We start from the raw sequence: 58579 nt of genomic DNA on the forward strand, positions 1-58579 counted from the left end.
AGAAGAGAAAACAAAGATCGCGCCCCCCCCCCCCCCCCCAATAATTGACAGGCGCTTCAGGAAATTTGGACATGCTAAACGCAGGCAATATCACATCCTTTCTACACAAATAAAACACGGGCTGGCCAAAGGCCACTTTAGTTGTCTTTCGCCCCCCTCCACAGGCCAGGCGCTGACTCCAACGCTCTCGGCCTGTCTCCACACAGGAAGGGACACTTTAGGACCAGCTTCCTGGTATTATGCCTTCTTAATAGACTCTAGGTGTTACAGGACTGGGCGCGGCCGCTAAAAATATTCTCCGACACTTGAAAGAGTCCTTTATTGTTCTCTGAATTTGTGAAGGATCGCTTTCCTTATTGTTCTATGGGTCTTTGGGGGGGGTTGCAGCGGAGACGCTCGCATTGTGGATAAATTTAGGCTAGGGACTATATTGGTTTGCTGGCTGAATGCCCCAGTGCTTTCACTAATCAGAACAGGAAGAGCATAGCTTCTGGATTGGTGGAGGAACATTGCAGGCAGCTTGCAAACACTTCTAACTAAAAAGATGAACAGCACCGTGTGTCTTTAACCTGTTCACGGCTATCAACCGAAACTATGAGACTACAAATATAGTATTCTGTCTGAAACTGGATAGATTTGCGGTATAACACCAATGGTAAAAATGTAAAAAGCTATCCTGGTGGTTTATAAACTAAAACACAATATGCATGCTATAGGGTTGCGGCCTTAAGTAAACATGCATGTTTGTTCTGTACTTTACAAAGGCTTTTTACAAGACCAGAGCCACAAAATAAGAGATATATGTTTAAAGTAACCCTTTGAGTAGCATAATAGTAATTTTGGATGGCCTATTCACTGTCACAGGTGCCTCGAATCATGTAGAGCTGTAACACGCAGACATCAACACCTCATAGTAGTGTTGAAAGCTCATTCACCTGCACCTGCCTCCCACACATTTCTACTGGTCCAACACCATGATGGTCAGCCTTACTGGCAAATAAGAGGATGAGCAAGATGGGCACGCTCTTTACACTACATTGAAGTGTATTTCCAATTTTGCAGCCAAATTGGGATAATACCTAATTAATATTTCTTACATGTTTCCATTTAAATAGCATAACACATTTAAAATTGCTGCTTATCTTTATTTACTTGCTGTTTTCTGAGAACTCCAAGATCGAAGTGCTCCCCATCTATGTAATGTTAAAGAGGGAGCTAGGAAGTCATGTTAAGTTACCATAATTAACCCTGTCTGTACTGTGCTGGCAGATTTATATTATATATTAGATTTCCATTACATATCATTTGTGCAGGACCGTCTGCCTGTTAAAGATTTCAAGGCATTGTATGTTAATTCACTTAAACAAAAAACTTTCCCTCTAGTCTGTCCCTTATCTTAACATTGCCATATATTCTAAGCAATAGAAGCTGCCTGTAGTGTCCTATGCATAATCCTGCTCCAAAGAAACAACAAAAAGGAAGAAATATATTATTTTAGGTATGTTGTTTGAATGTAAAACACATAACATATAGAATTTGACTGCAAAACTGAACTTTAGGTATGCATTATTTTGCATACTTTCATTGGTCTAACTTGTCACAGTGCAAGTATGCATATGCCATAGCTAATCAGCTGTTGGGGAACCTATAAAGCACTCTAGTGGTCAGAGCTAGTACAGTGCTGGTCACAATCTTTCAGGTCCTGTACTGTGTTGTGCTGAGTGGCTGCCATTTTGCTCTGAAAATACACTGGATTGCTTGCTCTGCACAGCAGCCATTCAGAGAATGAATACTCTGTTTATCAATGTTTACAAGGCGTTCTTTGGATATCCAACCAGAAAATGCCTTGTATTCATTGATAGAAATACTTTAAAAAAGATTAGCTAGAGCTGAAATCTTATCCTTGATAGTACTCAGGGCCTGTTTATCAATGTTTACAAGGCGTTCTTTGGATATCCAACCAGAAAATGCCTTGTATTCATTGATAGAAATACTTTAAAAAAGATTAGCTAGAGCTGAAATCTTATCCTTGATAGTACTCAGACCACACAGGACAAAAGTCATGATGATCACAGATTATCTCCTGGAATGGGAGTTCTGTGTCTTGCACCATGCAAAGTAAGCTTTCCAAGTGCGATGGCAGATCTTGCAAGAGGTGGATTTCCTTGCTTAAAGGATCATAGGGATAACAAACTCAGATAGACCCCATCCTCTAGGACCTGGGCTTCAACAGCCATACCTTTAAAGCCAGCCACTGTAAAGCAGGATGGATAACTGGTCCTTAGCACAAGATATCCAGATGGTCTGGAAGAGCCTACGGAAAGTCTGCCAGGAGTCTAATTAGGTCAGAGTACAACATCCACCTGGGCCAGTTTAGTGGGATTCTAGAATGCCCCCTATCTCAATCTTATTGAGCAAATAAGAGAGGGGATTTAGAGGAGGAAAAGCACATCAGGTTCAACTGATCCCACATAGTCACCAGAGCATACAATGCTATGACCAGAAGATGCTATGTCCAGGAGACACATTGCACAGTTTATTGCACAATTGCACAGTTTGTTGGTAAAATTGGAAGTCAGGGGGTCCACATCAGGTATTTCCCACCTGCGACAGATGTCCTGAAACACCTCTGGGTGAAGAGACCATTCTCGTGATTCGATGAATCTTTTTAGTTTTAAGGTCCAATAGCAGGAATGCTGCAAACCACCCCTTAACTATTAGTGGATCGAGAGCTTGGAAAGGACCGCTGGACTTGTGCCCTTGTGCTGATGAAGTGAGCTGTGACAAAAAGAACGCTCACAAAAAAAAAGAGAGGTTAGGTGACCTTCTGTGACCATGTCACTGTAGGTAGCAACAAGGAGGACTGACCTTGGAACCTTCACGAGGAGCTGGCAGTGCTTCTACTCAGGCCAAATGTGGGAGAGGCAGAGGAAAAGCGTGCACACACACACTGGAATGTGGTGCAGTTGACATATTTAAAAGTATCACAGTCATGTTGTGTCACAGCGCTGGACTCTGAGCTTCATCCCCAAAGGGGAAATCCCAAGAGACTAACCGCACACTCCCAGGCGCTTGCAACATTGTATATACTGTCACAGTGCCAGATCCACAGTGTCCTTGTGGCACAGAACTGTTGTAGTGCAAGTACTGCAAGTAATAGCCCTTAAAGAGATAAAGTCAGGAGTACACATGCGAGACTCCCTAAAAAAATGGTGGGCAGTGGTGGTCTTGACAGTGACCTGTGGTTAACAGTCACATTCCAGACAGTCTTCACCCCCCAGCGGGCATACACCAAATGAGTCTTCAATGACAGGCTTACCACAGCGCATGTATCATGACATGGACCTGTAAAGCACTCTGTGGCTAACACAGGTCACCAGGTGCCTTGAGAGTGCCACAAGCAGAGCCTAGTGCTCTAGGGTAACATTACAGGTGGACCACGCATCTTCCTTATGGTTCGGTCTCGGTACAACAATTCCAAGGATCAGTTGATCCGGAAAACTGCAAAGGGAGCTCTCTTGGCTCTACAATAAACAAAGTAACTTGATTGAGGAAAAAAAATGTCTTCATAAAAAGCAAAAATGATTGTTGATTTTCTCTGAAGAGAAAAGACGCCCATTCCCCTAGGACACCATCAAGAAAATTAAGCATGATGGAAGTAGGAGGGGCTATACTGGCTAACAGTTATTTTTTAGTTGCCAGTGTCCAATTCTCCTGTCTAACCTATACCCCTTACAATTCCATCTGTGTCCCTATTGAATGCTTATGAAAAGGCATGTGTCGTCAGACCACAACACGAATTAACAGCTGAGTGCATTTCTAGCAGATCAAGTATTTCTCTTGCAGAGTTTTCACAAAATAAAACATGGGGAAATATGCATGTTTTGCAGACATGTACTGCATTTTTTAAAAATATTGCAACTGACATACTGTGCATACTGTACACATTCCACTACTGTTTTATTGCACGATTTTGCTAAGTGGATTTTTGCTCCTTCAACAACCTTGCAAGAGTGCAATAAAATAAATGGTATAGTCACTTTATATCCAGTGTGGATCTTCTTCTGTACTATAATGAGCTACCTGCTATACTTTCTCATTTCTAGCCTTTTATTCATATATATATATATACAGACCAAGCGGTTTAAACTGATTCATAAATACACCTTAATTTTATACATACAGTAAATATAGATGGAATTAATTGCTATGTGTATATAGGAAGAAAGATAGAGGTATTTTAACCAGATGGTCTGGTCTGAAGATAGCAACCTTCTGTCCTAAACCACCCCCTATACCTTGTGCTGCACTCCTCATGTACTTGTCATACTGCAACTTTGTCTGGTTCTTGATAAACCGGATGGAATTCATTCAGTGGGTGTCCCTTTCAGCACCCTTCCGCCTGGCATCCTTCGATCAGAAATTATTTGGCCGAACATTGTTGGCGAATCAGCTGAAAAACATATAACATTGTATGCCAGCTTTAGTTTTATTAGTATTACAGAGTTTATGTTCAAGTGTGTTAAAAGAACAACTATAAAATCACATGGCTACATAAAGGAAATAACCCAAGCACTTTCTAACCTGATGTCACCTTCTTAAATATGATAAATAGTTTAATCATTCTGGAGAGGTCGGTAAAACAATATAGGTCAGAAAGGAGACAGAAAGGGAGCACATAGATAGGACACAGAGACGTGAGAATATCCGACTGAAGCAGGCTGTCATGTGAGACGCACAGAAAACTGTACAAATATAGTACGTTTTCATAGAGGATATCCTGCTACTATTGCTTTTCCTTGAGGAACAACTCAAACTTTTCTTCTGAATAAAGATATCATAGCGTCACTCCACCGCAATTTAGTCAAAATTCTTTATTTTGTAAGAACTGTTCTGAGTCCCTAAATGTAACTGTATCTGTCCTATCTTCCTAGTTTTCACTATAAACATACTTCACTAGTAGCACTATGGATATTATGATCTTTAGTTAGTTACAGCAGTTCCTGTAAGGTAAATACAACAAAAAGTGAATTATTTGGCTTCCTAGATATAAAAAAAAGAAAGAAATTATACATTTTAGAAATATGGAATTTATGATGGACAAAAAAATTAGTGGACAAAATTGATTTAGTGAGCAATCGAGTTTGACTTTGCTTAGTCTTTCATTGGAATGGAATTTTGTCAATCTTGAACAAATATCCGTGTGCATATTGGAAAAATGTTTGTAATTAAGTTCAGTTAAATTACCGACATCCCAAACTGGAAAAAACTAATTCCAGGGAGTTGCCCTTTCCCCCATCCCCCCATCCATGGTAAGGAGGGGGCGGGGGAGGAATGGTGTTGATGGGGGAGAGGGCACCTCCCTGAAATGATGGCAGATAATAGATGAGCTAATGCTTCCCCTGCTATCTGATGGGTGTTTTTTTGTATTCTGACAGCGGGCGACAAGGTAGGTTAACTTGTGCGGCAGGACAAGTCAATCTTCAGCAGCATTTCTCAACCTTTTCTCAGCCACAGCACCCTTTAAAAACATACAAAAACTGTGATTCCTTACAGCTCCTTGCTGCTCTACAGCCAGCATTAAGATTGACCCGGGGGGAGCAGTGACTTCACTCCCCCGGTCATATAACAGTGCTCAGACTAAGCGATTGGAGAGTTCAGGTCACATGTTTCTCTATACCTGGAAGTGCAAAATAGTAACAATGACTACGGAGGAGAAAGGAGCTACAAAGAAGTGCAGACAAGGTGATTATAAGGGGGTCGGGTCAGGGGTTTTAGAGACACTGTCACTGGTGACAGTGTCTCTTTGAAGTCTCCTTTAATCATTTTAATTTCCGTCCAGATGCATGTCAGATATTGTAACTACTTTGCACATACCAATTGTTGAGATAATCACAGTAAATTATTTTCCATTTTTACACGTTACATGAATTTTCTTTTTCTAAACTATATACAGGCAAATTATTGTGGCTTGACAACTATAAAATAAACATGTTCTACGTCTCTTTATATGTCTTATAAGACTTTTACTTCTGTATTTTCCCTTTTTATAAACGTATGCAATAGGAAGTGCTTCTAATAAGTAGATAGCTGTAAAATGCAGACACATGGAGCTTTTTAACCAGACAAAAAGAGAATAAGACATGAATCTGAAATACAGTCCGAGGTCTACTAGCAGACAGAAAATGATCAGACTAGTGGCATTTATGTGTCTTCAATTTCTGCTGCTAAAGTACTAATCTTTAATGGCCATGAAGGTCTTTTGTTGCCTTAAAGATTATATATAACCCTTAGAGTCTTTGGAGAGACAACAAACTGAGTTTCATACAGCTTTACAATGTCCTCTGGAAGGAGCATGGTTAATAGTGGTGTTGAAATATTAAGTTGCTGTTATTGATCTTATCAGATGGTTACCCTACTAGTGAGTGCCTGCTTGACCACAGATTAGCAGCTTCTAGTGCCTGACATCCTGGTGTCTGCTGTGCTTGGCCCCCCTCTCCAGTTCACTTTCTTCCATGCCTGAAGCATTGATCAGCTCATAAACAGAAGAGAAGGAGAGTAGGAGACAGAGGGACTGGCCCCTAACTGGAAGCTTTAGATATGAGGACTAGATGTCTGCCTTGTCCTGATTTTATCTCCTACACATATGGTTTTTCTGTCTTTCCAGCCTAATAAAATCCTAATACAAGAGGCTTTCCAGTGCAGGCTTAAAGTCCAATCCATATTTCAAAATACATATAGAAAATAGAATTATTAAAAAAAAAAACTCCTGGTATCTTAATCCAATAGAGACCAGTCATTTTATGTTCATGTTAATGTTGCTCAGTGCAGGATTTATTCAGTCTTGTAATTTTAGTCAACTGCACGTATCAGTTGTACAGAAGGTATCATCCTAATACAGCAGTAACAGTAAAACAAAAGTTACAGTTACAGATATTAATATTCTTTAAACCATATTATCCAGTGCAGTGCTCACTGTATTTAGATTGTTGAAGATATTTAAAAAATTGTATTTAAATTCAGTCAGTGGACACAGCCTATGCGCTGAATGTTTCTCGTTTTCATTTTGGAATTCATGATCTACAGGTTACATGTACTTCTCATTAAATTCCTATGGATCATGATCACATCGTTGTCTGTATCTGAACCTGTTAAAATATACAGTTCATGGTGGTGCGTGCCTGTGAGCGTGGAGATTACGCACAAAGATGCATGTGAAAATGTGCGCGTAATTACGTACATGCGTAATGGACCCGCTGCGTGAAAACATTAGCTTACACACGTGCATATGTCAGTGGCGTCAGATGGCCTATAGGAATCAGTGTGAGCGCTGAGCTAGTTGCTGACTGGTCTTTAGCTTTCCCATATTTCTTTGCTATCTGTTCCCTGGGATCCCCTTTCCACTGAACGACCCTGGCTGACAACTTTGATTCTGCTTTTGGACTTCCGATTTCTTACTTCACCTGAGCTCCAGATTTACCCGTGTATGACTCCGGACCCGACAGAGGGTGCCGCCCTAGGCAAACGCCCAGTTTGCCTCGCGGTAAATACGCCCCTACGTGTATGACTCCAGCCTGTGCCCCTGATCCCCTTCTGACCACTGATTCAGCACCTCACCCGTGTATCTGATCTTTCTGCTTACCAGCTCAACTCCACTCTGACCCTGCAACGTGTGGTATCTCAAGTTCCCGCAACATCAGTTCCTTTGCATTACCCTAGTCAACGCAAACAAACCACAGACTCCTCTCACCTATTACTCCAGGGGAGTCAGACTGGTGGTGCAAGAGTAGCCCCCTATTCAGCTCGGTCTCCAATCAGGTACATGATATCAGGTATATTGTGTTGTTGTGGTGGGTTTTACTACTAGTGGCCCAGGCAAGCCTTGCCTATATTTTCACAGGTTCAGATACAGACAACGATGTGATCATCATCCATAGGAATTTAATGAGAAGTACATGTAACCTGTAGATCATGAATTCCACAATGAAAATGAGAAACATTCAGCACATAGGCTGTGTCGACTGACTGACATACCTGACGGATACCACCATGCACTGCATATGGATGACGCACTCCTTACCAGACTCCCCTTTGTTTAGAAAATGGGTGCTAAAGTGACCGCAGATGGTGCTATGTAAACCATACAAGAAAGCAGGATTATCACCAGCACACCTTAATTGCGTGTCCAAATACTTGAGGCTGATGAAGGGGACCCTGTGTGGCCCCGAAACATGGTGCTGCATATATGACCATATGTGTCAATAAATGAGACGTATTTGGCAATAAAGGTGTGCTGGTGACGTTCCTGCTTTCCCGGATACCACCATGTGCACAACTCCTGGCTACAGCATGTTTGCCCATAATCCTGAGGCTCTTAAGCTGGCCATATACTGTTATATTTTGCAGGCTGAACTAAAAAATATAATGGATTCCTCCATCCACGCTAAAGAGTGTGGATGGACGAATCTCCCACTGTGTCCTTTGTATTCTGACAGCGGCGGGTGTGTCGGTGTCAGAATGCTCAAACAGTGATGGCAACTGATTGGCTGCTGTCACTGTTCACCTGAAGATTTTCTTGATTGAAGGATGCCGACAGGGCCACCCACTGTGCGAGGTTCATCAAGTGTGATCCAGTACTTTTCATACCCCACTTGAAGGACCTGCCTGTAGAGAATATGAGTTGGTATGAGCAAGGCAAGGAGGCCCACATGCTCACATTGTATAGTGCACATCCTTGTATGCTTGCTGCTAAGGCTGATACGATTTAGGGAACGTGCCACTTTTTGTTTTTTTCATATAAGCACACACATTCATAGAGGGAGTTATAAAAAAAGACACATCCACAATAATGCCATGATGCATCTTGTCATAGATTAATAATCTTTAAAGGGAAACTATAATGGTTTAGGGTCAGTTTTAATTTACTTCTTTTTTTTTTTTTACTTTATGGGGTTTTAAAATACTTTTTTTTAACTATATGTATTTTACAAACAATACATGCAAATAATTCCCAGGGCACTGTGAGTCAGCAGCACAGCAGTAGCAGCATGCCTTGAAGGGCTGCTTTGTTTGACTGAAACTCGCTGCTGTGAGTCATTCTGCTCTGTGTTGATTTCAGCTTAAGCTACGTAGCTCTGTAAACAATAGACTTTTATCAAGAGGTTATAAAGAGAGAGAATTCCACCAGCTTGATAAAAATGCAAAATACTTATACTTGTAGCGCTCACCCCCAAAGGAGCCGCTGGTTGCCCGGTTCATCTCTAGTCAGTCTAGGGTATGTTCTTCAGCTGCCTACCCAATAGCACTAACCGCCCTTCTTCTGGTGCCCACGAACTGATGTCCACTCCAGTAATAAAATGCAAAGTAACGGTTTATTGAGCATCTTCACTGGGGGGAAGGGTATAGGGGTTCTAAGCTTCCAGAGTAACCGACAAGAGCTCCAGATTCACCAGACCTGGTTGGCATATCAGAGTAGATCCACTGGGGAGGCAGCGGATGGTAACTGAAGCAGCAGGTAAACAGGATGTATACAGATCCTCAAGCAGGAAAGACACTGACCATACGCCTGAAGTCCTCTTAGTTCCAGGGTACTTCAAGAGCCAGCATTGGTCCGGTTCTCTTCATCAAACAGCAAGACAGGTCTCCTCCATGTTGGAGGCCTCAGGGAAACCTTTCCCTCACACCAGCCCATGCCCACCCCCAGGCCTCAGGCCTAGCCTGGGGGGCGGGCTGAACAGCACCCAGCCCTATTCCATGGCTGGTCCCGGCTTGTCGGAGCACATGGCAAATCCCTCCAGTATATGTACCCTATCCCAGCATGCACCACTGGCTGAGAGAAACCCAGTGATTGGCTGCTGTACTGTACATACATTACAGTGCCTCTCATTGGCTGTCCTACAATATGAAAGAGTCCCACTCCGCCCAGGGGGGTACAGGCAATGCCAGACACCTGGAATTAACCAGATAACTGCCACAATAAATCCAGACTACAGCACTGGCAATCACTAAATGTCTAGTATCCACATCACAGAAGATGATGGGGGCTACATACTCAATATAATTTATAATATATGTAAAAAGAAAAGGAAAAAAAAATAAAAATGTTTAGTCCTGACCATAAAAAATAAATAAATAAAATATTTACAAAGCCTTAGATAAGAATAGGCGAATATGCCCAGATTCAGTGCAGCAGGTTCTTCAAATCCTGTTTGAAAATTGCATAACCTGAATTTAGCAGCAAATACTACTGTATATGGGGCAAATTCTGATATTAAACTCTGGCCATTTTCAAGGCTAATTAGCAAGCTATTGTCAAATAAAGGGTATAGGTGGCTGGAGACTGTCATAGGGGACATTTGACAAAGAAAAAAGTTATTTAAAAAAATATACAGTGGGGAGAAGGTCCTTTTAATACATGCTCGGAAGAAGCCTTTAAGCTATATGTGTTGTTATGGAACAGTATGGTTTTGATGGACAGCACCAAGGACACCGTGTTATGGCTTCACATATTTTGAATGTGTAATTGATTTTAGTTTACATTTTACTTGTCTTAAATTAACCCAAATCTAATTGATTTCAACTTGAGTGTATTTTCTGAGAGACAATATCCACAAATATTGTTCAGTGGCTGGACAGTATGTAAGTAGCTTGATTAGACCACAGTAAAAGAGGGAGAGACGAGGCAGGTTTTATATTACAATAAACAGAGTAGAATATCTAAGAGACAATAGCCACAAATATTGTTCAGTGGCTGGACAGTATGTAAGCAGTTTCATTAGGCTGCACTATAAGAGGGAAAACAAGGCAGGTTTTATCTCTTTATCTTGATATAAACATTATGGTTTATTATTTGAGTGACAGTAGCAACTGGAGTGATGGGCACAACAACTAGAACCAGAACGCGATGATCTTCCAAAGAAATTCAAACTTTAGTCCACTTGCATCTATACAAAGAACAACCGCTGATACATTTCTACCTTACTTCACCTTAGTCATAGCTGGTTGTGATCTAACACCAGCCCTACTAAAATAGCACACCACACAGGGTGGGGAGAAACACTTAGGAACACCTGTATCTAATATGCAGTCCATGTGATCACATTAAAAGCAAAACAGAAGAAAGGAGAATTGCGGTGCAAGATTTATCCTGTAGCAACTATTAAGGGGGTTATTCACAAAGCTGCCAAAGGCTATTCAACATGGTCGTTATGGTTTTCTACTGACTCGTTATCCAATCGTTATGCTAACGTTTGAAACGTAATTTATTTTATATGAATGATATTTTAACAACTCAAAACGTCCCAAAGCGTAATTAATAACGTCTATGATCGTAAAATAACGCTTGAGAGATGCATTCTGGGAGCAGAGATGCATTCTGGGAGCAGTACAAGGCCTGGTACTGCATAACTACTGCATGACTTCTCTGTGTGCGTTTTTCTAAAGCCATGTGTATTTCCTCATACAGAGAATGAATCATGGCAGATGTTAAACGGAATTTAGCTATCACCTGGGTTTCAGAAAAGTCATCCAAAATAGTGCGAGAACGGAATACACGTTTATAAATCACAACAACATGCTGACGTGTTCTTCTTCGCCTCTGGATAGTTTTAAGTTCAAATAGAGCACACCCAAATGGTTCCATCTTGCCCCAAACTACCAAACACTTTCACTACAAAACTGAAGAACTGAATGTACCGCCAAAAGCTTCCTCTAACAAAGAAATACCGCCAGGGAAATGTCATAACGACACCCTGAGGGAGGTGCTTATGTAACGATTGTTTAACGATCGATATCTGGCCCAAAAATCTTTGTGCATTGCACTTCTGTACTTATTTAACGATTTGACTTGCTAAAACAACGATCGAAACGTTTAATAACGATCCACACCTTAAAATATCAGTTCCATGAAGTGAGACGTTATTTGATGATTTTTCAAAGCGTTAAATCGTTTGGTGAATTGAACAAGCTTCAATATCGTGCGAAATCGATAAAATAACGAGCGGAATCTGGAAAAAAAGCTTTGTGAATTGACCCCAATGTGGGGGTTCTTCCACTGGCATTTTAGCATAAAATACCCTATACTAGGGCTGCAGCTAACGATTATTTTCATAATCGATTAGTTAGCCGATTATTGCAAAGCGGCAAGCGGGAAATTTGAATTTTAGCCAACGAATCGACGATGGAAAACGTTGGCAACGTTTTCCATCGTCGATTTTAATCGACTTAATCGAATAATTGTTGCAGCTCTAGGCCTATTCCCAACAAACTGTGTGCAGAAAAGGACCCCAAGTCAGAGGCGTACTCCTGTGAACTCCGCCACTCCACATGCAACTCCCAGGCTTTAGGAGGGGTGAAACATCCCAGTTGAAGCCTGCTCCATTCCCTCCTCCTCATAACCAGCACCCCAACCCTCCTCCTTGTATTTTTCCTACAGCTTTTGCTGCCTCTGGCTCACAAGAATGGAGGCAGTAGGCAAAGAATCCTGCTGGCCTTGAGACAGCACCAAGTCCTTCTCTTCCTTCTGCTGTTGTGCCTATCAGGCCATGGAGTGTGCGCTACAGGAAAACACAACACGGATTCTATCACTAATCCCCACCTCATCGCAGCTCACCATTTTGTTGCCTCTTCAAAAGGTGACAAAAAATAGTGCAACATGGTCCAGTGGCACAGTTACAGTTGGGCAAAAAAGTATTTAGTCAGCCACCAATTGTGCAAGTTCTCCCACTTAAAAAGATGAGAGAGGCCTGTAATTGGCATCATAGGTAGACTTCAACTATAAGAGACAAAATGAGAAAACAAATCCAGAGAAATCACATTGGCTGATTTGGAACAAATTTATTTGCAAATTATGGTGGAAAATAAGTATTTGGTCACCTACAAACAAGCAAGAGTTCTGGCTCTCACAGACCTGTACCTTCTTCTTTAAGAGGCTCCTCTCTCCTGCACTCATTACCTGTATCAATGGCTCCTGTTTGAACTTGTTATCAGTATAAAAGACACCTGTCCACAACCTCAAACAGTCACACTCCAAACTCCACTATGGTGAAGACCAAAGAGCTGTCGAAGGACACCAGAAACAAAATTGTAGACCTGCCAATTACACCCCTCTCTCATCTTTTTAAGTGGGAGAACTTGCACATTTGGTGGCTGACTAAATACTTTTTTGCCCCACTGTACCTTACATCCCACATGCTGGTGAAGGGCAGAAATGGCCTTCTGGAAAAACTAATAGTGTCTGGGTACCTGCAACTGCAGTGAAGCACATGCCATGGAGGCTGATTCCACCAGCTAGGATGCGAGCAGCTGCAAAGCCTGCAGCTTTGCCAGGCTTGCATTAAGATGCTGGACATGGGGGCATTTTAAGAAATGTTTTCTTCCACCCCAGCAGCTGTGGAAGAGACACCTGCCTTGGAAAGAATGCTTTTGGAATTCTGTGGATGTTCATGCTTTTGCTTGACCCTCCTTAACGTGGCCCATGATCCTCTTCCCTGCTAGACGTGGCATATCCTAAGCCTTTGAAATTCCTTGTGAGACTTCCCTCCATGTCATAGGGGTGTTACAATTTAATCGCAGGCCGCATCAGCATTATGGTTGCCCTTAAAGGACCGTTCGTATCTGTAAGACTATGTAAATGTGTCTACTCGTTATCATATTAAATAATTGCCTCCGAATTCAATTATTATTGTTTTTTTTAATAACTTAAGCAATAGTAGTAATAACTTAAGCAATAACTAGCTCTAAAAGAAGAAGTCTAAGAAAAATAATGGCAACCAGATATTCAAGTGTACAACTATTGTACAATTTATTGAAAACGTAGTTTTGGTAACAGAAAGTTATTTTTTTAAATCATCAGACAAATATGACCAAGCACTGTTAATTACAATAATTCTGTTTAACTTTATTAGAGACTTCTCAGGCAGAACCATAAAGTTTCTTGTGGATGATACCAGCAATGTGTGACCCTCTATTTCAACTGGCATAAAATTGTATTCTCATATCAGCAGATGTCCAGGGCACCCTATACCCCGAGCCCCCCCCAGAAGTCAAGAGTCCTCTACCCTTCTTTACCTCACAGTGGACCCCCTTTACCTTTGTGCTGCTGCTGGGAAGAACCTGGGGGTTGAGCTGAGAAGCAAAAAAATGCAGGGTCTGGAGGAGGACCAGAGGAGGGTTTGAATCAGCTGCCAGAGCCTTCTGAATGCTGAGACCAGGGAAGGCGGAGACAAGGGGGTGCTGCGGCTGCACAGAGAGCTGCAGGATCTGTAGGAGAAGTTCAGTCCTCCTCTCTGCTGTCAACTGCTGAGACAAGGTTGGGGCGGAGACAAAGGGGTTCCACAACTGCAGGAGAGGTGCGAGTGCCACATAAAATGGCCTGGTGGGCCAGAATCAGCCCACAGGCCTTGTGTTTGACACATGTGCACTGGAGGCTGCAGCAAATCAGTAATTGTGTGATCAAATAATTGTGCCAATTTCTCATTGCTAATTTAAAAGCCTATGGTGGGGTTATCAGAAAAGGAGAACAGGAATCGGAGGACGAAGAGTGCCCATTAGCAGCAGTTACAGACAACTGGCTGCTCTGTATCTGGGAGGAGGAAGAAGAGGAATGGTTTTTCAGCCACTCAACTACCTTATATGCATGCTGTAGCTGTATGGCTACTCTGAGATAGAAAATGCAGACATGCCCTGCCTCTAGGTGTTACATCCCGACAAAAGGTTTTGCCTGCAGAACCTGCTCGCTCCCTACCACCTCCATGTGCAAAACCTTTGCCTGTAGCTTCAGGCTTGTCTAAATTTACTGACAGAAATGGCAATGAAGGGGATAAATATGTGGTGCTTTACTGCCCAAGTATGAGGTGACATGCTGCAAACAAAGGGCAGTCATGCCTGTATGCCCTAAAATGAAAAAAACTAAATAGGTTTTTTTTTTAATCTGGAATTCTCTGCAGAAGCAGCCTCAAAGAAACAAGTAGCCACACAGGAGCAGGACTGAGCAGGACAGGTAAAGCACAGGTGCAAAGAGTTCACGCTGGCTGATCGGAGCGGTTTCGGAACAGTTTAATTGTCACAGGTCAGCTAGAACTATGAGGTGAGTGAAAAGCACTCACCTCATAGTTTTCCTTTAAGACACATTGCTCAAACACCGAGCAACAAGTGCGCTGGTCATTTAATACAAAGGTTAAGAGCGGATTGGCAGAAAGCCGAGCACCTTGGGCAGGTCATGAAACATCATGTGACAGTTTTTTTCTAAAACAACATATACTTACGATTTTAGGACAGTGGTGGAGCGCCAAGGCACGGTTGCAGCTGCGATCATGGTGCCCGTGGTAGTTCTCCCACTGACTCCAAGCTGTAGAGGGACTGCAAATCTCAGCAATACATTATATAGCAATGCAGAATACCACCAGCTATTGAGGACTACAAATCTCAGCAATGCATTTTACAGCAATTCAGAATAATTCAGCAATTCAGAATAATACAATCAGCTATTGAGGACTACAAATCCCAGCAATACATTATACAGCAATGCAGAATAATAGTATATGAATTTTCTATATACTCTGTGCTGCCGCTCTGCTCTGGGGTGCCGGCCTTATATCTCAGGCAGATGGTCTCAGGAAAGTCTCAGTAAGGCTGTAGAGGGTCTCAGAAGGGGTCCAGATTGTCTTACTGTCAGGATCCAGAGCACCCCCAGGTGGCACTGGAGCCAGGTCCTGCAGTTCCTGTGCTCGCCTGCGGGTGTCTCCAGCAGCCAGGAGCTGTCAGGAACCTGCCAGGATCCAGAGCACCCCCAGGTGGCGCTGGAGCCAGGTCCTGCAGTTCCTGTGCTCGCCTGCAGGTGTCTCCAGCAGCCAGGAACTGTCAGGAACCAGACCACCACTGGGTGGTGCTGGTACCTGCAGCTCCAGTACTCACCTGCAGGTGTGCCCCAGCTGTGAGTGATAATGCCATCACCTGGTGCTTCCTGGGAGGATATATAGGCCCTCCCTGCAGTCAGGAAGCTGGCTCAGTATTGCGTCGCCTGCCCCTGACTGACTCCCGTGTCCTGTAACCCTGCTACCTGAACCCTGCTACCTGAACCCTGCTACCTGAACCCTGCAAACCCGTCACTGACCCGGCCTGTTACCTGACCACTCTTCTTGGATCCTGTTCCTGTACCACGCTGCCCTCCTGTTAACGACCCAGCTTGTTACCTGACCCCTCTTCCTGTATCCTGAACCCTGCTATCTATCTGCAGTCCCTAGCCTTTTTCCCGTTTTCTGTTGCCGCTGGCTGTAGGTGTGTTTGTTCCAACCATGTTTTTGTTACTTCACTGCTAACCTGTGGGGGTTGATGGGGTTTGTAGTTTTGTTTGCTGTGTAACAATTAAACCTTGTGCATAACCTCATCCAGTGTGGTCACACTAATTTGGTCTATCTGCGTGGGTACCTGCATGCGGTGTGGGGACACACGTGCGCGTTACCCTGACACTTATGAAGGCTGTGGAGGGTCTCAGGACAGGTTTCAGAGGATCTCAGGAGGGGTTGTGGAAGGTCTCAAGAGGGGAAAATGTGCAGGCCCGCGCTGTAAACAGTCGCCGCATGGTTCCCCAGAAGGCTGCCATGAGGTGCCCAGCAAGCGTGGGACCTTAAGGCAGCCTCTTCAATTTAAAAATGTAAACCATGCCTCCTAAAATGGGGCCCCCCCTAAGCCTTGGACCCTGGTGCAGTCGCACCAGAGGTAGGTCTGTCCCCGAGTGCTGCAATCTCTGTGAGAGGTAATAAACGCCTGTAAGTGTTAGCTTACACAATAACTAGCTTGGAAATGTATATAAAGCCCTGCTAAGGAGATTTCCCTTCACTTTTTGCCCTGGACACAAAACAGTCGATAATTTGAAATCTCTTTAAAGTGAATGGAACTCCCATCACAGAGAATTGTTACATGTATAGGTATCCCTGTTGGAGGATTTTCCCTTACCTGCTGTTTTGGTGAAAACTCTAAAATGTTTAGATGTGCCATCTCATTAAAGTTAACTTTCTGTCTCATTAAAGCAGTTCTCTGGGATAATAATATACCCAGAATTATTTCTCCCTTAGACGTCATATCAAAATAAAATACTGTATATGTTCTACTTGAAGAGACAGCAATAATTGTTTTGTATGGAAATTTCCATACTGTAAAGGCAAGGAGTAAAGGTGTCTTGTTGCTTCATATCTACTCATTTAGTAAACCATAAGTGTATAATATTAGCACACCTTCACAGCATGCTGATTTTAATTTAGCATATGGAAAGCCATCAGAGACAGAGAGGATTGACTTTTTGCTGTTTTCAAAGGTATAATAGTAATATATTTGCCAAGGCAAAGTGATGGATAAAGACAAACCTATATTAAAGAGATGTCCAACTCAAGAAAAATGTGTGTAATAATTAATATGTGTCACGATTATAAAAGGTGTAATTGTTACCTACTGTTCACCTCCCCAACCACTTGCGAATGCATGCTTCATCTTGTGATACTTACAGACTCATTCCTTGATCACATGTTGGGCATTATCTTCACTATTAATTAAAATAGCACCTCATCAAGTGGCCTCTGATGACATCCCACACAATACATCTAACCCCACGGTGCCCAACCTGGGTCCAGAGGGCTGTGTGTGGCCAATGGGTGCTTATTGTGTGTCCGTGAGGTCTCAATAGCCACAAGTCAGTGTTTTCCTGCCTAAATTCTTATATAAGGTCAGTGAAGAAAAAATATTCACTACACTGAATTATACCATTATAATGGTTTGGGTAGTTGTTTATTACACTCTGTATTCATTTCTTCTTGTCCTTTTGAGTATTTTTCTTTTTTTATAATTGACTTGCTGAACGGGATAGCAAATGTTAGTAATTTTTAAAGCAAAAATCCAGTCCGGCAAAAATGAATAGCTCAATAAAAGATACAATTAAAATAACAGCCTTTGAAGTAATACTAACCTTCAATCTGTCACAGTAATTATTTTCCGCCACTAGTTGTCCTTACACTTTCTGGTTGAATGATAGCCAGCATTAAATCACCCACATCCGCTGAGCCCAGACTGCCATGGACCCGTCCCCAGCCTGTGACTGGTCAGTGAAGGAGAAGCAGTGCAGTGATGAGCTCATCTTGCTGTTACTCTGCATTCTCCTCTAAAAGAAAAAAAGCTTCAAAAAACAAATGCAGCCACCACATCTAAGGACTGGTAAGCTGCAATTTATAAAAATTATATTTTGGGGTTGAGACACGCTTTACACTTTATTACAGGAAGATGCACTTTGTGACAGTATTTACCTCCTTTCAGGTATAGTCCTGCTTGAGGCATTCCTAGGTATTAATGGACAAAGAAAGGCTTATCAAAATAAAACAGTTTAAAGTACAGTTACTTTGTAAGTAACAGTCATTAATCAGATCCACTCAGTAATCATCTCATAACTGCTCTGAATGCAGAAAAATTAAATAAGATATGTTGCTGCGGGCTACTGCACTTTGCACTACCTTACTGGTCTAAATCAGTGGTCCTCAACCTGTGTAACCTCAGAACCCTCATTTGTCCTTGGTCATTAAGTCACACTGCACTGGAATGCACAGGGTTGCAATACCGCGTATTACCGTGTGGGTGATCAAACTGTGGGCGGGAGGTGCGTCTGGGGTGCCATTCAAATTAATGGCAACACAATGCACCTCCCACACCAGAATAAACGGTAGGTGCGATTGTGTGGTACAGCGCGTTAATCGCATGGGACTGTGTGATTAACACACTGTACTAGTGTGAACGTGCCCTCAAAAACACTGACAGACACACACAACCACAGACACACACAACCACAGACACAATTTCACACACTCACAGACATTCTAACATACACACTCCACTCCTTGGGCCCTGTGTGGGTTGCTGTGCTGTGACGGAGCATTGCTTGTATAGTTCCCTTGCGTGCCCCGTAGATGTGCCGGGAGACAGAATGTGACATTACTCCAGTCCAGGCACCTCTACAAGGCAGTAGAGGGAGCTGCAAGAAATGCACATAGGAATGGACCTCCCTTGCAGTCATACCCCAGCCCACCTCACCCAAGCTGATTCTCGGCATTGGGCAGCATAATTTGAATGGCTGCTCGGCACAAGAACTGACAGTGCTGCACTAGGGGAACTCTGGGCAAAACCTTTTTTTTCAAAGGTTAAACTACAGGTTAAAGTCTCTTATTTTTTTGGCCTATATCTACTGCTAGCAAGCAGTTAATATATGCCCCGTGATTAAAAAGAAAATAAAATATTTGGCAAATACCTAATTACTTACATGTTCCAGCGTTGCTTGCTCCTTGCTGAAGAACTCCCAGCTACCGAACACTGTGAACGAGAAGGTAAGGGGAGCGCATGTATAGTAGAGGGGAGAGAAAATTAAACTGAATGGACGCAGCCGGGAGTGCGCACGTCGGACAGACACAGTGGGATACGAGGAGTGGGACTGCCGGCAGTGAGTGGAACGAGATGATCGCAGCAAGAGGCTCTAGGGGGAAAACAATGTTGCCTTTAATGTCACTTTAAGTGCTCGTTTTCTTCTTTTTTCATTTTTCTGAAAGTTCGATGTTCCTGTTTAAAGTATTGAAGTTATTGTACTATGTACTGTTACTGCCAAGTTTAGAGTGTGGGAGAACCATTATGTATAATGTGAATGGCAGTGGTTTGAATACTAAATGGCTGTTAAGTGTGGAGGCAAGTAGACCTTTCCCAATTTCATAAATGACAAAATATATTATGTCACCCGTGTGTTCTGAAATTCTTGTTTCTGAATTGGGTTAGGTGATTAGAGCAAGGATGAACATGTTATTACCTTCTTTTTTGTTGAGTCAAGAGAGCCGTTTGTTGTTGAGTGAAGAGGTGCAATGTCGGTTGTTGGCAGAGTTTTCACTGGCATTACTTGCGTGTTACAAAATCATACAATAATTAAGCATGTTGTTTCACATGTAAAAGACCAGGTTATTATTTGCTTCAGTTTAGCTCGCTACAGGTCCTACCGTAGCTTTTAAAGTTCTGAATCCCTCTGCGATGGCACTTTTATTTTACCGAATCCTACCAGGAGTTGGCGGGATTAATTTTTAGGTATAAAAAAAATTAAACATGAGGCAGTTAATATTATTACTTAATGCACCCAAACACAGGTCTTGACAGGCAAGTGTTCAGCAACACAGAGCAATTTAAGGTCATGCGGAGAAAAGTGGAAACTTGGGAACAGGTGAACAGTTTAAAAAGGAGTGAGCTCAATGGCAGAAACTAGAAGACTCAAACAGCTTTGGCACAACCAGCAAACATACTTTTAGCAAAATAGCAGCATCAAGATTCTCCAAGTTAACAAGAGATTAACTGTAGCAACTAAAGTGGGTATTCTTACCAGCTGCAAGCTAGGCAATACAATAAATGCTATTCATTTTCTAAAAGGCGTGTTTATAAATCATACAGATCAAGTTATCCCTCCATATTAACCATAAATACAATGACTTCTGGTGTTCAATGGATTATTGACATGTATGAAACACACAGGAAATTATAATATATTTTCTAAAGTTATTATAACATTTAAATGAAAATATTTTGTGACTTTCACATTTTTACATACTTACCATTCCTATTTTTCATGAGGGCTTTTTAATACGACCCTATAGTAAAAGCCCTTTCGTGTATGTAGGCTGTATGATAACAGCAAGACAGGGGCAAAATATTTACTGTTCCCTTCCCATGGAAAAAACTTGTACCCAGATGCCAATGTGGCAGGCTGCTAGTGTTGGGGTGGAGAGTTTGTGATGTATTAAATTCGTTTTAAATAAGTAAGAAATCAAGTGCTTAATTTTGTGTAAAAACACAGATTCAACATCTGGCAAGTTTGTCACCCCAACAATAGGGATTAAACCTTCCGTCCGGCTGTTCACCACACAAACAGCAGGATTACAAATCTCAAACCATCTTCTAAAAAGTGGTAAGCCCTGAAATCGGTCCTGTGTCGAATATTGATGGATCATAGGTCCTACGTAAAGAAAGAAAAGTCCCTAAAAATGTTCTTCCTTATTTCAGAGGTCCAATCCCTTGAATTGCTCCACCAACACATGCAGGAGAATTCATCAATCTCTTCTCTTTGGGAAAGCAGATTTGCAATACCACCTAGCTCTGTCATATATAAAACATAAAAACTGATTTTTCAGAACCCTCCCTGCTTGCTTAGTCCGACACAAAAAATCATGCACATTCATCTGCAAAAAACAGAACTGTAATGGAACCATAGTTCCTAGCTCCTCAAAAAATGCTGCAGCCTTCCACAAATATTACATTAACCTATACAGCCTTATACTACCCTCAACCTCACCTCCAAGCCTACAAAGAAGCCACAACATTTTCTACCTTCTGGAAGGGAGCTAGTGAAGCCCTCTCGGCCCCATTCACCACCCTGGAACTACAACCCTACATCTCATCCATGACCCATACTCAACAGGTGGGCTTTGCCCTCTTTCGCAAAGCACACAGTGATTTCCCTTATGGCTTATGCCATAAAACATTATAATCAGTTATGCCTTTTATCTGCCGATGCTGAGAAGGTATTTGATTGCCTACTGTGGATTCTATATGCCACCCTTCAACAGATCAGCATCGTCCCCGTTTAAGAGAAGATCATGGCACTGTATCATAGTCCTTTGGTCGAATTCATGTCAATAGCATTTTAGCTATGAAGCACTTTACCAATGTGATCCAAATGAACCCTATTATGCAGGGTCCCCTGGTGGCGGAATAATTAATTCATTCATTTGGGTCCATTCACTTGTCTGTGGTGCGACATTAGTCTGCTGAAAATAATCAGGAGGCTTGGGTCTACCTCACTCAGAACTAAGGATGCACCGATACCGGTATTTTGGTACCGAGTACCGATAATTTTTTTCGGTACTCGCCGATACCAATTACCGAGTAACGGAAGTCCCATTCAGGAAGCCAGGTGGCGTGTAATGACTCGCCACCTGGCTTCCTGATTAGCCGGGCAGCGTGTAAAGTCTCGCTACCCGGTTTCCCGATTAACAAGGAAGTCTGTCCCCTCTTACCTTGGTATGTCCAGCCTGTCAGCCCCGGGATCTCTCCAGCCAAAACGCGGCCTCCCGGAGCCGTCTGGCTGGCCAATCAGGAAGCCGGGCGCCATGTAATGACGCAACGCCCTGCTTTCTAATTGGCCGGGAGGCCGGCTCCATGCTCCCTCATCATGAGATGATGAGGGAGCATGAAGCCAGCTTCCCGGCCAATCAGAATGCCAGGCGCTGCGTCATTACACGGCGCCCGGCTTCCCGATTGGCCAGCTTTTCAACCAATCAGGAAGAACGAGAGAGCATTGAGCCGCTTCCCGGCCAATCAGAAACCGGGCAGCGTGTAATGACGCGCTGCACGGCTTCCAGATACAGGAAGTATCGGGCTAAGCATTGGAATATTTGGGCGAGTACTCGCCCAAATACTCGGTATCGGCACCGATATCGATACTAGTATCGGTATCAGTGCATCCAGGGCCGGATTTACTCCCCCTGCCACCCCAAGGCCAGGTTCCACAATACGCCCCACTGTTTATTTATTTTTATCACTGTTTATTTTTTATTCAATTATTTCTCCATTTTTTTTATTTTTATTTATTAAATTTTGTATTCAAACTCGGTGGCCTTTTGCGAAATCCGAGCCTGGGTGCATCCCTACTTAGAACTATATTAAAATCTGCACTGTTGACTCATATCATCAACTGGATATTTCACAGCACAGACAAATTGTGTGTCAGACTTGAAGACTCTCTAAATCCTCTTCCCGTTCCCTTCATACCATTATTATTATTATTATTATTATTATACAAGAGTTATATAGCACCAACAGTTTGCACATATTACAAAATATGGGGAGACAATCCAGTTACAATACAATTCCATCCAAGAGGATTAGAAGGGCCCTGCTTGTGAGGGTTTACCATGGATTAAACTCCAGGATCGCCTTCTTCCCTCTATCCTTCATATCTGTATCCCCCTCTTCTTTGAAAATGGGTAATTTAAAAGGATCAGACTCTTTTTATGTGGGCCCCATGACCCCAATTCTGGGAAACTCTGCGATCTCCCCCAGGCCTGCATGTTTCCCCTTCATTTCTTGGTTAAATAGGGCCCCCTCAAAATGGCAATGCAGGACACCGGCTCACTACTTTCAATTGTAGGATTTTTCTAATCAACTCTGTGGACAGGGGCCTCTTTCCAGAGACCTCTCACCCTTTGAGACTTTATGCCTACAATCTGAAACCTCAAATCACCTTAGCTCCCAACTCTATGCTGCTCTGCCTGAGAAAAGAACCGGAACCCCCAATATTCTGAATATGACCTCCATAAAAAATATTTGCTCTCGCAGACAAGCTCAGCATAGAAAGGTCAATCCAAGAGAGGAATTTTAAAATCTTAACACTAGGGTTGCACAGATACCAAGTACAGTACTCGGTACAAGTACGAGTACATGTACCGATACTTTTGAGCTCACTACACTAGAGAAAAATTAAAAAATTAGGAGGCAGCTGTCATTTGTAAGGAGCACACGGAGCTCCCGGGATTTGTAAATCTCTGTTTTAATGTACGATTTTGTTTTTATAAATATAAATAAAGGGATGCACAGATACCAGTTTTGCTAGTACGAGTACTGGTACTTGACCTAGTACTTACAAGTACGAGTACTGATACATTTTTGTTTACTGTCATGTGACAGTTTTTCTAAAACAATACAGACTAATGATTTCAGGACAGTGGTGGAGCACCAGAGCCCGGTCCCAGCTGCAACCTCTGCAACCCTGGTAGTTCTCACGAAAATGCCAGGTATCTGCACTGGTACTCGAAAAGTATCTGTGCATCCCTACTTAACACAATAGTTTAGATGCCCCTCCACCATAAGGAAAATATTACCCTCTGCCTCTGACCGATGCTGATGCTGCGACACAGCAAGAGGGACTATATTATACATTTGGTGTCATGCCATCCAGTCTTGGCCTACTAGTTACAAGTATTTACTATCTATGAACAGTTGATAGGCCTTGAAGTCCTGATGAATCCAGAAACTGTGCTTCTCTCATTGTTCCACTTCCTCCTCTCAGCTGTTAAAGCTGTGATTTTGAGGCATAGGAGATCTTCCTCTCTCCTCCATCCAGGAATGAGTTTCTGAAATTACCCACCTTCAGCACATTGTAGAACTAACAGCCCTAGTACATGACAGATTCAAACTGTATATTTCCACTTGGAGCATCTGGATTGCTTTATTATAGGCTCTACTCACTTAGGAACTTGCTCTAAAAACATAAGTGTTGAAGGCCACAAAACTTATATATAGTCAAACAAAATGTTTCAGATTAGAGAACAATGCATAGACAATAATTTTTATGAATGATAAATAATTTATATGAATTAATTCAATTGATTTTCACTCTTAACTCTTTATGAGTGCAGATAAAGTAAATAGCATTCTCTTGTCTCTTTTGTCCATGAATTAAATCAAGATTCCACCAATCCCTCCCTCTAATGTCAGCTACTTGTAGCACCAGTTTTCACAACACCTCTGCTGTTAAAGATTTATTAGCTCCCTTCCCTGGCAGGCAAATTTTAGGTCAGGGAATTAATTTATGGTTTTGGCAAAATCCACTGTGTAACCCGCTTGGGCTCATCCATGAGGTTACAGGGGAAATTTGTGTTGTGTTTTATATGTGAGGGCACCAGCTCTTGGGGGGAGAGTATACTCAACAATGTATAAGGTATGCAAGTTCGTTATTTCATTGATATCTTGACTTTTGCCTTTATCACTCTTCCCTGATATCCCTCCCCCCACACACCATAAAGAAGAGAAGGAAGATAAATTCACAGCTCATAAAGATAAAAGAGGACAGCATGAAGTCCTTGGTTACAATGCCAGAATATTGTTTCTTTACACGCAAGTGTGCTTTAGCATCTGTCTATATGAAAGACACATAAGACTGGGCTGGACACTAAGAGGCAGTGACAACACTTAATCAGGCAATGACATACCTTCATTTATACAGAACATGGAAAAAAACAACAACATGACTGTTTGAAATTTCCCAGCAATTTCTTGCTGAGAAGTTCAAAGTTATTATTATATAAATATATATATATATATATTTACAGGATTTATATAGCGCCAACAGTTTGTGCAGCGCTTTACAATATAAGGAAGACATTACAATCACAATACAATTCAAGACAAGATGGTAAGGGCTTACATACCCCTGAGGGCTTACATTCTAAAAGGGAGGGGGAAGTGATACATGAGGAGGTAGCTGTGTGGGGATGAATTGTTTGCGAACGTGATGGTTGAGCGGTTAGATTGAGGTGGGATAGGCTTCCCTAAATTGGAACTACTAACTGGCTAATTTTTCAGTGACTTGTGGCTAAGTCGCTCAGCTATTGAATTTTAGCAGCGTTTCACAAGATCGCCAGCAACAAAACACTCTTCATTCACCTCTATGGGCTTAGCTACAAATCATTGAAGAAGAATCATCACTGCATTGGAGAAAAATACAATTAGAAAAAAATAAGTTAGGATTGGACTGAGCATATTTATTAAAGTGCATTGCTATCAAATCACAGGCAGATATCTGTTGGCCCTTTTGTTTCTGTCTAAATGGTACAAAATGTTGACTCCGTCTACTTGTAATCACAACAGGTGCTTATTCCCTTATTCTAAGCCGGAACAATAAACATGCTCTAATGAACATGTGTGTATGTAAATCACACATATCAATCCACGCTGCATTGCCCATATTCAGGGATATTTGTCTATTCTGATTAAGACAGCAGCTGTCTGATAAATATCTGAATTGTTTCATTATATTGTGCTTAACACTGAAAGTCAACTGCAAAAGTGATGTGAAGAAAACAAAGGCCATTACAATGTTTTCTCAAACCTAGAAAGACATCAGTACATTATAACAAGGAACAACAGCTGTCTTCGAGGTAGGGAAATTCCCTCGGAAGACTAAAAACATAAACCAAGCATGAAGAGCCTCCACTTTATTTTATATTACTAGACTGTGCAAGCACCTTCAGGCACTTTTTGTCCATCTGCTTGAAAATATGCTATATTTTATATGACTGTTATTTCAGTCATTTAGATGTGCAGGGAATTTTTTATCAAGTAAAATAATTTTCACCAAACCTGACAAGCACATTAAGGGGGGTGATAAAACTGTGCCTGAAAAAAACAGTCTACAACTGTTGCACTTGAACGTAGATATAGCATTTTTGAAGTAATGTCTTGCTGATGAAATTACCTGATAGAGCAGACATGTCAAAATGGCGTTTTATGGGCTGCACGTGACCCTCTGACTCATATTTTTGTGGTCCTTATTCTGTTTAAGAGTCCAATCTGAATGAGCCCCCCCCCCCAAAAAAAACTATCAGTTGATAGACTATACTTTTGTAATTCACTTTTGTAATTTACTTACTTAATTTTGCACCTGAATACCTCATACAATTTGTTATGGACCCATTCTATGGGATACAATATTGTAAGTTGTAGCTATTATAGTAATGTTAAAGATGAATTCCAGGCAAAATAAATGTTGTCTAAAGAGCCATCTGTATTCTCACTTGAATCTTGTTGTCCTTTGTATATTTCTTCCAGATCTGTGCTGTAATCCAGAGTGAAGCATTGCCTCTGTGCAGGAGTTTTCTGTAATAAAGACCAGTCACTGCTGCTCTCTCTACTTGTGCAGGGTGACTGGTCTTGTATCCGCCCCCTCCTGTAGTTTTATGCAGGCAGCTTGTAGTGGCAGGATCTGTGGAGTTGCATACCCAGCTCAAAGTTAAGCTGGGTATACACGGTTCTATTTTCTTTGTGCAACCTGCTGGCTGAACAAATAATGTATATGTATATATACATATTTATATGTACAAAGCAGTCAGTGAGTGGAGGCGTCCTTAACCCCTTCGTGACTGACGACGTACAGTGTACGTCGCCAGCATCGGGGAGCCAAACCCCCCATCTGCTAGAGGCAGCTCAGTTTTTCGCCTAGTGTAGAGAAGTAAGGACCTAAGCTCCCTGCTGGGAATTCTTTTTTCTTCTGTCTTCAAGACCTTCAATCAAAAGCTTAGCAGGGTGACAGGCTGGATAATATAGTATAGATCCTTGTAGTCCCTCCAGCTCAGATATTGTATGCATGCATGCAGATCCTTAGCTACATGTGGGTCCAGCTGCAACAGCCCTGGGTGGAATACTCACAGACCTGGATGTAAGGGCCGTCTGTGAGTATTCTACACGGGGGGGGGCATATATGACTGAGTGACTTGTTGCTCTATCACAGTGTCCCCCCAGGCAGACAGCACCCCTGCTGCGGTGGAGAAGTAAACTGTCATGGGGAAGGTACCCGCTCTGTCATCTGATATGGTGAATATTTAGATACCTCTCCTTCCCCTTCTCCTCCTTGGTGGCCTGTAGTTACCACTTGTCCATCTGTGCTGTGTGCCCAGTGGTGCAGGTGCAGTACACTTGATTGCTTGGTGGGTGTTTTCTGCAGTAGATGCACAGCAGATTCACCGCCATGATCGCTGTACACTTATTTCTGCCAGATCCTTGTATCATAGGGCCTTAATCCTGTTTGCCCCAGCTTTTGCATACTTCTGCATCCGTGGACCAATCTTTTGGGAGGGGTTATGTTTCCATATATAGCTCGCATTTCCTACCAGTGGTGGTTAATTGTTCCTATCCTGGGAAGTTGTTTAGTTTTTTCCCACCCCTCAATTGTTACTGCTTTAATACGTCCCATTGGTCAGAGATCAAGATCTCCGCTGTGTCCTTCAATGAACGGAGAAGAGAAAATAGGATTTTTTTTGTACTCACTGTAAAATCCTTTTCTCTGCATTCATTGAAGGGCACAGCACCTACTCCTCTGATTGTTGTGTCTGTGACCAGTTGTGTCTCTATGTACTGCTTTGTGACTAACTGAGCTGCATCTAGCAGATGGGGGGTTTGGCCAAAGCCAGGTCCCATCCCTAGGCTGTTTTTTGCCTACTGTCCTTCTGCTGAAGGTGGTGCCATAACCCATTGGTTAGAGATTTACAGAGATTGTGTTCTTCAATTAATGCAGAGAAAAGGATTTTATGGTGAGTACAAAAAAATCCTATTTTTATTGGGTTATCTAAGCTTGGTCCCAGACCACACCAAGATAACCTCGTTAATGCTAACAGCAACATACTGAAATACAGAAACCGTAATCAAATGTGGGTGCACAATGCTTGTAAACCACCTGTTATTAAGTAGGCAAGGTGGTAAGCATTTTAACCACTTCCAGCATGTTCAGGTAAATGTACGTCCTCCGCTGGAAGTGGTTATACCAAGAACACAGTTGCTGCTGCAGCCGTGTTCTTGGTAGTCTTGCGCATTGGAGTGAGAGCAATGACTCTAGGCCAATCAATCACTGTTAGCATTAACATGACGAGTCGTAAAAGCGTTTAAATCGTCGCCTATGGGAAATTTTGGTTATTGTAGTTTTTTTGCGGTTTCATGGACGCACGCAATTTTAAGGCTTGACATGTTTCATATCTATTTATCTGGCATGACCCAACTTTTATGTTTTACCAAAAAATTGGGCATTATATTCTGTTTTTGTGGACTAAATGTAATTTTATTGTATTTTATTCTAAAAATACTTGTTTGATAAACATATGCGCAAATACTGTGCAACATACAAGATTGCACCTAGAATCTTTTTATTCTACAGGGTCTCTGCTTTCAGAAAATATATCATTGTTTGGGGGTCTGAAGCTGTTTTCTAGCCAGAAATTCAGATTTGATCATGTGTGTGCAAATGTAAGAAATTCCTCAGGGCAGCAAGTGGTTAAATGTATATTTGCACTTGCTTACTAAAAAGGCCAAAACAGACAATATCATTGGGGTATTAGATTGTATTTTGACCACCACCCACTCCAAGGGTCCTTATGTCTGGGGAGTCATACACAGAGGGATTCATGTAAATAGTTCTGCACCCCTAGATGGAGCTGATGAGTATAGGAAATATACTCTTCAGCGCCACCTAGGGGCATTAGTGCCGTGCGAATGGCATCTGCAAGAATCCCTTAAATTTAAATGAGTTTAAAAAAAAAACCTGATGATTTGTATTGGTTACCTGAGTTGGTCTCAGACAATACCCAGGTAGCTCTTTACTGGAGTTGTCCAGCCTTGATAAGACAGGAAGTTTGGTGTATACTGTATGTTCCCTCTGAGTACAATAATATGAAACACATTGAGATCTGATCATTTCCTGAAATTTATATTGCTTCTAGTGGTAGAATGTACTACACATCAAATATTGCTGTTTGATTTTATAACAATGCACAGCATCTTCAACATATTTCTCAGGGAAATTAGGATTTAATATTTCTAATATTAACACTGTAAATGACAAACAGAACATGCAATAATGAAATAATGGTTAAGTAAACCTAGTTTTCCTAGTACACTATCAGGACTGCATGGTGGAAAGGCCCTTTATCCTCAGGGACTCACCCACACCCGCTCCCCAGGTGTTACAAAAACAGGACAATAAAACACTAAACACACACCTTCCCTCCCTGACCTGTGTCCCTTCGCACCTATCCGTCCCGGCACCAAAGTAATTGTCTGTTTAATGCCATAAAACTCTGAGTAAACTCTTACTTTTATGTGTTTATGTAGGCTGGGGTTATGGGATGTAGGTGGAATGAAACAGGGAAGAGAGAGCAGATAAGAGGATATGACCCCCCATTTTACAGCTAACTTATCTATTGCTCTCAACCCTGCTTGCAGCCAAAGTCATAAAGGAATCCCCCTCCCATATTTCCCTTATCAAGCGAGTAATTCACAGCAGTGTGGATAGAAGATAGGCTTCTACCAGGTTGTTGCAGTTTCCATAGAAAAATCAAGTGTAGATGACTGGGCGCCAGTGTGTCTGTCAGTTACTGTAGTGACAGGAGATGGCACCTTTGTCACAAGAAGGTGAGTGATACAATCACACGTTATCTCTCCTCACTTGGGATATCCATTAACTCGTGCAGCTTGTCGCTATATTCTTATGTATTTGTTTTAATGAACAACAAAGGACACCAGGTAATTTAATGTTATGCCCTGCCAACAAAAGACCAATATGTTATGAACTTATTCTCAAAGACATTCTATACCTGTAGGTTCAAATGCACTGGAGGATGACCTATGACACATTTCAGTAAGATAACAATAAGCATATTTTGCCATGGATCATGGCAATCGGCTGAAAATCCTAGCCAATCATGCTGGCTGTTCAAAATTTTATGAAATCAGAAATTAATTGATAAAACTACTACACTGAAATGTGACCAAACTAAATAGGGATCATTCAGCAGCTTGTGTATTCATTACGCAGTGAGAAGAGCAGTAAATGATCGTGTATGCCTTTAGCGCCAACTTTGTTGGCGATATACAGTATATCGGTATATCACATTACTGCTCCACACCGAGGGAGATCTGTAGATAAATCTAGATCTAGACATGTGCGATTTGTTTCCCGTCCGAATTTTGTTCAAAAGCAAAACTGAATTGGACATGTGACTTTTCTGGCCAATTAGATGTCTTTTTCGGTTTAACCTCCCTGGCGGTCTCAGTTTTTTTTTTCTATTTTGATTTCCTTTTTTTCTTTTCTATTTTTTACTTTTAAATGTCCCGCCGGTTCTGCCCCCCTGCTACGCGGGTGCTCGCAAGGGACGGAAGACGGATGCCGGCATTGGCCGGAGGACACAACGGGGCTCGTGGACAAGGTAAGCAACGCACAGTGTAATCCCGAGTGTGGCTCGGGGTTACCGCTTTTGGTACTGAAAATTAACCCCGAGTCACACTCGGGATTACCACCAGGAAGGTTAATGCATCCGAAGGGGTCTGAACACAAATTTTCATTACGGCAACATGGGAGCCGTCTGATTGGCCAGAAAATTCACATGCCGTAATTCGTGTTCAATATATACATATAATACTAAAGCTGAGGCTCCTAGACCCGAATAGCATTTGCGATCCGAATTTCCGAATGCAATTAGGGTCTGGGAGCCTCAGCTTTAGTAATATATGTATACGGCTCCCAGACCCGATTGGCATTCGGGAGCTCCTGAATGCAATTCTGAAATTCGGAACCCGAATGCCGTTCGGCTCTGGGAGCCATATACATATATTACTAAAGCTGAGGTTCCCACACCCGAATGCCATTCGGGTCTAGGAGATTCAGCTTTAGTATTAATATCTGTATATGGCTTTCTGTTTTACTCACAATGAATATTCGTAAACTCATCCGAAACTAATGAAATTCGGATTTCATCCGAATTCGAAACCCGAACCAAATTGAATTTAGGATCCGAATCCTGCATTCCGAAATAACAAAATATTTGAACTGAACACAATTTTTCAGCAGCTTACATGTCTATTTAGAACAGCCTAGTCAGCTCCATTGGGTACTTTCAATTTTAAAAAGAGATTTAGGATTTAAAATGAACATGTGCACTGAATTCTAGATTTTAAGTATATGCACCCCTGCAGTAGCTTTTACTTATCTGTATAGAGTGTACAGAAATAGCGAGTAGTTTGCGAGTAGTTTGTGAGCAGCATTCTGCTCGGTACCTCCAAGGTAGCAAACAGAATAGAAAAAAAAGTTAAATTAAAAAAAAGGTTGAAAAATTATTTATAAAAATTTAAAAAAATAGGAAAATTAAAAAATATATATTTTAAAGAAAATAAAAAAAAAGAAGAAAAAATAATAAAAAAAACCACAACCAGACTGCAAGTGCCGGACTCCAGCCGCATAATGAAGCATCTGTCAGATGTCGGCAAAATAAAAACAATTGGGCCAACTGTTTCCTATTGGCCGGCACCTGCCAGAGCAGGTCTAGCAGGTCTAGCAGGTCCCGGCCAATAAATAACAACTGGGCGGAGCCGGCTGTGATGTAATAGCCGGCTCCACCCGTTGTTATTGTTTAATGACAGATTAGCATCCCCAGGTCATTTGGGGACGGTTATCTGACATTACAACTGGGCAGAGCCAGCCATGAGTACATGGCTGGTTTCCCCCAGCTGTCATTTGGCTGGAGATCGGTCGTCTTTGGCCGCTTCGGCTGTGAATACGGCTCAGCTGAGTAGAAGCATATAGGTTCGGCTCGGCTGAGCCGCTTGGCTGCTGTACAGACTATTCACTATACCTTCGGTTCGACTTTTCTACGCTACCAAAAGTGAACAAAAAGTTTTGGGTATACATACACTTTAGGCAAGCTCCAATACTCACAGTCCAAAAATAAGTGATAGAAATCAGAAGCCATTTATAAACTTTCCAGAGCAAAAATTCTTGAAGAATAAAATTATATATCATGTCAGAATAAGCTGGGTATGTACAGTATTATCTAGAAATTTCAGAGTCTTTGCCTGCATTCACAGCGACAAAAAAGTTGTGCGTTTTAATGAGCAGATTGCACCACATTGATGTCAATGGACAAATTTGAAAAACACAGGTTTTTGAGTGTTTCCATTGAAGCCTATGGGGCAAAAAAGCGCAGAATCTGCCAAAAAGCAGCCCATGTACTTGCTACAAGCGACGGGTGTTTTGCTACAGGCGACATGACGCTCAGATGTATACATGACCATTGAAATAAATGGGGGCGTTTTTTGGGGCGTTTTTTGGAGCAGAAAGAGCGCTACAAAACGCTCAATGTGAATGAGGGTTTCATGCTTATGGTACATGGTACATGTAAAAAACAAAAACAAAGGGGAGTGTTTACAGGTAACTGATTTTACTGAGTTCCATAACTGTTTTCTCTCTGTAACAGCTAAGACTGTCTCTTTAAATATTTTTTGCTATATCATCTTCTTCATTTCAGTCAATAAGTGAACTTTCTCCTCTTTCTGTTTTAAAGAGGCTGTTTAATCTTGCTTTACTTCAACTTTGATTTACTACGCAGTGATTAAAAGTGGAGATGCCTTCAAGGAGAAACAAGCAAAGGTTTTCATAGCATTATATTTAACGCAATAATGTTGAAGATTTATTGGTATCCCTTTCACCTCTTCACTAGACTGCCAAAAATAGTTATTAAACGTAACAAGCTAGCCGCTAGATCATTTTAACATCAGAACAGGACTGGCAATGCCATTATCCTTCGCTTTATAGCATGTAAAAGTGAGATAATTAACAGCAAAACAACCGGATCCCAATAACGCACAGCGTACACGTATAGCAAGTGAGAAAGGGACACTATTGATAGCAGTAGACAACCAACTTTTTCTTAGAGAAGAGGCTCATACTTTAGCTGGTTAACAAGGACAGATATAAACTACGAGCAACTCTACTTTTGTTAGAAAATTGAAGCAATGTACAGTATACTGTATAATTGGTAAACAATGCATTCTGAGATGCTTTAAAAAATTTTTTTTTTAAAAGAGGAAAAAGAGTTTCTCCCTTTATGAACGGATTATACATATGACACCTGCATCCCTATATAAAACATATGCATGCACCCCAAAAAAAGGAAATGGGACTTCAAAAGTGCCTGAAGTGCTATTTGGCCCAACGCTATTACAAATGACCTTTCTATGATACATTGCAGACAGTTATGGTTCCTAAGGCATTCTTGTACCATGACAACCATGGAACTTTCTGCCCCTGCAGAAAGCTCTTAGAAATGTAATTTACTGCATATCTGATTGGCTACCTGCTTTTCCCAGCAGTTTTTCTAAATACAACACTGGGACTGATAATGCGACTGTAGCAGGCAGCCCCTGCCACTTAGCACACATAAAGGAGGGAGTAAATAGGATGCAAGTGTGAGTTTCCTTCACAATAATTTAATAGGTATGCAGATCAACCTACAGCAAAAGGTATACAGTACGTCTGACAACTAATTTGGCGAAAATTGATGCATGTATATAACTGGCATGGAGACAACTTTTTTTTCCTTAATAAGATAGAGTTTTGCTTTAAATAACAAGCAATGAGATTGTCAGGTGTCTCCTCAACAATGATTTAATACAGGAACATCTGCCTGTACTGTTGTCAATTGTCCTCCATTTTATGGTCCCAGTGGTACAGTCCTTAATTTTCAAAATTTCTCTGTTTGATTAGCACGTCTGCCATTTGAAGCACTCATTATCAGCTCTAGGATGATTATGAAAGACCTGCAAAATCAGAAGTGGGAATGCAACAAAGATGGGAGGTCATGCACACTAAAAAAAACCAATGGAAGTCATATGCAAATTATCAGGGCTGGCTGAAGATAATCATAGAAAGTTTTAGATTCGGAATTCTTAACACATCAAGCAGGGAGTTGTTTCAGCTCCCTGCTTGTAAGAAGCAAGTCCAGTCCTAACAGAGATGCTGCCTTAGAGGGAATTTGGGCGCTTTCCTCTAGACATATGCTTAGGATGGTAGTAGATTCCCTTCCTCAGTCTGAAAAATTGAGTCTGACTCCCAAAATGCATATGTTTCCTTCTTCACATTGGTCGGTAAGTAAGTCTATAATTCCTGCCTGTTAAAGGAAGAACAATGGAACAATGCCGTTACCATTTAGGGTCAGCATATTGCTGCTGATTGCATGCATCACCATACATCATTGTGATAGCTTGTCAACCCAATTCTACTTACCACAAATGTTTCATTTTTTCTTTTACATGTAAAATCCAGTAAAGCATACAGTAGTTGTCACATAGCATGCAGACATGTTAAAGCCTGTACTATTTCACTTTTATTAAACTTTTCTAAATAAGCTTCAATAATGTTGCAGAGATTATTTAAACAATATTCATATATTCAAACAATCGACATTCAACTGTCATACAATAAAAATATTTAATTTAAGACAAAATGTTTGTCTCCATTTTTATCAGGCGTGGAGGCACCACAAACCTTTGGGACAATTGCTTGGCTTGCAAAGGGCTGAGCCATAAACAGGGGCAGAGGTTGTAGGGAAGTGATATGAAGGAGAGAACCTCTCCGATCCAGCATATTGGGGCTCCGTTTTCTGAAGTGTCTAAAGGTGGCCATACACTGTGCAAATTTCGGAAGGTGGTTGAGGAACCGCCCAAAATATGCACAGTGGGTGACGCTGTCTGCACCCTTTCAGCCTGCATCCCTCGATCAGCTGATCAAAGGAGCCGGCCGGGAAATCTTGGTACAAATGGCAGCCGCTGTCAGAATATGAAACAAACAGCGGGGGTGGCTTGATCAACGTGCTTGTAGTGTTGTTGGAGGACTTTGCTCTATTTTTTCATTCAGCCCATGGGTTGAATGAAAAAAACAGAGCAGTGTATGACCAGCTTAAAAGAGACTAGTCTATAAATCAAATGTGAATGAAAATGTGTGAAAAGAAGGAGGGGAGGAGGCGTGGCCCATAATAAAAACTCCGATCCACTCCTCTGCTTTGTGGGCGGGGTTAAAATAGTCAGCCTGCTATTTATTTCAAATTGCAATAGCCAATAGCAGGCTGGCTATTGCAGCGGCCCACTGAGCAGAGGAGTGGGCCTGAGAGAGAACTTTCTCTCACCGCTTTGGGTTGGCGGGGGGGCTGTTTCTTGAGAGTTACTATTAACTCTAAAGCAACCAGAAAGAACAGTTTTCTGGCACATAAAAAAAAATGTGTATGTGGGGTTTTTTCGAGTGCAAAGGTGACAGATTCAAGAGATTACAACATAATTAGTGTAAAAAAATCTTTATTGTATAAAAAAGGTTAAAAACCATAAAACAAGATTAGTACATCCATGCTTTCTTCGTCATAATAAATAATTAGGTTGATACCTCCAAAAAGCTACTCCAAAGAGACATTAATTAAACATGATAAATAAATAAACCGTATAAGGTGGACTTTAAATCATTTGGCATAGAGCAGCCTCTTCTTAGCGATATAAAGGAGGAGTATTCAACGCATTTTGCGCTCCAAGTGCTTCCTCAGGAATTCTGATTATTGGAGGAAATCGACTCCAGACTCCAGAGAGTATCAGCAGAGGACCGGACCAGAACCACCAGGGTAATAAGAATAGGAGTGATAGCCATACTCAAGTCCTTTTGTGAAAAAATTCTCCCTGGGTCCAGCAACACTTAACATCAAGCTGTGACGCTGGATTAGCAAAAACATGTAGTCAATCCCAGGCCGTCGATGTCTACGAGGCTGCATTGCAGCCGCATGTTTCATTAATGTCTCTTTATAGTTTTTAACCTTTTTATACAATAAAGATTTTTGAAACTAATGTTGTAATCTCTTGGATCTGTCACCTGGCACCTGAAAAAACCCCACATACACAATTTTGTACATTATTGACTTACCAGCGGTGTGGCCAATCACTCAGGACTCGTTTACGAAACCTTTTTCTAGTTTTCTGGCACATAACCATCCCCATGGGTTCCAAATAACTTGGAGTTTACTGTACCAGCGAGTAAAGACTTAGAACACTGCTTCAGCATAGGTTATATTTGTTGGATATACAACAGCCTACGCTGATATACTGTATATTGATTGTGTTGCTGATGTAATATTGTCTTTTGAGCACTAGATGGTGCTGTGGTGCAAAGCTAGTCTGTATGCTATTTGTCTATGTGCGTACTTGTCTGTGATACAGAGGAAGTTATATATGTATATATGTTTTCTTCTATATGATTGATATGTTTCTCTTGTTTGATGCTGTCTTCCTATACACAGATGTAACGTTCTTCTAAGTAGGTAAAACTTAATTAAGCATTCTTCAAGATCTCAGTGCTCCATCTAAACACATAACCAAAAGGTTATGGGCCCAGGCACTGAACAGAATACTGCAAGTTAACAAGTGCTGCATCCAAGCTACTGACAAATGGCAAGTAGTTTAGATATGACGTTTGCAATTGCAAAGCTGAACTATAACAATTACCAGCTATGGAAGTTCAAGCTTGAAATGCTGCTAAGCAAAGACTTGCAGCAAGTACTGAGTACAGACAGGCCCAGTAATGGACCCGTGGAGGTATAGGACAAGAAGAACAAGCAATCAAAAGCAATTATAAGTCTGCTAGTGGAAGATGACCAGCTCATCCACATAAGAAAAGAAAATACAACTAAAGGTATGTGGAATGCATTACAGAAACTGCATGAGCGTTCGAACCTAAACAGTAAACTATAACCGCTATGCGAGCTATATAAGATGAGGCTAGAAAAAGGCCAGGAAATGTGTGAACATGTGAATGCCATGCTGGAAATTGTAGAACAACTACGTGAAATTGGAGAAGAAATTAAAGATAAGCATGTGGAGACATTACTGTTATGCAGCCTTCCAGACTCATTCAGTGCTGTTATTAATGCTCTAGAAACCAGACCTGAGCAGGAACTAACACTAGAATACACCAAAGCAAAATGAATCCATGAATATGACAAAAGGAAAGAAAATATTCACAATTAAGAAAAACCTTTCGAAAGCATGAAAGCGCAAAGCAAAACAAAGAAAGCAGAGCATGTTTTCACTGTAAAACGACTGTTCAACCTGGAAAGCTGAGAAGCAAAAGCGAGCGGCACCTACAAGAGAAAGAGCTAAGGCAGCTACAACGGCAACTGCAGGCACATCATGGAGCACTACCTTTAAAGTGAGTCAGAACAGTATACTACGCAGATTGTGTATTGACTCGGGTGCAACGAGTCACATGACTAGTGATGAGACCGTCTTTACAGAAAGTTTTCCTAGAAAACGGGAAAAGTATTACTGCAAAAGGTAACAGCCAAGGATTCTTGAACTGCATCACACTGTCAGGGGACAAGCAGAGTATCCTCGGGAAAAATGTACTGTATTTCCCAGACCTAAAAGGAAGCCTTCTATCAGTGAAAACCCTTACTAATAACGGCCTCAGAGGTGAGGAATGTACAATCCGAAACAATGAGCAAATCCTTGCAAAAGGAAAATTGGATGAACACCTGTACAGACTCATCACTGCAAACAAACAAGTCAAGAAAGCCACTCATAATCCACACAACAAATGTATCCATCTATGGCACAGGCAACTAGAGCACCAAAACCCAGAAGCCATAAAAGACATTATAAAAAGAGGCTTATCAGAAGATATAACCGTACTGCCCTGCCGAATGTTCATGACATGCAAATGCTGTATGTAAACAAAGGCCACACATACCCCAATTCCACAGGCAGCTCAAAGAAAGACCACCCAGGGAAATACATCAGTAAGGAAGTGGAATCATATCTAAAAAAAACAAGGTATGGTACACCAGACAACCACACCAAACACTCCTGAACAAAATGGTGTAGAGGAACGGAAAAATCACACTCTCATAGAAATGGCCAGATGCATGCTGTCAGACACCAACCTACCTAAGAAGTACCAGGGAGAAGCAGTCATGACAGGACAGACTACCTTAAAAAGTGCCCTATTTGAAATGTGACATGGATTGAAGCCTAGCCTAGGGCACATCAGAGTGTTTGGATGTAAAGCTTATGCCTATATTCCAAAGGAGAAGCGATCCAAGTTGGAAAACACAGCCATTGAAGATATTCTGGTGGGCTATAGTGAACAAAGTAAGGTATATGGAATCCTAAACCCAAAGACTGACAAAGTGACAGTAATCCTCAGTGTTTATTTAAATGAGAACCCATCACCAGAAACAATGATCCTGGGGAGTTGTGAAGTGAATTTGCCCAGTTGAACAAGAAATAAAACTATATACATATGTCTTCTGAAGATTTGACATAAACTCATACGGTAACACAGTAAACCAGCAAAGGCCGGCCGGGAAGTGGTTAAACCTCATCTGCCATATATTTGCCCACTCCCCTATTTTATCCAAGTCCTCTTGTCCTCCTGTAATGTTATACTGTCTAAGTCTGTTTCTATTACCCTCCCGATTTTGGTATCATCAGCAAACACTGAAACATTGCTATTCACACCCTCCCTGATGTCGTTAATAAACAGTGTGAACAGCATGGGACCCAGCACAGAACCTTGAGGCACACCACTCATGACACTAGCCCAGTTTGAAAAGCTGGCATTTATTGATACTCTCTGGACACGTTCCTGTAGCCAGTTCTCTATCCATGTACACACCATTTCATCTATGACCATTGATCTCAGCTTGTGTTGTAAGCGTTTGTGTGGTCTTTGAGAAATCCAGATATACTACATCCACCGGTCTCCCTCCATCCAGATCTCTACTTACCCCCTCGTAAATAGTTAGCAAGTTAGTCTGGCAGGAGCGGTCTTTCCTGAACCCATGCTGATTATCGCTAACTATACCATTATCCCGAACAAATTCTACCAAATAGTCCTTAATCATTCCTAACAGTTTACAAACTACTGATGTTAGACTGACCGGTCTATAGTTCCCAGGTTGGCATCTTGCCCCCTTTTTGAATATTGGAACTACCTTTGCCCTCCACCAATCACTTTGGACTCTACCAGTCATTAACCTCCCTGGCGGTATTATGCAGGATTTTAGGTACCAAAAGCGGTACATTGTTTTTCAAGCAAATATGTTGTTTTACATTGTAGGCCTGTAGTTCTTAGTAAATCCTAGGAATAACTCACCTAAATCTGATCCTTAATAATGAGGAATAATGGTCTCGTTATAACCTGGCTGAGTTCTTTAAAGGAGAACTATGGGGTTAAGGCTTTTTCCCATAGTTCTCCTTAGGGTAACGGGAGGACACAAACTAGCGTCCTCCCGTCACCCTAAGCTCAGTATAACACGAGCTACAGCTCGCGGTATACTAAGACGCCACAGTATACCGCAAGCTGCTGCTCGCGGTATACTGAGACGCCGCAGCTGAAGCGGATCCCAACAATTATGTCTGGATCCAGTCAGCTGCGTGAGTGACAGCTGGCTCTGCCTATCTAGAGGCAGAGCCAGCTGTACCCGCCCCCTCCCCCGTCCGATCCGCCAGTCAGCGATATCGGAGCGGGGAGGGAGGAATCCAGCCCCTCCCCTGTCACGGCAAAGGGCTTTGACAGGATTGAGAGGTGAGCGAACGCCGGTATGTGTTCGTTCACCTCCCGATCTACTGAGCCGACCTGTGACAGTCTCATTGTCACAGGTCGGCTAGAACTATGAGGTGAGTGAAAAGCACTCACCTCATAGTTCTCCTTTAAGTACCTTGGGGTGCAGGTTATCTGGTCCCAATGCTTTATTTGCATTAAGTCTTTGTTGTATCCCGGTTTCCGTCAACCACTGAGGTATATTTTGTGTCGAACTATGTGTTTTATCATTTACGTCAAACCCGTTTCCCTCCTGAGTGTCGAGTTTTGTGTAAATCCGGGCTGTGTGCAACCGCTCTAGGAGTTCAGGAATGATAGGCAGGGGGTACCTATTCTTGATTGTAACTTTAGATAAGCCTCTTTAATCAATTATAGGTTTCTGACTGTTATCTTTGCTACGAACGAAGAACATCCCTGCTCCAGCTAGTGATGTTGAGGGTCTAATGAATCCCTTTTTTAGGTTTTTGTTTAGGTATTCCTTTAGATGTTGTAACTCTGGCTGAGATAGAGGGTAAATACGGCCAAATGGAACTGTTCTGCCATGAATTAAATCAATGGGACAGTCATAAGGCCAATGGGAGGGTAAGGTATCTGCCTTTTTTTTTTCCAGAATACACCAGCAAAATATTGGTAAGGAGCTGGTATCTGTGTAACAGAGTTCTGCAGAAGGGAATTGGAAGGTAGCAAGTTTGCCGACAGTACAAGGATTGAATTTCTAAGGAACTCATGGCCCAATGGAAAGTGGGTTGATGAAGCCTCAACCAAGGTAGGCCCAGAATAATGGGGAAAATGGGTGATGGAATAACATCAAAAGTTATATATTCTACATAGGGCTGTGCAAATTAACGATTAATTTCTCGATTAATCGTTAATCTTTTTGATCGATTAACATTTTTTTGATCGCTAATGAAAATACTTACCTCTCCGCCGGCTTCCGGGAGTCCCGTCGGAGATCCGGTGACATCACGGACATCGACAACACCGGACTACTCCCCCCTTCCCCAAGTGGCTTCGTCGGCTAACAAAGGAAAGGGGGAGGAGTCCAGTGACGTTGATGTCCCCAAGTGGCTCCGTCGGCTAACGAAGGGAAGGGGGGAGGAGTCCGGTCACATGGATGTCTGTGACGTCACCGGACTCCTCCCCCTTCCCTTCGTTAGCCGACGGAGAAACTTGGGCCCGTGAGTTTGCCCAAGAAACGTTCTGCACGAGCGCCAGCCAAGGCATTGTCCTATATACATACAGGACAGCAATGAAGTAATAAAATGAGCTAGGATCACACTAATCCAGCACGTTATTATTCTGAGTTGCCCCACTCAAGCGGCGGCCATATTGAGTGGGGCACGTGAGATTAATAACGTGCTGGATTAGTGTGATCCCAGTTCATTTTATTACTTCATTACTGTGCTGTATGTGTATAGGCCAATGTAGTTGGATCTGTATGTGCGTCATAATTAATCGAAATTAATCGATTACAAAAAATTTTGGTTAATCAAAATGGCTTCACCATGGCTTCAGTGTTGAGTCTTCTTTAGTCCCACTGTCAAATCAAGGAAATTTTGACATAATTAGATAAGTTGGAATTGGGTGGTATTAGTTTACATATGAATGATGACTTGCTATCATTCTTTCTCTTGAGATCTGGACAGGTGTCTAGGGAGTAATCTGGAGATGCACAGTACAAGCAGAGATTGAGGTTTTCCCTTCTTTGTTTTTCGCGTCAGAAATTAGTCCTTTAATTGTTCCAATCACCATTGGATCGTCTGTGGGAGAAGGAGAGAACTTGCGTGGAATGTAGATTATGGTTGATGATTTTTCTGCTCTTCTCTCCCTTATTCTTCTGTCAGTTGATATTGAGAGGTGTATTAAAGCATCAAGGGTAGCTGGTCATTCTGCTCTGGCAAGCTCATCCTTTAGTGCTTCAGAGAGACCCAAAGGGAATTGGTTTCTGAGTCTAATATCGTTCCATCCAGTCTCCCTAGCCCAACATTTAAATTCTGCGGTATAATCCTCTACGGGTCTCTTTCCTTGCTTTAAATTCCTGTTGGCTGATTCAGCGGACAATTATTTTATGGGATCCTCATATAAGAGACACATAGCCCCTAAAAAGTTAGAGAGTGAATTCAGTATGGGATCACACTTCTCAAGATACGTGTTATCCCATGCCCTGGGTTCACCCCTCAGATAGAGTATGATGTTGCAGACTTTTATTCTATCAGTCGGATATGCCCTGGGTATTAAACCAAACGTAAGTTTGCATGGGATGATTAGTTCTTTGTACTACCTCCTATCTCCAGAGAATGTATCAGGTGGACTGACCTTTGGTTCAAGGGAATCACTTGTGTCAGATCTGTTAAAAACAAAACACACAAAAATCGCATTTTCCAACTGGCTAAATAGATGTACAGAGTTCAAATCACTCAAGCAATTCTCTATGGCCCTCTAAAAAGTGGCTGGAGACATGGTCAGTTTAAATGGCATATGTTTTAATTGACATAGTTGTATACGCATGATGAAGGCTGACTGGGATCTGGTGCTGGCATAAACACAAGGCCTTGACCAGCACTATCAAACATCTTTCATCCTTTGGGAAGGGATAGTCATCTCATGTCTTGACCACATCCAACCTTTGGATTTTTTGTCATATAGAAATATAGCTGTGTTTAGGATAGGTCGCATTAGGGTTTGTCTGAAGGGAACTATAAAACACTTCAGCACATCTACAATACACCCCTCTGACTCTTTGATTGGGTGGAGATAGTTCTGTAACACAGAGTAATATGTTAATAGGGCCAGTGACTCTGGAAACATCAGATTGGATTTATTCTTCCAGTGATCATAACTCTGCACTGTACTTCGGCCAGACAAACTCTATGTAAGTACATTTAACATTGAAATCCTTTTATATTACTGTTGCTTATGTCTGTTTACTAATATATTTTCTGTAAATATTTATTGCACCATTTTTCTTTTTTTTAAATTAAAACTTTTTTTTTTAATTGTTATGTTGAATCTCTTAATGCTCTAACTGGAAATTAAAAAATGTGCCTCTTTGAAGAAGCTACCAAAGTGTAAACTCTGTCTGGGTGTGGTAGTGAGTGACACACAATCTTTTAAATGCCAGATTTGCAAAAGCAGATGCTGTGAACATTGCATGCTTCTGTTAAAATATGTGGTGGTGGCTACAATATGTGCGTAAAGGGTTGACTGCTCAGTTGATCTGCTCCAGTGATAATCACTCTCACTCTCAGTTTGTTGTCCTGTGAGCTAGAAGATTTCTGCGCAAGGTGAGGCCATGAGTGTGTAATTTTTACATCTGGTGGCAGCAGTGGGATTGTTGTACTTAGAGCATTGGTACATAGGTTAAGTAATTAACCCTGCACTAAATGACTATAACCACTGTGGAACCAGTACTTGAAGATGAGCCAGTGAATAACAGTTTTTACAAAGTTTACATTTATTTAAGTTTAAGTTAATTTGACAATTATGTCTGATCTAGTGGAGTACAAAAGAATGAGTAAAGATGATCTGATGAATGAGTGTCATGAGAGGTGGAGTAAAACATATGGCAAAACAAAGGAGGAACTGATTAGTGATTTATATGAGGCAAATATCTAGGCACAGCAAACCATGGAGGAGTTTGCAGCACATGTAAGCCATCTTTCAGAGGTTCTGATCTGCTGGGAGCATTTGCAGTTGTCTTCCTGAATGACATTGCAGTTTTGAGCCCTATCAGGGAAGAACACATCGCACACCTGCCACGGGTCAGAACATGCTGTCAGCTGCTAATCTAAAAGCTAAGTATCAGATAGAAAGGGAACATGAAACAGGAGGTGGTAACCATGCTTGTCTGCCCTAACCCTCAAACCAAGAAGTAGGTTATGTCATTCTTGGGGACAGCTGGCTACTATAGGAAGTTTTTGTGCAACTATAGTGCATTATCCAAAACCTTGACTAACCTAACCAAGAAGAAACTGCCTAAGCTGGTGTCCTGGAAGCCAGAGTATGACAAGGTCTTCCAGGACTTAAAGGAGCCTCTGGCCAGTGCTCCTGTACTATAAGCGCCAAACGTCACCTGTTGGTTTTTTATGCAAACCAAAGTTTTGACCTATGGCTTAGGTATAGTCTTGAGCCAGGTGGATCAGGCAGGATCAGAACATCCTATCCTACCTAAGCAGGAATCTCCTCTCCATGAAAGTAGGTTATGCCACCATTGAGAAAGAGTGCCTTGTGTGGGTGGTGCAGAAGCAGCAACACTACCTATATGGCTGCAGCTTCACAGTGATAAATGACCACAATCCACTCAGTTGGTTGAACAGTGTTGCTGGGAAGAACGGTAAACGACTCCATTTTGTACCATACAGCACAAAAAGGGAAGTAACCAAAGTAATGCCAATTTCACTATACCCTCACAGGTAAGTGAACTTACTAATGGGTCTTGACCTCATGTGTCATAAGGGTCAAAGTACGATCAGATATCTCATCCCACTCAACTTCCTCTGGATTTAACTAGGCCTTGAGCTACCGATTGGTCCCTTGTTTGAATAAAAGCAGAATTTAAGATAAGAGGACCAGCTATCCAAGACTGTTTAAGGACTTCTAGCCTCTGCAGTTCATTCCCCACACTCAGGGTGAGGAGTAGGGACAGATAATAGAAAATCCTCTGTCCACGTAGCTCATTTATGAAAACGTACAAAACATACTTCTCTGCTTATTCTCTTTGGCCTGTCCACATTTGGCGTGGTAAATTCTCCACTTTCTTTCCCTTCAGGACACAATCAACTGATGGCCTATTAGACCAGTATTTATGCCTTATTCTTTCCACACCTAAGTCTGCTAGACTAGCTGATTTTAGTGTCCATTCCTCTACTTTTCTCTGTCTGTGCCACCACTGTTTCTAACTTTGGTTTCCAAAATCCCAGAATATAGATAACACCTAACTCTGCATATCTACTTCTTATCTGCCACCCTCTATTTTAACAGTTATTTCATAATTACCTATCTGAGAGGTACATAAGGTTAAAATGAGCTAATTGTCTTCCCATTTTTTCTTTCTGAAGCACTCCCTAACCGCTGCCCAACTGTAAAAAGAGATGCCAAGCTTCCTTCCTCATAAGCTCACTTACTTGGCATAACACTTGACTTAACGCACTCTTGTTCATTCCTCACATCCAAAAATATCTTAGTCCCATAATTGATAAGGAACATCTCCAATGCATGCATTCATTTGCCTCTGCAACTGCAGTATATACCTATCATGCTTTCAGTTCTACAATCATGGATACTCTTGCAAGACTTATCTATCCATCCCACAATATCTGCTGCCCCTCTCAGCTAGTCTTATATGTATTGCTAGTGGTTTTCAGTCAATCTGAGAATAAAGTTTTATGTTTACATGATTTACCCTAAAATGCTTCAAAACTCATGCCCCATAAATTATTTTTATGATGAATTGTTATAATCACACTGTGTCTCAGTAATACTGTACTACTTGAAATTACATCTAAATTATTAGAATGTTTTACCTTTGATTCATACTTCAGGACCAATATAGCTTCCCAGCAGTTAACTTTATGGGCCTATTTAGATTTATGTGCTTGCGTTGCAGTGCGTTTTTGCCTCATAATGCTTTATAATGCAATTTTTGCGTGCATGCTTGTGCCATTCATGCATTTCGGCTAGTGTGTGCAGCTTGGATGGAGTTCTTATTAGTATGGGCAGAGGTTTGTGTTCGCATGGGCAGAATTTGTTATTACGGTAGGCTTATGCCATCAATATAGGTCAGGTGACACATATTGAAAGCCAGTAAATAGGTTCCAGGAATCTGTGTGTTGTAGCTTCATTCTGTGAAAATTCAATTTTTAATTGATATCCTGTTTTAGGGTGGCTCCTTTTCCTTGCAGGGTCTTATGGTGTCACCCTTCTGTATGCTAGTTAGCTGTGTGTGTCTCTTCAAACACACAGGCACAGCAAGGCAAGCCACTCCCCACTCCGCCTTCCTCACCTCTCCCTTCTCCAAGCTAGTAGATCGACAGCTGCTGGAGTCTGTGCTTTTCCTTGTGATCTTGTACTGGATAGGAAGTCCAGGGAAGCTGAGCTGAGAGAGTTGGAACTAATTGTTTGGAAACATGAGGACTTTAAGTGCTTGAGTAAAAGGTTAAAGAAATACTGTGCTTGACAATATATATTTATTTGATCTGGATTTAATATTGAAAAAAAAGTTTTAAAGTTTATTACTACTTTAAGCAGTGTGTTGTTACTCTGTGTTTCCCGTGTGCAATTTTCCCTTGGTGTTGATGGCTGTAGCCTCTGCTGCTTTAGTCCTGGAGAAAGAGGAGCACAGCAGAAAGAGGTAAAGATACTGGGTGAATCCAGTTTTTGGTAACTGAGAACTGAGGAGCCAGTTTTGGATCCTTTTTACCATGCTGAGAGAGCATAAGGACAAATGTATCTATTATGGCTGCATGTCCATAGGCAGGTAAGGTATTGTTTGTTGTTTGACCTACATAGTAATTTAAGTATTAGCAATCCAACTCAGTTTGCCTTATTTGTTGTTAGTTATTCTAAAGCTGGCCATTCATTTGGCTTTATGGTTGGCTCTATCAACAACCTCCTACCCGATATCCTTCGATCTGAAAATAAATTAGCTGAAAATTGTCAGCTGATCAGTGAAAGTAGCCAATCAGCCACAGTCATTGTTGAGGAATTCTGACAGTGGCACACCCCTTACAGTTAGAATACAATAGCAGAGGAGAGTCATTCATCCATGCTGTTTAGCATGGATGGAGCAATCTGTTAACCAGCCCACAGGCAGGTAATATCTGTGGGACTGATCAAATAGCTGGGGCCTGCTTTGCACCTCTTTTATTACGGCCTCCACATCCATAGAGAAGCCTGTTTGAGACATGTTTGCTCTGGAAACAAATTTAAGGGGGTTATTCACTAAAGAGCCGAAGGATTTAGCCGAATGTTCGGCTAATCCTTCGGCTCACTGCAGCTGCAGAAACCCTTCGGTTCAGCTGAACTGAAGGGCTGCTGTATGCGCTATTCTCAATAGTTCATACAGCAGCTGAAGTAAACAGACGAGCTGAAGCATGTGCAAAGCTGAACACACAGCCGAAGCAGGGAGCCCGATTCCCGAAGTTGTTGAAAATATAATAATCATTTTAAAAAACCAGCATGGGGGTTCCCTTCACAATTCATACCAGACCCTTTAGGTCTGGTAGGAATGTTAGGGGGGGGCCCCAATGTAAAAAAAAAAGTGTGGCGATCCCCTCAAAAGGGTCTGGTAGGGATTTTTAAGTGGGACCTCGATGCCCAAAAAAACTATAAAACAAAAAACAAAACGTGAGGTCCTCTCTAAAATGCCATAAGAGACCGTTAATCTGAGCACTGGCCTGGCAGGGCAGGGGGAGAGTGTACTAGGCTACATGCCCTTGATATTGGGAGGGTGCTTTTCCAGGGGGGGGGGACTCGCATTGCCCATTTGTTTACATGCCATTTGAGGACAGTGAGCTGGTATGCCATGAAAACAAATGGGCGAAGCAGGTTGTGATGTCACGACTTGCCCCACCCATTTGTTTATATTTGGGCTAGACCTGTCATTTTGTGACGGATGTTCGGCGGACCTTTTTTTTCCCGGTGAGTCGGCCGGCATCGTTCAACGTGATTGACAATGGATTACATCGCTGGACAATGTGAATGATGATGGATCTACATCGTTGGACAATTTTTTGGGGGTACTCAGATGCAGATAAGCCTCACTGCCCACAGACCCCCACAACCCCCAGGTCAGGGTTGTGGGGAAGAGGCCCTGTCCTCATCGGCATGGGGACAAGGTGCTTTTCCAGGGGATCCCCCTAAGCATTTATTATATTCCTGGTATAAGGTAATATACAATAAGGTAATATTTACCAGAGCTACAAATATTTGCTGGAGGGTGGAATCCAATTAAATTTTTTATGTGAATGACAAGCCAAAATGTATTATCTTAGTATTAGTATTACAGAATAATTTGTAGCATGCCAGGTTAGTAAGACTTAAATGAGAACTATGAGGTGAGTGCTTTTCACCCACCTCATAGTTCTAGCCGACCTGTGACAATGAGACTGTCACAGGTCGGCTCAGTAGATCGGGAGGTGAGCGAACACATACCGGCGTTCGCTCACCTCTCGATCCTGTCACGGCCCTCTGCCGTGGCAGGGGAGGGGCTGGATTCCCCCCTCCCCGCTCCGATCCGCCAGCGCTGACTGGCGGAACGGACGGGGCGGGTACAGCTGGCTCTGCCTCTAGATAGGCAGATAGGCAGAGCCAGCTGTCACTCACGCAGCTGGGCGGATCTCGACATCGATGTCGGGATCCGCTCCGGCTGCGGCGTCTCAGTATACCGCAAGCTGTAGCTCGCGGTATACTGAGCTTAGGGTAATGGGAGGATGCTAGTTTGTGTCCTCCCGTTACACTAAGGAGAACTATGGGGAAAAACCCTGACCCCATAGTTCTCCTTTAAGTCGGATGCATTTTCTCAAATTGTAAGTTCCTGGTCACTTCAGTAGCCATGAACGTATAGTGTATAGATGCCAAGGAGCCTTACATTAATAAAAATGTCCTCCATAACATATTTAACTACTTTCCAAAGCCTGATCAGCTTACCTTTCTCTCTTTCTTTCTCTTCTCTCTTTCGCTCTGATTGCATCCCCCTGCTCCAGCTTGCAGCTGTCCCACTAGCTGCTGCCCTGCTGCTGGTGTCCCAGGTGTCCCAGGATCCTGGAAATAGCCATGTTAGTTCTAATTTTCTGAGAAACCCAAAAGTTACCTATGGTATTACATGAACTCCCTCATTTGAGCTTGGTGATTGGCCTTTCAGTTACTAAGGGGTCTATTCACTAAGCTGCCATAGGCAGCCGAGTGAATGACCGACCTGAAGCGAAGTGAGCCGAACTCTGTTTGGCTATTCACTTCAGGCTGGCACGGCTGATTTCAGCCCTATATCGGTTGAAATCAGCACATCGGGTGGCTTCGCGTGGCTTCGGGTTGGCCGAACATGCAGAGCGTGTGCGGCCGACCCGAAGTGCAGAAGGAGTTCGATTCAGTCGATCCAACACCTGGATCGGCTAAGCCGAACCTCCGGCAGGCTACTCACTGCTGTTCGGGCTATTCTTGTAGATGCCAAACAGCAGTGAGTGAATAGCCGAATGCCGCTGAGCGGCATTCGGCTCGGCTGTTCTGCTCAGTCTCACTGTGGGACCGTGCAGAACAGAAAAATAGTTGAAAAAGTTGGAAAAAAAAAATAGAAAACGACTGTGCGGATGACAATGACAGCTAGCTCTGCCCAACAGTTTTTTATTGGCCTGCGGTTCTGCTGCTGTAAAAAAAAAGACAAAAGAAATTTGGCCATAGGAATGCATTGCTAGATTCCTATTGGCTATTTCAATTTGCAATAGCCAATAGCAAACTAGCTATTGTACCCGCCCTCTGTAGTGGTGGACCTGATGGAGAACTGCAGCAGAGGGCGGGTACAATAGCTAGTTTGCTATTGGCTATTGCAAATTGAAATAGCCAATAGGAATCTAGCAATGCATTCCTATGGTGACATTTTTTATTTTATGACATGGCTCCGTGTCAGAATAAAAAAAAAGAAAAAGCAGTGTTTCTCTCCTTAACGGCCGGGAGACTCCCGGAGCGCCCGGGAGAGTTAGGCTGTCTGGAGATCAGTGTCCCTGGTTAGCTGGTAACCAGAGATGGTGATCTCTCTGCACGTGGCCGGAGCCAGCCGTAAGATAACGGCTGGCTCCGTCCAACTGTCAGAAGCAGGCCAACCATCAGAAGCTCGGCCAGCTTCGGCTTTCAGCGCTGCTCAGCCGAGCCGAGGCATATGCCTTCGGCTCGACTGAGCCGCTCGGCCAAGTTCGGGAGCTGTACGGGCTATAGTGAATAGTAGAACCGAGGGGGTCCTGGGGCCGCAGCTAGCCGAAGGATCGGCCAAAGCTACGGCTAGATCCTTCAGCTGCTTTGTGAATAGACCCCTAAATGTTGTATTGTGGGAAGCAGGGAGGAGTTTCATGTGTTCCCCCACACCCAGAAATACTGGGTATTTTTCTTGGGCTTATTGCTTATTGTGCTTGCTGTTGAGCGAACCTGTGACTTTACTCAATATGGCAAATAAGGGGTTACTTAAATATTTAGTAATCAATAGTGTTTTTTTTAAATGGCTTCATCTTTTAAATTGTAGCACTCATATACTGTATGTGTAAAAAAAAAAAAAATCACATCAGATGTTGTTGGCATTTTCAAATCAAGGGGTGTCTGTCTTAGTTTTCCTTGGACTGCCCCCCACGGGGCAACATATTACTTTATATTTAAAGCTGAAATCTGGGTGTGAAAAAACATATAAGTATTTACCAGTCATTTTATAGTTTTTATTTGAAAAAAAAAGCCCCTTATCTACTCTGAATCCACTAGAACCTATTCTGGTAAATCAAGACCAGTGGTCACCAGCAGAGCTCTGTGCCATTATTGTGAAGTTGCTGTAAGAGTAAAGGGCACTGGGAGGACCCTTTAATGGACCCTTTTGATAGCTAATGGGCACCATTCACTTCACCAGAAAGAGATGTGGGCTCTGCAAAAAGTACTTTTCCACCCTACAGACCCAAAGAATAAATATCTGGTAAGCAGCTAGTCACATAAGCACAATTACTGGTAAGAAATTAGGGCTTTTAAAGATAGAAACTATAGGCTTCTTAGGGGCAGGTGGATGGTAAATAAAAATATTTCGTTTTTTAAACTTTAAGTGTACTTAGAGAATTCACATCTTTAAAAGAAATCTTTATTTTAATGTTGACTATTATATGCATGTGAACCTCTTCCATTACAGACTAGATAGCCATTAACAAAGCAGTCTGTGCTGCACCAACCAACTGGCCAATTACTGGTAAACTGTAACACTGATCATGTATGTTCTCTCATGTTGCCCTCTACCCTTTTTCCCCTGCAGGGAAAATCAATCATACTTTTAGCCCAGCTCACAGGCACAGTGCAGAGGTAGCACAGAAGGGTCAATGGGGCCACAGTTAAGTACAACTGATTTATATTTAGACACATTTAGAAGCCTGTTAGCACTGTATAGGTTACAGAAGTATTAAACATTGAAAAAACAGCCTGATCATATGTTAAGTGATCTCATTGACTGGCCAACTCTTAAATGGCTTAAAACAAATGACCCCATAATGGAAATGTCATAACAGCATCTAAATATCAATCATTATATAAGGCAATCAGACATAATAGGGTGTGCAGATATAGGAATATAATAACATGGATCAGGAGTGTTTTCAGAAAACAGCATACAATTATCTTTCATAATTACATGTTCTTTCGATTACCTCTTGCACTAGGAGCATATAGCTGCAGAAAAAAGGTCATCAATTCTTGTTTATAATATAATAAATTCTAAAAACAAAACACATAAATAAAATTGTTCCAACTCTATGAAAATAGCATGTTATATAGTGGCAGACAAAGGGGTCTATTCACGAAGCTGCCGAGGGCAGCCGAGTGAATGACCGATCTGAAGTGAAGTGAGCCGAACACTGTTCGGCTATTCACTTCAGGCTGGTACGGCTAATTTCAGCCGTACATCGGCTGAAATCAGCCGTACATCGGCTTGCTTCGTGTGGCTTCGGGTTGGCCGAACATGCTCAGCATGTTCGGCCGACCCGAAGTGCAGAAGGAGTTCGATTCAGTCGATCCAACACCTGGATCGGCTAAGCCGAACCTCCGGCAGGCTACTCACTGCTGTTCGGGCTATTCTTATAGATGCCATAACAGCAGTGAGTGAATAGCCGAATGCCGCTGAGCGGCATTCGGCTCGGCTGTTCTGCTCAGTCTCACTGTGGGACCGTGCAGAACAGAAAAATAGTTGAAAAAGTTGGAAAAAAAAATAGAAAACGACTGTGCGGAGCTAGCAATGACAGCTAGCTCTGCCCAACAGTTTTTTATTGGCCTGCGGTTCTGCTGCTGTAAAAAAAAAGACAAAAGAACCGAACTGAACCGAAGGGGTCCTGGGGCCGAAGCTAGCCGAAGGATCGGCTGAAGCTACGGCCAGATCCTTCGGCAGCTTCGTGAATAGACCCCAAAGAAGAAGATGTGAAGTAGGGAATTGTAGACCACTGTTTGTTACCGGCATGCACTAGTAAATGTGATCATGCCATGTTCACTTTTTCCATTGCATGCGCCTTATAGTGTACACAGAAAATAGAAAATCAATGGGGGAGAGGAGAAAATGCTTTGCATGTCGCCTTTGCCAATAATCCCTACCTCCTAGCAATTTTGTTTTTCTGGCTGTACTTCTTTACGTACTGAAGATTGTATGACCCACAGCCTTTACATGATCATCTAATATATTCTTTTGTTTCCCTAACACAGCAATGGCAATGAGAGAGTGTGCTGTTTAAATAAATACTCACATACGTGTGCATAAGGAATATTCAGTTGTTGTCCTGTCTTCCAGCTGTATTCTGATGTGTGGCCGGTGACACATCAGGAAACTGATGATGCCCAAACAAATGCAGAAAATGTGATGTGAGGGCATGGATTATCTCCATTCAAATATACAATAGGGAATCATGAAACATTTTTCAACCCTGTGGATCACCTTGAAGTAGTATGTGATAAACATAACTAAGGCCTCATTCAGACCTGAACGTTTTGTAGCTTGAATGCCTAAGTGCTACAGAGCTTAACAGGAGGAATTACATTGTTTTCAATGAGCCCTGTTCCCATCTGAGTGTTCTGTTTCTTGTAGCAAAATGCCTGCAGCTCAAGAAGGTAGAGTCAAGAGTTTTGGCCCTAATAGACTTCAATAGTGTGCCTGAAAAATGCACAAAAACACGCAATACAGTGAATTTTTAAGCTTTTTTTGCCTAGTAACTAGCTTTTCATTGGCTTAAAATAAAGATAAACACTCAAGTCTAAAATATGTGCGAAAACGCCTGTGTAAGTGCTCCAAAAATAACCAGGAAAAAAAAACCTCCAAAGACACTCAGCTCAAATGTGAATGGGGCCTAAAAGTGTTCTTCAAGCTGTACTTACGTTTTGGCTCTGGAGTTGGTGTATTCCATTTATATACAGTCTATGCTGCAAATGATATAACTTGACAAAATATCTTATACTTACTTAAGAAGCTCTATTGAAGTTACAGAAAAAAAACCTATTGATTGAATTAAAAGAAAAACAGCATCAGGAAGCACTTTAGCTTGAATGATGATTGTATAACATCACCTAAGCAATACTTTTTTATCATTTACATCAGGTCTGTCATTCTGGGATTAGCAGACGGAACATTTACACACAGCCTCAGGTAGCAGGAATGGTTCTCTTTTTTTTACATAATTGACATTAATATAACATTATCAGTCTCATCCAATAACACAATGCACAGATCACTATTCAATGCAGTAACTCCTAGCAACCAATCAGATTTTATGTTTCATCATTTGAGGATTGAAGAGCAAACAAAAGATCATTACTGATTGGCTGCAACCTGCCATGGGTTATTTTACTTTGTTATTTTGCCTTATTCAATAAAACCATGGAATATACATTTGTAGTACTCCTCCCAAATTACTGTTTGCTAAAAACAGTCAGCAAGTACTCTTATATTTCTGTGTTCCATTTAAATATATTGGTAATTTTTTCATCTAGATGAATTGAAAGGACAGGAAAAGTTAATTAAATTTACAAATAGGGATGCCACACAAATTAAACTTTTCCAAAAAATGCACTAAGCACTTTATCTGATATATTGTTACATTATTGAAGTTTTAATGGTACGTGACACAATAATGAAAGATTCCGAGTAAGTAATGGAAGGACCTCCTCATGAATGAAAAAATTGCTGCTGGCATGTTACCCCTTGACCAGAGGACCCTGCAATTCCTTGACAATTTGTGACAATTTGTTTTCTTTCTAGAGTCAAATGTCCACACACTCTCCTAACCCCAAATGAAAACCCTCTTGGGTCCCATAAAAAACCTGTCTGTGAAAATAAAGCTGACTCCCCAGACTACCTCTGTGTGTGTTCTCTTTTACTGGCCTATTAGCTTATTAAAACAGGGCTCCCCTCGCACTGCCCCCCTCCCTTCTGTTGGACATGAGTATCCATTAGGCAGCTGTTGACAGTTGTTAGACCTATCAGCAGCTCTGCAGAGCCTGTTTGTTCTGGGGAGGTAGACGTAAGACACCTAGTAAATGCCATGGCCTGTGGTTTGATGTGTAACTTGGGTGGGAAGCAGACCAGGGGCAGGGGGAACGTGAGGTGGCCATGGCAGTCCAAGATCTTGGAAGTGTTTCTGGATGTGGCTGTTTGATATTAACCAACTGATTCCCATGGCACACATTGTACAACAGTTAAGGTCAGAAGGTGTGTTCAGTTTCATCTCTCCAGTTATTTGTTCCTCAGTTCTGTAGAAGCAAAGCAAAATATGTTTTGCTAAAAGCTGGATGTCTACTTATCGGGAATGCATATATGCCTGCAACATATGAAAAAGATGGGCTCACAAACATCACAATAAAGAAGGGAAATCTTTTCCCTTAATATGTTCTATAAAGTCTCATAGAACATAGGTCAGGAAAAAAGTCTACTGTTTAAATCTGCTGACATATGTTATGAGAATGGATGTTTTCATTAAATAAAAATACAAAAGATGTTCTTTTTTTTTTTTTTTAAAACAATTTATGAAAACTGTTTCTCAAAGAGCCCCCAACTTGTGGACATAGTCTGGGTTACCGAATAAATAGGTAAGGAGGGCAATAGTTCATTCTTGAGGTCCCTAGATGATCAGGGAGCTCTTGAATTTGAATAATACTTTTCTGCATAACTGCCTGTCTTGTTTTACAGCCGGTAACTAGGTATCAAGCGTTTGCATGCTTGGCAGAACATGATAAACATAAGTTACTTGTGGAGTTATTAAAACTCTAATCCTTTGAACACCTCTATGTGTTAATAACTCGTCCCACTCACTTAATCCTTTTGCTGATATCTTGTCCCTTGGAGCACAATGATAGTTTTTGGCAAAAATGTCAGTCTGTTTTTCAGCCCTAACGTGCAACTTTGCTCGCCCTGGGCCTATGCTAATGAACATGGGCGCTGCTTGTCCTTTCAGGTCCCCAAAAAAGTGAGGAACATTTAATCCCTTCCAGGCTGCAGGCCACGTCACTTCTAGCATTTTCTGGAAATAGAAGTGCCAAAAAATTTTCATGAGCCAAGCTAAAGCAAACTCTATGCAAATTTGTCTGTTCTTACGGCATCACTTGTTATACTGCAAGGATTACAGGTAGTTAAGTGCCTTAAAAAAATAGAAACCTCTTAGAAGCTGAAAGGATAGGTGCATTGTAGTACATTTATCCTTCTCAAGACCCCTTTTGCTAGAATTTATTAAGATATTTAACTTAAATGCAGAATCCTGGTAAACTATGCTGTGTGTTCTGTCCCTTGCACGTCCATGTTCTAGCCAATGGAAAGTCCATAGGCAGCTGTTGACAGGCTTTTGCAATAAAGTGATTGAGATTTAGCACATTGGTTTAGCCTCCATTCACATCTGTGTGGTGCAGCAACACACATGCAAAAAGATGTGGTCCTATGCAAATAATCATAGCACGTTACAGTGTGCATCACTTTGTAAGACCCTCTGCAGAGCCATTTTTTGTTGATGGCACCCCATCGCACCTTTGCGCACCATGCACTTTCAAATAAGTGCAATCACATCATAATGCACAGTAACAAAGTACCATGCGGTTTCAAAAAAAAAATGCAGGGACTGGTTTGGTGTGTTTGTCATGCTCATGGCAGCCAATTTAACTGAATGGCCTGCCCTATATGTAACGCAGAAAAACGCACATACACAAGTTTAAACCTAAATGAGTTTGTTTGCATGTATTTCTTTTGTAAAATAAAACTGTTCTATTAATTCTGCGTTTTAAATGCAATAAAACAAGCTAAATAGGTTATTATACATTTAACATTCATTCTTATAGCCTGAAAGCAAACATACACTTAATAAAACACAGAATAAATAATAATAATAATAATAATAAAAAAGCACATTGTATAAACTACCTCTAGTGCTGTAAATTAATTATATTTGTGCAGTTAAGGTGAATGCATCAAAATACAGGAAGCGTGGGGAAAATGTGTACCTTGCAGGACAACATAAGCAGCACATGCAGGATCTTTGGCCCTATGCATACTCTACACCAAAAATTGCTCTTATATTTGTATTATTTTATATTTACTTTTTCTGGTAACAAAATATTTATTGGTTTTTTTAAGTAGAAATAGTTAGACATTTTACATAGCATTTGCCGGCCACAGTAGGCCATACAAGCAATTTGGCGGTTATGATAATGCGCAAATGCAAACACAATGCATTATCATCAATTTAAGATGAGTCAAAAGTAGAAAAGAAGAAAGATCTAGTAATTAGTCAATCAGGTGGTCAGCTACGATGTAGGTTTGGGTCTATTCCGCAGGTCCTCGGATCCTAACTAGCGGTTACCCATCACATTTCCCTACTCTATTGACCACATCACAGGCGTCTAAGAGTGTTTACGTCCAGATTAGGGTGGTTATGTAGGAGCCAAGGTTCCCAGATTTTTAGAAATCTGATATGAGTATCGGTCAGAATACATGATAACCGTTCATTTAACAGTACATTGTCTAATCTCTGTGTAAATTTCCGGTACGGGATGAATTGTTTTTTCCAATTTCCAGCTAAGGTTAATTTGGCAGCAAGGAACATATGGTGTGCCAGGGCACCTTGAGATTTATTCATTCCAGGCACTGTGGCATGTAATAGAGCCTGTGTTGGGTCTTTAGCAAACAAAGTTGAAATCAAACGAAAGATCCTGGTCCAAAAACGTGCGGCAAACGGACAAGACCACCAGGTATGTAATATGTCTCCAGGGGTCGAACATCCACGGAAGCATGTGGATGATGAAGGGAACATTTTAGCTAAACCGGTGGGGACTAGATACCAGCGAAACAGTTCTTTATAGGCAACCTAAGAGTTTGTCACATTATGGGAACACCTAGAAATATTTCTCCACACCCCCCTCCAGTCATCATAAGACCAGTTCAGACCATTTAGTAGGATAGGAATGTAGGCTACTGTGAGTCAAGGAATTCAGTTAGAATATAGAATCAACACCAATTTGGGCCCCCCTAGTGAATAGAGGCGGATGTGCTTTAAAGCAAGTGAGTGGGGTATTGAAGGTTCTCTGTGTCTGTAGGGAGGATACCCAGTGTTGTAATTGAAAAAACCTGAACATTTCTGCGTCAGGAATCTTTTTATGTTCTTTAAGGTAGGACCAGGAGAGAGTGCTAGAGGTACAATAGAAATCATATAGTCTAATGAAGCCATTATCGTTCCACCACCTAAATATATTAGGGTTAGTGTATGCTGGAATGAATAATGGTTGTGAAAGGATAGGGAGAAGGGGTAAGAAAGGTGATAGCAGATGAGATGAGTATTTCAATGAGTCCCACACTTTCAGGGCATGTTTCAACAGGGGGCTGAGAGAGCAGGATCTATCCGTGGGGGTTTACCAGGGGAGTGCTTGTATACGGATTGGGGAGCAGTTAGGCATTTCCAGCATGGTCCACAGGGGGATATTAGTTACTCGGTGGATAGGGATTAGGGGCAAAAATTGAGAAGCTTGGTAGTAAAGAAGAATATTCGGTAGACCAATGCCCCCTTCTTGTTTGTGTTTATTTAATGTAGACCTCAGAACCCTGGGGTGCTGAGGGTGCCATATAAAGGTTAAAATGCTCCTCTGTAATGCACGTAATGCGAAGGATGGGACTGCTATTGCTAACACTCTAAAGTAGTACAATATCTTAGGGAGTATGGTCATTTTGACCGCAGCCACTCTTCCAAACCAAGACAGTTTATGGTGTATCCAGGTGTCCATCAAAGTTTTAAGGTGTCTATTCAAGGGTATATAGTTAGCCATATATAGATTAGCATACGAGGGAGAAATATTAACAGCTAGGTACCTCAAATACTTCTGTTCCCAAGTGAATGCAATATTCTCATGGAGACGGTCATAGTCAGGTTGAGCTAAAGATATATTCATGGCCGCTGACTTTTTCCAGTTAACTACCAGGCCAGAGATATCAGAAAAGAGGTCCAAGATGTGCAACAGAATGGGGACAGAAGTATGAGGTTGGGTAATGGTCAGTATGACATCGTCTGCGAACAAGCTAGTTTTGTATTCCACCCCTGCGACTTCAATTCCCTTCACGATAGGATTTGAGCGGATCATATAGGTCAAGGGTTCAATAGCTAGGGCGAGGAGGATCGGCGATAGGGGATGTGACGACATGGTGATGAGCAGGGCTCGAAAAATCCACTCGTCTGTAACGAGAGGACGGTGGAGCCCGACGAGCAGCTTCCCGGCCGGCCGTTGTAATTACACGGCCGGCCGGGAGCTTAACAGTCAAGCGATCGAGCGTCTCTCGAGATGCTCGATCGCTTGACTGTAAAGCTCCCGGCCGGCCGTGTAATTACAACGGCCGGC

The 58579-nt window shown here is 41.9% G+C and overlaps 1 long non-coding RNA gene across 1 annotated transcript; it reads right to left on the bottom strand.

Annotated features, from left to right (window-relative positions):
• Nucleotides 1-13406: 13406 nt before the first annotated feature.
• Nucleotides 13407-35501, bottom strand: LOC108793895. Its single transcript, XR_001941676.1, has 3 exons — nucleotides 35417-35501; nucleotides 26485-26487; nucleotides 13407-13419 (listed from the first exon to the last, which is right to left on the bottom strand). It is a non-coding gene; the product is annotated as an uncharacterized LOC108793895 (long non-coding RNA).
• Nucleotides 35502-58579: the final 23078 nt, after the last annotated feature.

Source organism: Nanorana parkeri, unplaced genomic scaffold (assembly GCF_000935625.1).
Source record: "Nanorana parkeri isolate BGI_ZX_2015 unplaced genomic scaffold, ASM93562v1 scaffold788, whole genome shotgun sequence".
NCBI lineage: Eukaryota > Metazoa > Chordata > Amphibia > Anura > Dicroglossidae > Nanorana > Nanorana parkeri.